Genomic DNA, 72089 nt, shown 5'->3' with positions numbered 1-72089 from the left:
TTTAAAGTACAAGACAGCATGGACATTTGGGGTGTGCCTCGAAGTAAGACAATACGAACAACTAACAGGCAAGTGTCCTGATACGATTATGATTCGAGTATTTTTTGTAATTATCCATGATCCCCCCCCCCCCCCCCCCAAAAAAAAAACAAACATGTGGGATGGTAGTGTGCATCCTTCAATCAAGTGCAAGGTGCTATGTGGTCTAAATAAGTCAATTGGCTAGTTTGCTTGTCTGTAAAGAGAAGGAGGGTGGAATGTACATTGATCCTGCCGTTCTGATTGGATAGGGGGAAGCTGTGTTTCTCTGTCTACTGCTTTGCTTCATAATTTCAGCCAATCACTTCTCTTCCACCCATGTTTGAGTCTGATTGTTTTAGATTGCTGCTGCCTCCTGTTTGTCTGCTACTGTGATAAATCACAATGGCGAGGACATTTGCTAGCTAGCAAGCTAGCAATGTGCATAATATATAGCAAGCTATCAATGTGCATAATATATAGCAAGCCATCAATGTGCATAATATATAGCAAGCTATCAATGTGCATAATATCTAACACGCTATCAATGTGCATAATATCTAACAAGCTATCAATGTGCATAATATCTAACAAGCTATCAATGTGCATAATATCTAACAAGCTATCAATGTGCATAATATATAGCAAGCTATCAATGTGCATAATATATAGCAAGCTATCAATGTGCATAATATATAGCAAGCTATCAATGTGCATAATATCTAACAAGCTATCAATGTGCATAATATACAGCAAGCTATCAATGTGCATAATATCTAACAAGCTATCAATGTGCATAATATATAGCCAGCTATCAATGTGCATAATATCTAACAAGATATCAATGTGCATAATATCTAACACGCTATCAATGTGCATAATATCTAACAAGCTATCAATGTGCATAACATCTAACAAGCTATCAATGTGCATAATATCTAACAAGCTATCAATGTGCATAATACATAGCAAGCTATCAATGTGCATAATATCTAACAAGCTATCAATGTGCATAATATACAGCAAGCTATCAATGTGCATAATATCTAACAAGCTATCAATGTGCATAATATATAGCAAGCTATCAATGTGCATAATATCTAACAAGATATCAATGTGCATAATATCTAACACGCTATCAATGTGCATAATATATAGCAAGCTATCAATGTGCATAATATCTAACAAGCTATCAATGTGCATAATATATAGCAAGCTATCAATGTGCATAATATCTAACAAGCTATCAATGTGCATAATATATAGCAAGCTATCAATGTGCATAATATCTAACAAGATATCAATGTGCATAATATCTAACAAGCTATCAATGTGCATAATATATAGCAAGCTATCAATGTGCATAATATCTAACAAGCTATCAATGTGCATAATATATAGCAAGCTATCAATGTGCATAATATCTAACAAGATATCAATGTGCATAATATCTAACAAGCTATCAATGTGCATAATAAATAGCAAGCTATCAATGTGCATAATATATAGCAAGCGGGCCATGGGTAGGGAAAAAAAGATGACCCGCCGATGTTCATCCTAACTGAGTGACAGCAAACGTTTATGTTGGTCATCTGCAAGTTGAGGACACAGACACAAACCACTCTGCGCGCTGCTCCTAATCTGCAGTTGTTTGGTCTCTAAACATGCAGGGAGATAGGTGTTTTGATAACATCTACTTAGGCAAATCCGATCCGACTTTCAAGTGGTAATTTATGGATAGGATTAGGAATACGAGTACGGTCAGCTCAGCAGACTCCTAATGGATTTGCTCCCATTATATCATTACTGTCATTTGTGTCCTGTCCTTGGTGAAAGCATTATGTTAGTAAAACTCAACTAAAAACCTTTGGGATGACTTGTTGAGGTTTTTTGTCATGTTGCATTTTATCTTCATTTAACTAGGCAAGTCAGTTAAGAACAAATTCTTATTTACAATGACAGCCTGGGAACAGGGGGTTTGTTCATGGGCAGAATGACAGATTTTTAGCTTGTCAATTTGGGGATTTTATCTTGCAACCTTTTGGTTACTAGTCCAACGCTCTAACCACTAGGTTACCTGACACATTGCCTTATGTACATAGACATGGAACACTGGTCACTTTATTAATGTTTACATACTGTTTTACCCATTTCATATGTATATACTGTATTCTAGTCAAGGCCACCCTATTCAACTATTGCACTACATATAGTATCCTTTCCAAGTATGCTTCAGATATACTGCATATTATATCCACATACTGTCCCTAATGTCTATACATCCCATTACATATACTGCACACACACATATATATATACTCCGGACTCTGACATTGCTTGTACTAATATTTATATATTTCTTAATTCCATTATTTTACTTTTATATGTCTGTGTATTGTTGTGAATTATTAGATTTTACTGCAATGTTGGAGCTAGAAACACAAGCATTTCGCTGCACCCGCAATAACATCTGAAAAACATGTGTATGTGACCAATACGATTTGATTTGATTTGATCCGGTCAGTGAACGTGAGAGGAGTTAAGTCGACAGTAAAGAGGATTAGGAAACAGCCGTTGTCTTTGTCTTGAAAATGATCTTCAAAGTCTGTTTTCTTGTGCCAATCATGACTGTGTTCCTCATCTCCAGGTGTTTGAGCAGTTTGTCAAAGTGAGGATGAAGGAAGAACACAAGGAGAAACAGAGCAAACTGCTGCAAGCAAAAGACCAGTATAGAAAACTTCTAGAGGAGTCGAAAATCACATCCAGGTAAAACCTGAAGCTAACTGTGTAACTGTGTAGAATTACAAGTACAGTAGGGGACTTAACTATTCAACTAAGCTTCATAATACTGTAGCTTCATACAAAATAGCTTCATACTAAAAGTTTGGACTCAAACTACTCGTTGGTTTTTCTTTATTTGTACTATTTTCTACATTGTGGAATAATAGTGAAGACGTCACAACTATGAAATAACACATGTGGAATCATGTACATTGTAGTAACCAAATGAAAATATATTTTATATTTTAAATTCTTCATAGGACTTGATCCTTGACCCTTTGACTTGATGACAGCTTTGCACACTCTTGGCATTCTCTCAACCAGCTTCACCTGGAATTATTTTCCAACCTTCTTGAAGGAGTTTCCACATATGCTGAGCACTTGTTGACTGCTTTTCATTCACTCTGCGATCATCCCAAACCATCTCAATTGGGTTTAGGTTGGGTGATTGTGTAGGCCAGGTCACCTGATGCAGCACTCCATCACTCTCCTTGGTCAAATAGCCCTTACATAGACAGGAGGTGTGTTGGGTCATTGTTGGGTGTGTTGGAAAAAAAAGGATTGTCCCACTAAGCTCAAACCAGATGGGATGGCGTAATGCTGCAGAATGCTGTGGTAGCCATGCTGGTTAAGTGTGCCTTGGATTCTAAATAAATCACTGAGAGTGTCACCAGCAAAGCACCCCCACACCATCACACCTCCTCTTCCATGCTTTATGGTGGGATCCACACATGCGGCGATCATCCGTTCACCTACTCTGCGTCTCATGAAGACAAGGTGAACAGATTTCCACCTGTCTAATGTCCATTGCCAAGAGTGTGCAAAGCTGTTATCAAGGCAAAGGGTGACTATGTTGAAGAATTTTAAATCTAAAATATATTTTGATTTGTTTAACACTTTTTTGGTTACTACATGATTCCATATGTGTTATTTCATAGTTTTGATGCAGAAAATAGTTTAAAAAATAAAGGAAATCCCTGTAATTAGTAGGTGTGTCCATACTTTTGACTGGTCCTGTTTATAATCCAATATTAACTTGTAACAACTTCATATCCCAACACTAGTTAAATCGAACCTGTATAGATGAGCAATGCATTACGAATGCCTTTTACATCAAGCTCAACTAATCAAATAACAACGCTAAATTCACAAATTTGATCAAGTTAGTCTGAGAAGAGTAAAATATTAGATGTCGACTTCGGATAAGAGGAAAAGGGATTTTTTTTCTTCCTCAAGACTATATCATTTAAAACTGAAATAAGCTGATGGATCAGAGGATTTGTTAATCATAGAAAAAACAAGATTGCTTGTTGTCAGCATGTTGTGGCTTGTCATTTAGCTTTCCCCTTTAATCAACCACGGTGACGATGACAAAGAGTGTTCTGTCTTCACGACCTTACTTCTTCTACACCTGACTACCTCTCTCTTTAGGTGATGACTACTGTAACCCCGCGGACAGAGTTCTCTGTATTCTATGGCTTCACATTTAACTTGTCATAACTCTTGCTTATTCCTTTTCATAACTATTGTTAATAACTGATTATATTATATACAAAAAATAAAAATACAATTTCAGAGCTTCTCTAAAATGTTAACTACAGTTATGCATGTTTGCGTGTCTCAAAACCACAATTGTCTAACAATTTAAAAAAATTATAAAACCGAGTAGCTCTAGTCTTTACCAAATTTAAACCTGTGAAGACATCCCTCCCTCCCTCCCTGATCTCTTCTTTTCTCTATTTCCAGGTCAACTTTCAAATACTTTTCTGTTAAGTACGGCCGTGACCAGCGCTTCAAGCAAGTGCTGAAGAAGAAAGACCAAGAGCACTTCTTCAACCAATTCATCAATGGGTTAAAGAAGAGAGATAAAGAGAACCGCATGAGGCTGAGGAAGATGAGATGAGGAGGTATGAGGCTGAGGAAGATGAGATGAGGAGGTACAGTATGAGGATGAGGAAGTATGAGGCTGAGGAAGATGAGATGAGGAGGTATGAGGCTGAGGAAGATGAGTTGAGGAGGTATGAGGCTGAGGAAGATGAGTTGAGGAAGTATGAGGCTGAGGAAGATGAGTTGAGGAGGTATGAGGCTGAGGTAGATGAGTTGAGGAGGTATGAGGCTGAGGAAGATGAGATGAGGAGGTATGTGGCTGAGGAAGATGAGTTGAGGAGTTATGAGGCTGAGGAAGATGAGTTGAGGAGGTATGAGGCTGAGGAAGATGAGTTGAGGAGGTATGAGGCTGAGGAAGATGAGATGAGGAGGTACAGTATGAGGATGAGGAAGATGAGATGAGGAAGATGAGTGGGGAGGTATGAGGCTGAGGAAGATGAGATGAGGAGGTATGAGGCTGAGGAAGATGAGATGAGGAGGTACAGTATGAGGATGAGGAAGTATGAGGCTGAGGAAGATGAGATGAGGAGGTATGTGGCTGAGGAAGATGAGAAGAGGAGGTATGTGGCTGAGGAAGATGAGAAGAGGAAGTATGAGGCTGAGGAGGATGAGAAGAGGAGGTATGTGGCTGAGGAAGATGAGAAGAGGAGGTATGAGGCTGAGGAAGATGAGATGAGGAGGTATGAGGCTGAGGAAGATGAGAAGAGGAGGTACAGTATGAGGATGAGGAAGTATGTGGCTGAGGAAGATGAGAAGAGGAGGTATGAGGCTGAGGAAGATGAGAAGAGGAGGTATGTGGCTGAGGAAGATGAGAAGAGGAGGTATGAGGCTGAGGAAGATGAGATGAGGAGGTACAGTATGAGGATGAGGAAGTATGTGGCTGAGGAAGATGAGAAGAGGAGGTATGAGGCTGAGGAAGATGAGATGAGGAGGTACAGTATGAGGATGAGGAAGTATGTGGCTGAGGAAGATGAGAAGAGGAGGTATGAGGCTGAGGAAGATGAGTTGAGGAGGTATGATGAGGCATCAGGATGTGAAATAGGCCTCTCAGAATACAGAATACCATGAATGGATAGATAGAGCTGTCTGATAAATGAGACGGCAGTTTCATGGGGAACACAAATGAACAGGTATCAGGATCCCTGTGGAATCAGTCTAAAAGGGGAGAAAGCAGCCGACAGTCATTTGCCTTGCAAACTCCAACTCTTCTCCAGATTTACAGTCAGCTGGGTCAGAGATGGCTTGGCTCCACATGCTAAGCAGGTAATCCAGCGAACTCTCAGAAATGAAATACTGTTTCATATTGAAGCTACTGTATATATTGAAATTCAACATTTCTCATGTTTTGAGTCACAGTGACAAACATGAATTGAGCATCATTTCTGTATTTATTTTGTGTTTTCACATGACCTGTATGTAGATATCAATGTGTGAACACAATCACACAGCCCAATGCACAATTATAAAAGACATCATGTACATATACAGAAAACAATCCTGCAAAGCAATTGGTATTTTCTAACTATTTCAAACAAGGTTCTCCACAGCATCTGTGAGAATCAATGGATGGTAATTGTGTATTGATGGATTTTGTAAATGCCCCCCCCCCCAAAAAAAAAATATGTTGTGTTTATTATGATGTGGGTTCTTCTTATGATGTAAAAGGATAAGTTATTGTTGCTTATTTGTCATTTAAACCGTGGTTAATGTGAAAGTCATACGTAGTGCATTCTCTGTAACAGTTCGAAGACGTTGTGCGAAGATTCTAAAGGACTGTTCGTTTGTTTCTGAACATTGGGATTTTACAGATAATACAGTTTACTGTACAAAACAGTGTCTTTAAAATGTGTGTTATATGTTGTTTTTCTCATTTATTTATTTTAATTTAAACATGCAATGTTTGTGGGATTGTGAGTTTGATTAATTAAAACCTTCTAAAATGGACCTTTTCGGTCAGGTGGGTTCTTCTCAATGATACAATAGCTTTCATAATTAGATGGAGAACGAGATCTTTTGGGGTCCTCCCATAGCATCTTCATAACCACAATATGCATGGATGGGCACAGTAGAATGGAGTTTGAAGATTGACAATGCATATCACACATAATCTAAGGATGGACCCTAGAAGTGTATCTCTAGCCCTGTTTATACCTGGTGCTAACATGTGGTTGTCATTATCCCATCGGGATGATCCAATCACTGATCCGATCAAGATTTATCACGTCTATGCTTGCCATTAAAATGCATATTTTATGGTCAAAAGTAGTGTGTTTGAGTGTGTATAGTGAATAGTGTGCCATTTTGGGACGCAGCCAGACGTTGGTTATCCTAACGGTGCTGTGAATTAAGGAATACCATTAGTGCCGTTATCACTGAGCAAAACAATAATGAAATCTCTATCTCTGTAAAGAGGCCAGGACCTTATTTTATCTCTCGCTGAAAAAAGAGTTGACATCTATCTATAGTTAACATCTAGCTACATCTATCTATAGAGTACATCTATCTATAGAGTACATCTATCTATAGAGTAGTTTACATCTATCTATAGAGTACATCTATCTATAGTTAACATCTAGCTACATCTATCTATAGAGTACATCTATCTATAGAGTACATCTATCTATAGAGTAGTTTACATCTATCTATAGAGTACATCTATCTATAGAGTACATCTATCTATAGAGTACATCTATCTATAGAGTAGTTTACATCTATCTATAGAGTACATCTATCTATAGTTAACATCTAGTTACATCTATCTATAGAGTACATCTAGCTATAGTTAACATCTAGTTATATCTATCTATAGAGTACATCTATCTATAGTTAACATCTAGTTATATCTATCTATAGAGTACATCTATCTATAGTTAACATCTAGCTACATCTATCTATAGAGTACATCTATCTATAGAGTACATCTATCTATAGAGTAGTTTACATCTATCTATAGAGTACATCTATCTATAGAGTAGTTTACATCTATCTATAGAGTACATCTATCTATAGAGTAGTTTACATCTATCTATAGAGTAGTTTACATCTATCTATAGAGTACATCTATCTATAGAGTAGTTTACATCTATCTATAGAGTACATCTATCTATAGTTAACATCTAGTTACATCTATCTATAGAGTACATCTAGCTATAGTTAACATCTAGTTATATCTATCTATAGAGTACATCTATCTATAGTTTACATCTATCTATAGAGTAGTTTACATCTATCTATAGTTTACATCTATCTATAGAGTAGTTTACATCTATCTATAGTTTACATCTATATATAGAGTAGTTTACATCTATCTATAGTTTACATCTATCTATAGTTTACATCTATCTATAGTTTACATATATCTATAGAGTAGTTTACATCTATCTATAGTTTACATCTATCTATAGAGTAGTTTACATCTATCTATAGTTTACATCTATCTATAGAGTAGTTTACATCTATCTATAGAGTAGTTTACATCTATCTATAGTTTACATCTATCTATAGTTTACATATATCTATAGAGTAGTTTACATCTATCTATAGTTTACATCTATATATAGAGTAGTTTACATCTATCTATAGTTTACATCTATCTATAGAGTAGTTTACATCTATCTATAGTTTACATCTATATATAGAGTAGTTTACATCTATCTATAGTTTACATCTATCTATAGTTTACATCTATATATAGAGTAGTTTACATCTATCTATAGTTTACATCTATCTATAGTTTACATCTATCTATAGAGTAGTTTACTCTTCAATTCAAACCACAGCTTTTCAATGGGGTTTAAATCCAGAGATTGAGATTGCCATTTCAAAATGTTGATTTTGTGGTGAATTAACCATTTCTTTGTGGAATTTGATTTGCTTGGGGTTATCGTCTTCCTGGAAGATCCACTTGGGGGCCAAGTTTGAGCCTCCTAGCAGTGGCAATGAGGTTTTTGGCTACAATATCCTGGTTCTGGGTTAAGTTCATGATGCTGTTGACCTAAGCAAGGGCCCCAAGACCAGTGGAAGTAAAACAGCCCCAAAACATCAAAGACCCTCCACAATATTTTACAGTAGGTATGGAGTTATTTTCTGCTTATCATATTCTTCTTTCAACGCCAAACCCACCACTGGGGTGCGTGGCCAAAGAGCTCTATTTTCCAGTGGTGTAAAGTGCTTAAGTAAAAAATACTTGAAAGTACTACAAGTTTTTTGGGGGGGTATCTGTACTTTACTCTTTATATTTTTGACAACTTTTACTTCACTACATTCCAAAAGAAAATTATTTTTTACTCCATACAATTTCCCTGACACCCAAAAGTACTTGTTACATTTTGAATGCTTAGCAGGACACCGAAATTACCTAATTCATACACTTGAGTGTGTTCCGCAAGTGAAGAGAACATCTCTGGTCATCCCTACTGCCCCTGATCTGGCAGACTCACTAAACACAGAACGTCCCTGGTCATCCCTACTCCCTCTGATCTGGTGGACTCACTAAACAGACAACATCCCTGGTCATCCCTACTGCCTCTGATCTGGCAGACTCACTAAACAGAGAACATCCCTGGTCATCCCTACTGCCTCTGATCTGGAGGACTCACTAAACAGACAACATCGCTGGTCATCCCTACTGCCTCTGATCTGGTGGACTCACTAAACAGAGAACATCCCTGGTCATCCCTACTGCCCCTGATCTGGAGGACTCACTAAACACAGAACATCCCTGGTCCTCCCTACTCCCTCTGATCTGGTGGACTCACTAAACAGAGAACATCCCTGGTCATCCCTACTGCCCCTGATCTGGAGGACTCACTAAACACAGAACATCCCTGGTCATCCCTACTGCCTCTGATCTGGTGGACTCACTAAACAGAGAACATCCCTGGTCATCCCTACTGCCCCTGATCTGGTGGACTCACTAAACAGAGAACATCCCTGGTCATCCCTACTGCCCCTGATCTGGTGGACTCACTAAACAGAGAACCTCCCTGGTCATCCCTACAGCCTCTGATCTGGTGGACTCACTAAACAGAGAACATCCCTGGTCATCCCTACTGCCTCTGATCTGGATGACTCACTAAACAGAGAACATCCCTGGTCATCCCTACTCCCTCTGATCTGGTGGACTCACTAAACAGACAACATCCCTGGTCATCCCTACTGCCTCTGATCTGGCAGACTCACTAAACACAGAACGTCCCTGGTCATCCCTACTGCCTCTGATCTGGTGGACTCACTAAACAGAGAACATCCCTGGTCATCCCTACTGCCTCTGATCTGGTGGACTCACTAAACAGAGAACATCCCTGGTCATCCCTACTCCCTCTGATCTGGTGGACTCACTAAACACAGAACGTCCCTGGTCATCCCTACTCCCTCTGATCTGGCAGACTCACTAAACACAGAACATCCCTGGTCATCCCTACTGCCCCTGATCTGGCAGACTCACTAAACACATGCTTGGTTTGTAAATGATGTCAGTGTTGGAGCCCCCTGGCTATCCATATATAAATAAAAACAAGACTATTATGCCGTCTGGTTTACTTTATATGAAGAATTTGAAATTATTTATACTTTTACTTTTGATACCTAAGTATATTTTTAGACTTGTACTCAAGTAGTATTTTATTGGGTGACTCTCTTTTACTTAAGTACATTTTCTATTAAGGTATCTTTAGTTTTACTCAAGTATGACAATTGGGTACTTTTTCCACCACTGCTATTTTCCTTTATTTATTTTATTTTATTGAACTAGGCAAGTCAGTTAAGAACAAATTCCTATTTACAATGACGGCCTACCATGAAAATATAGGACAAAACACACATCAGGACAAGAGACAACACGACATAAAGAGAGACCTAAAGATGGCAACATAGCATGGCAGCAACACATGACAACACAGCACGATAGCGACACAACATGACAACAACATCGTAGCAACACAACATGGTAGCAGCACAAAACAGGGTACAAACTGCAGCTAGCGACTGGAACGAGCTGCAACAAACACTCAAACTGGACTGTTCTCTAACTCTCTTCATTCAAAAACTCAATCATGGACACTTAGTGACAGTTGTGGCTGCTTTGTGTGATGTATTGTTGTCTCTACCTTCTTGCCCTTTTCTGTTGTCTGTGACCAATAATGTCTGTGACCAATAATGTTTGTGACCAATAATGTTTGTGACCAATTCACCCATATTTTGAACACAAGATTACAACTTCTGTCGTTACAGAGTTTGTGAAAAGATTTTAATCAAAAGATCACCTAAGAAATGATCATTTTGAAAAGACAATATGACATGTCCCCACCCCAAACCGTAACTAGTCTAAACTGCTCAACGTCTCTTTGACCCATCAACTTGAAACTGATTGGCTTTACAGGACACCAAAAATAAGGTCTAACACAACACGTGTTGATATTGCCAAAAACATGGAAACAGGAAGCAATTCAATTGTGAACCTAAACACTGTTTGCATTTATGCTAAGACCTCTCAACATAGGTTGACAAAAAGTGATAAGAAATGCAATATATGCAGAAAACCCAAGATGTTATTATGAGTCGTCACTGTCTGGGGAAGTGGCAAAGTCATTAACCCTGCCCATTTTCGACAATTTTTCTTCTTAAAATCTCATTTTAAACCGAATCCTAAATCTTACCTTAACCACACTGCTAACCTTATGCCTAACCCAAACCTTAAATTGAAGACCAAAACGCTCATTTTTATTTTAGAAAATGTTAACGATATAGCTCATTTTGAATTTGCCGCTCACCCATCTAGTGGCATCCTTAATTATGGAGCCAAACTTCGAACTGAATGGCCCACAGGCCACTATAATAAGCACCTACATTTAAAAGCTCAGTCCTGCCACTCCTTTGATGTAGAGCTGCTTGGGTATTAAAAGTCCTTGTTCACAATTTTGTTTTTCAAATCGGTTTTGGAATACTGACTGTCCAAACAGCAATTTACAAGTGAACAAATCAGATTTGAACGTAGTCATTTACTGACATGGCTACGCTAGTTGTCATGGTAATGGCGAGTGTGTGTGCAGTAGGGGTGTAACGGACCGTAGTTGATCCGTACAGATCACCCCCCTTACGGTTCGGCAGGCATGTTTAACTGTCATAGTGTCAAATACAGTTTCACTGACACTGTTACCTTTTTAAAGGACCTGTCGTTGCAACACCAATATAATCTCAGCCAGATGTGGGCAAGCCACAATTAAGTCACGAAGATAATGGTGGCGCACGGCCAAGGGAAGTTAATCATATCTATAGAGTACATCTATCTATAGTTTACATATATCTATAGAGTACATCTATCTATAGTTTACATATATCTATAGTTTACATCTATCTATAGTTTACATATATCTATAGTTTACATCTATCTATAAAATGCCCTGCATGCATTTATTGTGTCAGTCTGTCTGAACACAATATTCAGGACATGCATTAAGGATGAGGCAACACATAAAGGGACTGACAATGACATGCTACCACTAGGGATATGAGTCTGGCTGGGTTGCATGGTCGGTGCTTGGAACATATTCTTTAACCTGATCAATGAGAGAGAGAGGGAGAGAGAGAGAGAGAGGGAGAGCGAGAGAAAGAGAGAGAGAGAGAGAAGGGGAGAGAGAGAGAGAGTGAGGGAGAGAGGGAGAGAGAGAGAGAGAGCGAGAGAAAGAGAGAGAGAGAGAAAGACAGAGAGAGAGAGAGAGAGAGAGAGAGAGAGAGAGAGAGAGAGAGAGAGAGAGAGAGAGAAAGAAAGAGAGAGAGAGAGTGAGAGAGAGAGACAGGGGGAGAGAGAGAAGGGGAGAGAGAGAGAGAACTAGAGAGAGAGGGGGAGAGAGAGTGAGAGAGAGAGGGGGAGGGGGAGAGAGAGAGAGCTAGAGAGAGATGGGAGAGAGAGTGAGAGAGAGCGAGACGGGGAGAGAGAGAGAGGGAGAGAGAGAGACAGAGAGAGAGAGGAGAGATAGAGAGAGAGGAGAGAGGGAGAGAGAGAGGAGAGAGGGAGAGAGAGAGGAGAGAGGGAGAGGGAGAGGGGGAGGGGAGAAGGTGTTGATGAGATTTAAACAGGGGAGTTGGAGCGTAGGCTCTACTTCAAAGCCCCAAAATACGACTTCATAGGAATTAATAAATATAGAAATGGGGTGAAGAGAAGGAGGGAAATATATCTGGGGGAAGATATCACTCACTGGGGAAATATATCACTCAATATATCACTCACTGGGGAAATATATCACTCACTGGGGGAAATATATCACTCACTGGGGGAAATATATCACTCACTGGGGGAAATATATCACTCACTGGGGAAATATATCACTCAATATATCACTCACTGGGGAAATATATCACTCAATATATCACTCACTGGGGAAATATATCACTCAATATTTCACTCACTGGGTGAAATATATCACTCACTGGGTGAAATATATCACTCACTGGGGAAAGGTATCACTCACTGGGGGAAATATATCACTCACTAGGGGAAAGATATCACTCACTGGGGGAAAGATATCACAGGTGGAAAGGTTATCCATCACTGGGTGAAAGCTATCACTCACTGGGGGAAATATGTCACTCACTGGGGGAAGGATATCACTCACTGGGGGAAAGATATCACTCACTGGGGGAAATATGTCACTCACTGGGGGAAAGATATCACTCACTGGTGGAAATATGTCACTCACTGGGGGAAAGATATCACTCACTGGTGGAAATATGTCACTCACTGGGGGAAAGATATAACTCACTGGGGGAAATATTTCACATACTGGGGGAAAGATATCACTCACTGAGGGAAATATGTCACTCACTGGGGGAAAGATATCATTTACTGGGGGAAAGATATCACTTACTGGGGAAGATAAAATGATCACATCCCAAATGCCACCCGATTCCCTTTGTCGTGCCCCATAGGGCTCTGGTCAAAAGTGCACTATATAGGGAATAGATTGGTATTTGGGACACAACAAATAACTTCAATTCAGATTGTTACCCTCGTTTTGCCACTTACAATAATGATACATTGTCAGAGGTATTAATCATATGTTATTGCTGTATACAGTAGTTAGAATGTAATGTATGACAGTAGTCTATGTGACCTGCATTAACAACACAATTTAATGACCGTTATAAGCCCAGAGAGAGAGAGAGAGAGAGCGAGAGAGGCCACTACATGCCTATAGAGAGAGAGGCCATTACACGCCTATAGACAGAGGCCATTTAAAGCCTACAGAGAGACCATTATAAATCCATAGAGAAAGAGAGACCATTATAAGTCCATAGAGAAAGAGAGACCATTATAAGTCCATAGAGAAAGAAAGACCATTATAAGTCCTTAGAGAGAGAGAGAGAGACAGAGAGAGAAAGAGAGAGAGTGAGAGAGATAGAGGCCATTGTAAGTCCTTAGAGAGAGAGAGAAAGAGAGAGAGGCCATTATAAGCCCTTAGAGGGAGAGAGAGAGAGAGAAAGAGAGAGAGAGAGAGAGGCCATTATAAGTCCTTAGAGAGAGCGAGAGAGAGAGAGAGAGAGAGAGAGAGAGAGAGAGAGAGAGAGAGAGAGAGAGAGAGAGAAAGAGAGAGAGAGAGAGAGAGAGAGAGAAAGAGAGAGAGAGAGATAGAGAGACCATTATAAGTCCATAGAGAAAGAGAGGCCATTATAGGTCCATAGAGAGAGAGAGAGAGAGAGATAGAGAGACCATTATAAGTCCATACAGAGAGACAATTATAAGTCCATAGAGTCATTGTAGAATAATAGTGAAGAAAGCAAAACTATGAAATAACACATACTGTATGAAATCAAGTAGTAACCAAAAATGTTAAACAAATATATATTTGAGATTCTTCAAAGTAGACACCTGTCGTGTCTTTGGCTATGCCTGATTAAAAGTAGAAACCTGTCGTGTCTTTGGCAATGCCTGATTAAGTGATATGACATGCTATTCGATAAAATAATTTATCCGTAATTAATATCACCTGATTGAGCTAATCATGTAAATGTAATTAACTAGAGAGTCGGGGCACCACAAAATAATATTTATAGAGCTGTTATCTTCCGAATAAACTCTTAAAGACCAAGTAATATTTTACATCAATAACAGTCAACATTAATCTTCATCTCATAATCTGAAAGTTGTAAATTCTTGGTTATCTGCAAGAACCCTGGCCAACAATTTGATCAGTAATACAAAATTGGGTTTAATTATTTATTTACTAAATAGCTAACTAATCACACAGATTTACACAAACACATAATTAATCATAACTTGATTACAAATTACGTCATAAAGGAAAACGTCCCTAGCGGGCGGAACAGACATGACAGCTTGTTACACAAAGGAAAAGGGGCTGGGTTTGAGTGAAAGAGCGGGAAGACTGAGGAACAAAGGGGAAAAGCTGTGGTATCATAAATATAGTATCTTATGCATTCTAAATTACCGCCCATTTGGAAAAGGAAAATGTAATAAATATTTACTCTGAGCTGCGCTTCAGTAGGTTGATGGTAGATGAAAGGCCGTGTTGCCCAACCGATTCCTTTGAAGAATGTCTCTGGTTATCATTTGGATACGTTGTAGTAACGTTGTTGGGTGATAGACGGGATACTCTGTCTGTTCCTTCCTAACCCTCGTTGCATCTGCTGTTGCTAACTCAACGGCTAGGAGGTATCACTTCTGTATGAATAAGAGTTCAAAGTTCATACCATTCGCAACCAAAGCTCACGCTTATGTTGGCTTCATTCTGTAGTTATTATCTGAACCATTCTGACATAGGAACGTCATCCCCACATCTTCGGAACAGGAAGTTCTGTTGTCTTCAAGGCTTTATATAGGAAGGAAGAAGAGGGCATGTTTGAACAGTTTTATAGCCCATTTCCCTTCACAGAGGCAGGCCACTGAGTGAGCAGCCCTAACTTATGAAAACCCACATCTCACATTTTAGAAGCTAAAATCACATTTCATCCCATCACGAATAATTTCATATTCAAACATTTAAATTGAACAACAATTCCATGTGAATCCGAAAACTCTGATGTGTAGACTTTCCCCTGTAGAGATTGTCATCTTATCATTGATGAGAATGTCTCAGATGACAACCGACTGACATCATATTCATTAAGTACCACCGCATATGTTCAATTGTTCGGATTACCAGAATATAGTTCATTTCCCCCCACTTTCTGATGTTCCCAGAATCTCTTTGTTAACCAAGGGCTTTTTAAATGTAACCTCAGTAGGTTAGAGATGGGAAAAGGGGGGAAGAGGTATTTATGACTGTCATAAACCTATCCCCCAGGCCAACGTGATGACACACCCTTTGCCTTGATGACAGCTTTGCACACTCTTGGCATTCTCTCAACCAGCTTCACCTGGAATGCTTGCACATTCATCTTCTGCACATCCTACCATTCCAGTGTTTAATTGCTATATTGTTATTACTTTGCCACCATGGCCTATTTATCGCCTTACCTCTCTTATCCTACCTCATTTGCACATGCTGTATATAGATTTTTCTACTGTATTATTTATTGTATGTTTGTTTATAGCGTAATTCTGTGTTGTTGTATGTGTCAAACTGCGTTGCTTTATCTTGGCCAGGTCGCAGTCGCAAATGAGAACTTGTTCTCAACTGGCCTACCTGGTTAAATAAAGGTGAAATAAAATTTAAAAAATAAAACAAATTATGCTTTCCAACAAACTTGAAGAAGTTCCCACATATGCTGAGCACTTGTTGGCTGCTTTTCCTTCACTCTGTGGTCAGACTCATACCAAACCATCTCAATTGGGTTGAGGTTGGGTAATTGTGGAGGCCAGGTCATCTGATGCAGCACTCCATCCATCCTTCTTGAACAAATAACCCTTACACAGCCTGGAGGTGTGTTGGGTTAATGTCCTGTTGAATCACAAATGATAGTCCAAAACCAGATGGGATGACATATCGGTGCAGATTGTTGTGGTAGCCATGCTGGTTATGTGTGCTTTGAATTCTAAATGAATCACAGTCACCAGCAAAGCACCCCAACACCCTCACACCTCCTCTTCCATGCTTCACGGTGGGAACCACACATGCCACGATCATCCGTTCACCTACTCTGCGTCTCATAAAGACAAGGCGGTTGGAACCAAAAATCAAACATTTGGACTCATCAGACCAAAGAACAGATGTCCACCGGTCTAATGTCAAATGCACGTGTTTTTTTTCCCAAACAAGTCTATTCTTCTTATTGGTGTCCTTCAGAAGTGGTTTCTTTGTAGCAATTCGACCATGAAGGCCTGATTCACGCAGTCTTCTCTGAGCAGTTGATGTTGAGATGTTTCTGTTACTTGAACATTTTATTTGTGCTGCAATTTCTGAGGCTGGTAACTCTAATGAACTTATACTCTGCAGCAGAGGTAACTCTGAGTCTTCCTTTCCTCTGGCGGTCCTCATGAGAGCCAGTTTCATAATATCACTTGATGTTTTTTGCAACCGCACTTGAAGAAACTTTAAAAGTTCTTGAGATTTTCCGGATTGACTGACCTTAATTGAAATACATTCCAGGTCACTACCTCATGAAGCTGGTTAAGAGAATGCTAAGAGTGTGCAAAGCTGTTATCAAGGCAAAGGGTGTCTACTTTGAAGAATCTCAAATTTAAAATATATTTTCATTTTGTTTAATTCTTTTTTTTATTACTATATGGTACCATATGTGTTATTTCAGAGTTTTGATGTCTTCACTATTATTCGACAATGTATAAAAAATAAAGAAAACACCTTTTAATGAGTAGGTGTGTCCTAGTTTTGACTGGTACTGTCACGCCCTGACCATAGAGAGCTTTTATTCTCTATGTTGGTTAGATGTGTTAGATGTGTGATTTAAGGAGGGGTCTAGGTGAATTATATTTTTATGTTGGCCTAGTATGGTTCCCATTCAGGGGCAGCTGTTTATTGTTGTCTCTGATTGGGGATCATATTTAGGTAGCCATTTTCCCATTGTGCTTTGTGGGATCTTGTCTATGTATAGTTGCCTGTGAGCATTATATTAGCGGCATGGTTCATTTTGTTCTTTAAAGGTTTTCTATTCCTAAATAAAATATGTAAACATACCACGCTGCATCTTGGTCCACTCCTTATAGCGATCGTGACAGAAGATCCCACCACAAACGGACCAAGCAGCATGGCCAGGAGGAGAAGACATCCTGGACATGGGAGGAGATAATGTCAGGAGAAGAAAGCCTTCCATGGAAGCAGACGCAGGCGGATCAACGGCGACTCTGAAGTTCACTACCACAACGGAGGCACGAGAGGCAGCCCCAATAATTTTGGGGGGGAACACAGGTTGATCGGCGAAGCCGAGGGGCGAGTCTGAGAGTGAAGAAGAATATTGGGATAGACTGAGCGATGAGTATTGTGAGATAGTTGAGGGGAGTGATGAGGTAGAGTGGATGTTTTGGTGTCTGGAGCAACACAGTTGCCGTGAGGAGCGTGGGACCAGGCAGGCACCATGTTTTGCAGAGATACGCAATATGTCTCAGTGCACATCTACAGCCCGGTGCGTTCCGTGCCAGCTCCTCGCACTTGCCGTACGAAAGTGAGCATCCAGCCAGGATGGGTTGTGCCGGCTCAGCGCTCCTGGTCTCCAGTACGCCTCCTCGGTCCAGGATATCCAGCGCCGGCTCTACGCACTGTGTCGCCAGTGCGCCATCACAGCCCAGTGCGTCCTGTGCCAGCGCCCCACACTTGCCGGGCTAAAGTGAGCATCCAGTTGTGCCAGCTCTACGCTCAAGACCTCCAGTGCGTCTCCACGGCCCAGTATATCCTGCGCCGGCCATAGATACTGTGTCTCCAGTGCGCCTCCACATTCCAGTACGTCCTATGCCTCTTCCCTGCACTGGTCCTGAGGTGCGTGTCATCAGCCCGGTGCCACCTGTACCGGTCCCACGCATCAGGCCTCCAGTGCGCCTCCACAATCCAGAGCTTCCGGCGACAGTTCCCAGTCCAGAGCTTCCGACGACAGTTCCCAGTCCAGAGCTTCCGGCGACAGTTCCCAGTCCAGAGCTTCCGACGACAGTTCCCAGTCCAGAGCTTCCGGCGACAGTTCTATGTTGGCCTAGTATGGTTCCCAATCAGAGGCAGCTGTTTATAGTTGTCTCTGATTGTGGATCATATTTAGGCAGCCATTTTCCCATTGTGCTTTGTGGGATCTTACCTGTGAGCATTATATTAGCGTCATGTTTAGTTTGTTTGTTCTGTTTTGTTCTTTAAAGTTTTTCTACTCCTAAATAAAGGATGGAAATATACCACGCTACATCTTGGTCCACTCCTTATAGCGATCGTGACAGATACGGTATGGTTCTGGTTCTGATAAGGCACGACAGTGGAACTAAACTCGTGGGGTATTTAAAAGTTGTGTTCTCCAAGATTCAGTGGCTACATATCATTCATTTACATGTCAAAAAATGTATGTAACAACTGCAGATTTCCCATTTTAAATGTCCTATTACATTTTATCGAAACAATTTCATCCCCCGGCCGCGCTATTAGGCAATCCTCTAGAATATATATCTACCCTGGCTGCCTCAGCAACATCATTATCCTGCCACTAGAAACAAATATAATTTTACTGTCTGTAATAGCTGGGTGTTATCTTAGCTCTCCCCAAGCCCTGACAGGGACAAAACAGGAGAGGAGAGCAGGGGGAAATTGCCTCCGCCTGGTAAGTAGAAACAGGCTGCTTCATAAATGGCACCATATTTTCTAAATAGTGCACTACTTTTGACCAGGGTCCATAGGGCTCAGCGTGCATAGGGCTCAGGTAAAATGTAGTGCACTTTGTATGGAATAGGGTTCCATTTGGGAAGCAGACACAGTAGAGTGGTTCAGGACTTCTTGTAATCTCAAGTCAGCTATTAAGGTGCATAGTGCCTTCTGCTTCTTTTGATGAAAGGAAAGATTACCCTGACTCTGTTCTCTCTGTTCTCTCTCTGTACTGAGACACTCTGTTCTCTCTGTTCTCTCTCTGTACTGAGACACTCTGTTCTCTCTGTACTGAGACACTCTGTTCTCTCTGTTCTCTCTCTGTACTGAGACACTCTGTTCTCTCTGTTCTCTCTCTGTACTGAGACACTCTGTTCTCTCTGTTCTCTCTCTGTACTGAGACACTCTGTTCTCTCTGTTCTCTCTCTGTACTGAGACACTCTGTTCTCTCTGTTCTCTCTCTGTACTGAGACACTCTGTTCTCTCTGTTCTCTCTCTGTACTGAGACACTCTGTTCTCTCTGTTCTCTCTCTGTACTGAGACACTCTGTTCTCTCTGTTCTCTCTCTGTACTGAGACACTCTGTTCTCTCTGTTCTCTCTCTGTACTGAGACACTCTGTTCTCTCTGTTCTCTCTCTGTACTGAGACACTCTGTTCTCTCTGTTCTCTCTCTGTACTGAGACACTCTGTTCTCTCTGTTCTCTCTCTGTACTGAGACACTCTGTTCTCTCTGTTCTCTCTCTGTACTGAGACACTCTGTTCTCTCTGTTCTCTCTCTGTACTGAGACACTCTGTTCTCTCTGTTCTCTCTCTGTACTGAGACACTCTGTTCTCTCTGTTCTCTCTCTGTACTGAGACACTCTGTTCTCTCTGTTCTCTCTCTGTACTGAGACACTCTGTTCTCTCTGTTCTCTCTCTGTACTGAGACACTCTGTTCTCTCTGTTCTCTCTCTGTACTGAGACACTCTGTTCTCTCTGTTCTCTCTCTGTACTGAGACACTCTGTTCTCTCTGTTCTCTCTCTGTACTGAGACACTCTGTTCTCTCTGTTCTCTCTCTGTACTGAGACACTCTGTTCTCTCTGTTCTCTCTCTGTACTGAGACACTCTGTTCTCTCTGTTCTCTCTCTGTACTGAGACACTCTGTTCTCTCTGTTCTCTCTCTGTACTGAGACACTCTGTTCTCTCTGTTCTCTCTCTGTACTGAGACACTCTGTTCTCTTGTTAGGAAAATGATGCTTTGTCTTTGTAAACAACAAATGTTATATATATAGATTAGGTAATGACATTAACAAATTGTTATATATATATAATAACAAACTATTATTTATATATATATACAGTATATATATATATGACTGCTTAACGACATTAACTAACTGTTTCATATATAGACTGGGTAATGACATTAACTAACTGTTATAGACTGGGTAATGACATTAACTACCTGTTATAGACTGGGTAATGACATTAACTAACTGTTATAGACTGGGTAATGACATTAACTAACTGTTATAGACTGGGTAATGACATTAACTAACTGTTATAGACTGGGTAATGACATTAACTAACTGCTATAGACTGGGTAATGACATTAACTACCTGTTATAGACTGGGTAATGACATTAACTAACTGTTATAGACTGGGTAATGACGTTAACTAACTGTTTTAGACTGGGTAATGACATTAACTAACTGTTATAGACTGGGTGATGACATTAACTAACTGTTATAGACTGGGTAATGACATTAACTAACTGTTATAGACTGGGTAATGACATTAACTAACTGTTTCATATATAGACTGTGTAATGACATTAACTAACTGTTATAGACTGGGTAATGACATTAACTAACTGTTATAGACTGGGTAATGACATTAACTAACTGTTTAGACTGGGTAATGACATTAACTAACTGTTATAGACTGGGTAATGACATTAACTAACTGTTATAGACTGGGTAATGACATTAACTAACTGTTATAGACTGGGTAATGACATTAACTAGCTGTTATAGACTGGGTAATGACATTAACTAACTGTTTCATATATAGACTGGGTAATGACATTAACTAACTGTTATAGACTGGGTAATGACATTAACTAACTGTTTTAGACTGGGTAATGACATTAACTAACTGTTATAGACTGGGTAATGACATTAACTAACTGTTATAGACTGGGTAATGACATTAACTAACTGTTATAGACTGGATAATGACATTAACTAACTGTTATAGACTGGGTAATGACATTAACTAACTGTTGTAGACTGGGTAATGACATTAACTAACTGTTTCATATATAGACTGGGTAATGACATTAACTAACTGTTGTAGACTGGGTAATGATGTTAACAAATGTTTATATATATAGATTGGGAAAGGACATTATCAAACTGTTATATATATATATATATAACAATAACATTTCCCAGGACATAGACATATCTGATATTGGCAGAAAGCTTAAATTCTTGTTAATCTAACTGCACTGTCCAATTTACAGTAGCTATTACAGTGAAAGAATGCCATGCTATTGTTTGAGGAGAGTGCACAATTAGGAACTTCAAAAGTTATTAATAAACCAGTTAGGCACATTTGGGCAGTCTTGATACAACATTTTGAACAGAGATGCAATGGTTCATTGGATCAGTCTAAAACTTTGCACATACACTGCTGCCATCTAGTGGCCAAAATCTAAATGTCTCCTGTGCTGGAATAATACATTATGGCCTTTCTCTTGCATTTCAAAGATGATGGTACAAAAAAATACAGAAAAACACACATTTTTTTCTTTGTAATGTCTTTTACCAGATCTAATGTGTTATATTCTCCTACATTCCTTTCACATTTCCACAAACATCAAAGTGTTTCCTTTCAAATGGTATCAAGAATATACATATCCTTGCTTCAGGTCTTGAGCTACAGGCAGGTAGATTTAGGTATGTCATTTTAGTTGAAAATTTAAACAAAAGTGGCGAATCCTTAAGAGAGAGAGAGAGAGACCATTATACGTCCATAGAGAGAGAGAGAGAGAGAGAGAGAGAAACCATTATACGTCCATAGAGAGAGAGAGAGAGAGAGAGAGAGAGAGAGAGAGAGAGAGAGAGAGAGAGAGACAATTATACGTCCATAGAGAGAGAGACAATTATACATCCATAGAGAGAGAGACAATTATATGTCCATAGAGCGAGAGGGAGAGAGAGAGACAATTATACGTCCATAGAGAGAGAGACAATTATACGTCCATAGAGAGAGAGACAATTATACTTCCATAGACAGAGAGACAATTATATGTCCATAGAGAGAGACAATTATAAGTCCATAGAGAGAGACAATTATATGTCCATAGAGAGAGAGACTATTATACATCCATAGAGAGAGACAAATATATGTCCACAGAGAGTGAGACAATTATATGTCCATAGAGAGAGAGGGAGAGAGAGAGACAATTATAGGTCCATAGAGAGAGAGAGAGACAATTATAGATCCAGAGAGCAAGAGAGACTGGGTAATGACAATGACTGGGTAGTGACATTGACTGGGTAATGACATTGACTGGGTAATGACATTGACTGGGTAATGACATTGACTGGGTAATGACATTGTTGGCAACATTCTCAATCCTTTGCCTGTGAGATTGGTATAGTAGTGGTTACAGTAGTGGTTATACAGTGGGTATAGTAGTGGTGGTGGTTACAGCAGTGGTTATACAATGGGTATAGTAGTGGTAGTGGTTACAGTAGTGGTTATACAGTGGGTATAGTAGTGGTTACAGTAGTGGTTATACAGTGGGTATAGTAGTGGTAGTGGTTACAGTAGTGGTTATACAGTGGGTATAGTAGTGGTAGTGGTTAGAGTAGTGGTTATACAGTGGGTATAGTAGTGGTAGTGGTTAAAGTAGTGGTTATACAAATCAAATCAAATCAAATGTATTTATATAGCCCTTTGTACATCGGCTGATATCTCAAAGTGCTGTACAGAAACCCAGCCTAAAACCCCAAACAGCAAGCAATGCAGGTGTAGAAGCACGGTGGCTAGGAAAAACTCCCTAGAAAGGCCAAAACCTAGGAAGAAACCTAGAGAGGAACCAGGCTATATGGGGTGGCCAGTCCTCTTCTGGCTGTGCTGGGTGGAGATTATAACAGAACATGGCCAAGATGTTCAAATGTTCATAGATGACCATGGTCCAATAATAATAAGGCAGAACAGTTGAAACTGGAACAGCAGCACGGCCAGGTGGACTGGGGACAGCAAGGAGTCATCATGTCAGGTAGTCCTGGGGCATGGTCCTAGGGCTCAGGTCCTCCGAGAGAGAGAAAGAAAGAGAGAAAGAGAGAATTAGAGAGAGCACACTTAAATTCACACAGGACACCGAATAGGACAGGAGAAGTACTCCAGATATAACAAACTGACCCTAGCCCCCGACACATAAACTACTGCAGCATAAATACTGGAGGCTGAGACAGGAGGGGTCAGGAGACACTGTGGCCCCATCCGAGGACACCCCCGGACAGGGCCAAACAGGAAGGATATAACCCCACCCACTTTGCCAAAGCACAGCCCCCACACCACTAGAGGGATATCTTCAACCACCAACTTACCATCCTGAGACAAGGCTGAGTATAGCCCACAAAGATCTCCGCCACGGCACAACCCAAGGGGGGAGGGACGCCAACCCAGACAGGAGGATCCCATCAGTGACTCAACCCACTCAAGTGACGCACCCCTCCTAGGGACGGTATGAGAGAGCCCCAGTAAGCCAGTGACTCAGCCCCTGTAATAGGGTTAGAGGCAGAGAATCCCAGTGGAAAGAGGGGAACCGGCCAGGCAGAGACAGCAAGGGCGGTTCGTTGCTCCAGAGGCTTTCCGTTCACCTTCCCACTCCTGGGCCAGACTACACTCAATCATATGACCCACTGAAGAGATTAGTCTTCAGTAAAGACTTAAAGGTTGAGACCGAGTTTGCGTCTCTGACATGGGTAGGCAGACCGTTCCATAAAAATGGAGCTCTGTAGGAGAAAGCCCTGCCTCCAGCTGTTTGCTTAGAAATTCTAGGGACAATTAGGAGGCCTGCGTCTTGTGACCGTAGCGTACTTGTAGGTATGTACGGCAGGACCAAATCAGAGAGATAGGTAGGAGCAAGCCCATGTAATGCTTTGTAGGTTAGCAGTAAAACCTTGAAATCAGCATTTGCTTTGACAGGAAGCCAGTGTAGAGAGGCTAGCACTGGAGGAATATGATCACATTTTTGGGTTCTAGTCTGGATTCTAGCAGCCGTATTTAGCACTAACTGAAGTTTATTTAGTGCTTTATCCGGGTAGCCGGAAAGTAGAGCATTGCAGTGGGTATAGTAGTGGTAGTGGTTACAGTAGTGGTTATACAGTGGGTATAGTAGTGGTTACAGTAGTGGTTATACAGTGGGTATAGTAGTGGTAGTGGTTACAGTAGTGGTTATACAGTGGGTATAGTAGTGGTTACAGTAGTGGTTATACAGTGGGTACTGTAGTGGTTACCGTGGAGGCTTTGCTCTCTCTAAAGCATGCTGGCTCGAATCAGAGAGAGCGATTGTCTATCAGATGCTGTGAATGTATACACGAGTGGCATTTATTTACTGACATTGTGGTGGTTACCACACTGCTATTTGACTGTCTCTAATGAGGTTATGGTTATCTTTTCTTTTACATTATCTTAGTTTTATTTATTTGAACTCTGTGTTTTCCAATTTCATATTCTATAAAGTCAAACAGGCGTCATTCCTCCTCTTAACTCGTGTTACCTTAGCAACCACAACACATAAAAGAACAATGATTATTTTTCATGGAAGTGGAATGTAGAGAGGTTGAATTTTATTTTCCTCCCCCCGAGCAGAATGATCTGATTTGGAAGAATGCTTGCTGGGAAGGAACACAATATCTAATATTGTAAAATAACCAACAGAACATCACATTACCTATCGGGACATTTCAGCGGTGGGACCCATGCCATCTGAAACAGAAAGGTTGTACCGGTTGTGGTCTTCCTCTTCTGAGGAGGAGTAGGACATATCGGACCAATATGCAGCGTGGTAAATGTTGGTCATATTTATTACACTGAACACAGAAAGGTTGTACCGGTTGTGGTCTTCCTCTTCTGAGGAGGAGTAGGACATATCGGACCAATATGCAGCATGGTAAGTGTTGGTCATATTTATTACACTGAACACAGAAAGGATGTAACGGTTGTCATCTTCCTCTTCTGAGGAGGAGTAGGACATTTCGGACCAATATGCAGCGTGGTAAGTGTTGGTCCCATTTATTACACTGAACACGGGAAACAAACGAACAAGCGAATAAAGAAAAAACAGAAACATAGTAGTGGTTACAGTAGTGGTTATACACTGAAACGGAAAATAACCACCCACAACTAACAGGGGGAAAACAGGCTGCCTAAGTATGGTTCCCAATCAGAGACAACAACTACCCACAACTAACAGGGGGAAAACAGGCTGTCTAAGTATGGTTCCCAATCAGAGACAACAACTACCCACAACTAACAGGGGGAAAACAGGCTGCCTGAGTATGGTTCCCAATCAGAGACAACAACTACCCACAACTAACAGGGGGAAAACAGGCTGCCTGAGTATGGTTCTCAATCAGAGACAACAACTACCCACAACTAACAGTGGGAAAACAGGCTGCCTAAGTATGGTTCCCAATCAGAGACAACAACTACCCACAACTAACAGGGGGAAAACAGGCTGCCTGAGTATGGTTCTCAATCAGAGACAACAACTACCCACAACTAACAGGGGGAAAACAGGCTGCCTAAGTATGGTTCTCAATCAGAGACAACAACTACCCACAACTAACAGTGGGAAAACAGGCTGCCTGAGTATGGTTCTCAATCAGAGACAACAACTACCCACAACTAACAGTGGGAAAACAGGCTGCCTAAGTATGGTTCCCAATCAGAGACAACAACTACCCACAACTAACAGTGGGAAAACAGGCTGCCTAAGTATGGTTCTCAATCAGAGACAACAACTACCCACAACTAACAGTGGGAAAACAGGCTGCCTAAGTATGGTTCTCAATCAGAGACAACAACTACCCACAACTAACAGTGGGAAAACAGGCTGCCTAAGTATGGTTCTCAATCAGAGACAACAACTACCCACAACTAACAGTGGGAAAACAGGCTGCCTAAGTATGGTTCTCAATCAGAGACAACAACTACCCACAACTAACAGTGGGAAAACAGGCTGCCTAAGTATGGTTCTCAATCAGAGACAACAACTACCCACAACTAACAGTGGGAAAACAGGCTGCCTGAGTATGGTTCCCAATCAGAGACAACAACTACCCACAACTAACAGTGGGAAAACAGGCTGCCTGAGTATGGTTCCCAATCAGAGACAACAACTACCCACAACTAACAGTGGGGAAACAGGCTGCCTAAGTATGGTTCCCAATCAGAGACAACAACTACCCACAACTAACAGTGGGAAAACAGGCTGCCTAAGTATGGTTCCCAATCAGAGACAACAACTACCCACAACTAACAGTGGGAAAACAGGCTGCCTAAGTATGGTTCCCAATCAGAGACAACAACTACCCACAACTAACAGTGGGGAAACAGGCTGCCTAAGTATGGTTCTCAATCAGAGACAACGATTGACAGGCTGCCTCTGATTGGGAACCATACCAGGCCTAAACACATAGAAATACAACATAGACTACCCACCCCTCTGATTGGGAACCATACCAGGCCAAACACATAGAAATATAAACTCAAGAACAAAACATATAATGCCCACCCCAACTCACGCCCTGACCAACCTAAAAATATAAACATACAAAAGGAACTAAGGTCAGGACGTGACAAACGTAATGTTTTTGCTTTTCATTTTCACTTTGTAAAAATAAGTTAACAAATGTGGAGCAGACATTTTCCCAACTAATTTGGAAAATTAAGACAAATCGTAAAGAAAACAGGAAACATTCATCATACTAATGAACACGTTATTATCTCACAGATGTGCGTCCCAAATGGCACCCTGTTCACTACCATCAGCCCCTGGTCAAAATAAATGCACTACAAAGGGATTAGGGTCATATTTTGGGACGCAGAACCCCTCCTCTCGTTCCCCAGGTGAATGAAGGGCCATGGTGGAGTCGTAGAAAAGTCCAGTAAAATTAGAAAAATAGGTCCCACAGGTAACGAATACAATTAATATTATCTTATCGGTGGATTTGGAGGGTTTATTCAAAGAATATTTAAATACTGCGATAATAATTAGACGTCTACAATGTTAATTAGGCTTGATAGTTGTTTAATCTATAATAAATAGTTGGTACCATAGGAACGTAGTCTGAGCAGGATTCTGCCTCTTTAATTCCAACACTTTTATATGTGTCATAGTGTGAATAAACTTTTGTCATAACTTTTGTGCACGACTGTAATATTTACATAAGCACCTGTGGCATTTTCACCAAATGAGAATAGCAGAATGGAAACAAGCATAGTTGCTCCGTCTCTCTCCCTCTGTCTCTGTCTCTGTTTCTCTCTCTCTCTCTCTGTCTCTCTCTCTGTCTCTCTCTCTGTGTCTCTCTTTCTCTGTTTTGCTCTCTTTCTTTCTTTCTTTCTCTCTCTCTCTCTCTCTCTCTCTCTCTCTCTCTCTCTCTGTCTCTCTCTCGCTCTCTCTCTCTCTCTCTCTCTCTCTCTCTCGCTCTCTCTCTCTCTCTCTCGCTCTCTCTCTCTCTCTTTCTCTCTATGGGGCTAAAACTGATTAAACTTCTCATTGCTTTGAATCCTTCATGCAAGCCCAAATCCTGTCATGGACACATGGTAACTGGTGTGGAGCGGAAATGGGCTCTCCTCTCTACAATGCTCCGTATGTCCCTGCTCTGCAGCCATAAAGCATTGGTGCAAATTAAATTAAATCCACTCCAAACCCTCTGCTTTCTGCGTGTAATCTGTAATCCCTACAATAATCCTGGTGGGAGGATAGCGTGCATAATATAATCAGAGTGCTCTTATGACACTTATCAGAGATACTAACAAGTAGAGAGTTAACAATAGAGATACTAACAGGTAATGGTAGAGATACTAACAGAAAACAGTAGAGTTACTAACAGGTAACAGTAGAGATACTAACAGGTAACAGTAGAGATACTAACAGGAAACAGTAGAGATACTAACAGGTAACAGTAGAGATACTAACAGGAAACGGTAGAGATACTAACAGACAACAGGAGAGTTACTAACAGGTAACAGTAGAGATACTAACAGGTAACAATAGAGATACTAACAGGTAACAGTAGAGATGCTAACAGGTAACAATAGAGATACTAACAAGTAACAGTAGAGATACTAACATGTAACAATAGAGATGCTAACAGGTAACAGTAGAGATGCTAACAGGTAACAATAGAGATGCTAACAGGTAACAATAGAGATACTAACAGGTAACAGTAGAGATACTAACAGGTAACAGTAGAGATACTAACAGATAGGGAGGTAACAGTAGAGATACTAACAGGTAACAGTAGCGATGCTAACAGGTAACAGTAGAGAAACTAACAGATAGGGAGGTAACAGTAGCAATGCTAACAGGTAACAGTAGAGATACTAACAGATAGGGAGGTAACAGTAGAGATACTAACAGGTAGGGAGGTAACAGTAGAAATGCTAACAGGTAACAGTAGAGATACTAACAGATAGGGAGGTAACAGTAGAGATACTAACAGGTAACAGTAGAGATACTAACAGATAGGGAGGTAACAGTAGAGATACTAACAGGTAGGGAGGTAACAGTAGACATGCTAACAGGTAACAGTAGAGATGCTAACAGGTAACAGTAGAGATACTAACAGGTAACAGTAGAGATACTAACAGGTAACAGTAGAGATACTAACAGATAGGGAGGTAACAGTAGAGATACTAACAGATAGGGGGGTTACAGTAGAGATACGGATTTGCATTGAGAAATCACTTCATTGACTACAGAAATAATTGTTGTTGATATGCAGCCATTGACAATGGTCGAGGATGTCAGCTTCAATGCCCTAATGACATATCTAGAACGAGTCTCCAAGATACCATGTCAAAAAACTGCAATGGCCTGGATGGAGAAAATGTACAATTATTACTATCCAAGTACAAAGCTCGGGCTTTCAAACAAAAGATTGTTGGACGTCTCTAACAGTAACAGTTGGGATATACTAAAGATTAGGGAGTCAACTGTAGCAGAGAGACTCACTCTCTCTCGCATACACACACAGGCCCACGGAGTTGTGAAGACAACAGTAGGATTATGGTACACTGCAGACAGCGATCAGCCTTTCTTTAAACAAACAGCACATTGAAGTCTTTGAGATGTGTACCCCATAACACAATAGATGTGTAACCCATAACACAATAGATGTGTACCCCATAACACAATAGACGTGTAACCCATAACACAATAGACGTGTAACCCATAACACAATAGATGTGTAACCCATAGCACAATAGATGTGTAACCCATAACACAATAGATGTGTAACCCATAACACAATAGATGTGTACCCCATAACACAATAGATGTGTACCCCATAACACAATAGATGTGTAACCTATAACACAATAGATGTGTACCTCATAACACAATAGATGTGTAACCCATAACACAATAGATGTGTAACCTATAACACAATAGATGTGTAACCCATAACACAATAGATGTGTACCCCATAACACAATAGATGTGTAACCCATAACACAATAGACGTGTAACCCATAACACAATAGATGTGTAACCCATAACACAATAGATGTGTAACCCATAACACAATAGATGTGTACCCCATAACACAATAGATGTGTAACCCATAACACAATAGATGTGTACCCCATAACACAATAGATGTGTAACCCATAACAGAATAGATGTGTAACCCATAACACAATAGATGTGTACCCCATAACACAATAGATGTGTAACCCATAACACAATAGATGTGTACCCCATAACACAATAGATGTGCACCCCATAACACAATAGATGTGTAACCCATAACACAATAGATGTGTAACCCATGACACAATAGATGTGTACCCCATAACACAATAGATGTGTACCCCATAACACAACAGATGTGTACTCCATAACACAACAGATGTGCACCCTAGATACCCTATAACACAACATATGTGTACTCCATAACATAACAGATGTGTACCCCTTAACAGAACAGATGTGCACCCTAGATACCCCATAACAGAACCGATTTGTACCCCGTAACACAACAGATGTGTACCCCATAACACAACAGATGTGTACCCTAGACACCCCATAACAGAACCAATTTGTACCCCGTAACACAACAGATGTGTACCCCATAACACAACAGATGTGTACCCCATAATGCAACAGATGTGTACCCCATAACACAACCGATGTGTACCGCATAACACAACCGATGTGTACCCCATAACACACCAGATGTGTACCCTAGATACCCCATAACACCACAGATGTCTACCCCATTACACAACAGATGTGTACCCCATAATGCAACAGATGTGTACCCTAGATACCCCATAATACAACAGATGTGTACCCCATAACACAACCGATGTGTAACCCCATAACACAACCATCTGTCCTCTGTAGTGTTACCTATATCTGTCCTCTGTAGTGTTACCTATATCTGTCCTCTGTAGTATTACCTATATCTGTCCTCTGTAGTGTTACCTTTATCTGTCCTCTGTAGTGTTACCTATATCTGTCCTCTGTAGTGTTACCTTTATCTGTCCTCTGTAGTGTTGCCTATATCTGTCCTCTGTAGTGTTACCTATATCTGTCCTCTGTAGTGTTGCCTATATCTGTCCTCTGTAGTGTTACCTATATCTGTCCCCTGTAGTGTTACCTATATCTGTCCTCTGTAGTGTTACCTATATCTGTCCTCTGTAGTATTACCTATATCTGTCCTCTGTAGTGTTACCTATATATGTCCTCTGTAGTGTTACCTATATCTGACCTCTGTAGTGTTACCTATAACTGGCTTTGTTCGATGAGCTAAAGCAGAGGCTGTAAATGAAGTCTTCTCACTGACTTGAATAAATGCTTAATTAAAATTGCAGCCAGGAGTTTTTAATGAATAAATCCAGGCTGAATTAGCACCTACTAATAAAAAAAACGTTAATGTTTAATTCATCAGATGAGGAATTTGCGATTCCAATGAGTGACTTCCTAACAGCCTTACAGCCTCTTTTCTCTGTCTCAACATTTGTTTTGGACAAACCTCATGTGATCCGCTCTGAGAAATACAGCATTTTGAAATGCGTTCCAAATGACACCCTACTCCCTATATAGTGCACTACTTTGGACCAGAGCCCAGTGCACTATGAAGGGAATAGGATCTAAAGTAGTGCACTATGTAGGGAATAGGGTGTCATTTGGGGCGGGTGGTGAGATGTTTGTTACAGACTCAAAGCTGCTCCCGGGCCAAGAGTTTTGTTGAGGTTCATTTCCTGGTGTTGTACTTGTAATGGTTTTCTTTTTTATCTGAGGTTTAGACCAGAGGGAACTGAAAAGGTCACTGCACTGTCACATTTTATCAGCAGAGACCAGTTTTACACCTTGTACCCCATTCAGGGAGGAGGTGGAAGAGAGGGAACACACACCATCCGGTACGCCTGTTCATATGCAGACAGAGAGAGAGAGAGGCAGAGTGTCATTTCAGACCCAGAGAGAGAGGCAGAGGGAAGTTACAGGCCCAGAGACAGAGGCAGAGTGTCATTTCAGACCCATAGATAGAGGGATAGTGTCATTAAAGGCCCAGAAAGAGAGGGAGAGGGAAGTTACAGACCCAGAGAGTGAGGCAAAGTGTCATTTCAGGCCCAGAGAGAGGGGCAGTGTCATTTCAGACCTAGAGAGAGAGGGAGAGGGAAGTTACAGACCCAGAGAGAGGGAGAGTGTCATTTCAGACCCAGAGAGAGCTGGAGAGGGAAGTTACAGACCCAGAGAGAGAGGGAGAGTGACATTTCAGACCCAGAGACAGAGGGAGAGTGTCATAAAAGGCCCAGAGAGAGAGGGAGAGAGAAGTTACAGACCCAGAGAGAGAGGGAGAGTGTCATTTCAGACCCAGAGAGAGAGGGAGAGGGAAGTTACAGACCCAGAGAGAGAGGCAAAGTGTCATCACAGGCCCAGAGAGAGGGACAGTGTAATTTCAGACCTAGAGAGAGAGTGAGAGGGAAGTTACAGACCCAGAGAGAGAGGCAAAGTGTCATTTCAGGCCCAGAGAGAGGGGCAGAGTGTCATTTCAGACCCAGAGAGAGAGGGAGAGTTTCATTAAAGGCCCAGAGAGAGAGGGAGAGGGAAGTTACAGACCCAGAGAGAGAGGGAGAGTGTCATTTCAGACCCAGAGACAGAGGGAGAGTGTCATTAAAGGCCCAGAGAGAGAGGGAGAGGGAAGTTACAGACCCAGAGAGAGAGGGAGAGTGTCATTTCAGACCCATAGAGAGAGGGAGAGGGAAGTTAAAGACCCAGAGAGAGAGGCAAAGTGTCATTTCAGGCCCAGAGAGAGGGGCAGAGTGTCATTTCAGACCCAGAGAGAGAGGGAGAGGGAAGTCACAGACCCAGAGAGAGAGGGAGTGTCATTTCAGACCTAGTGAGAGAGTGAGAGGGAAGTTACAGACCCAGAGAGAGAGTGAGATGGAAGTTACAGACCCAGAGAGAGAGGCAAAGTGTCATTTCAGACCCAGAGAGAGAGAGAGGGAGAGGGAAGTTACAGACCCAGCGAGAGAGGCACAGTGTCATTTCAGACCCAGAGAGAGGGAGAGTTTCATTACAGGCCCAGAGATAGAGGGAGAGTGTCATTACAGGCCCAGAGAGAGAGGGAGAGTGTCATCACAGGCCCAGAGAGAGAGGGAGAGTGTCATTACAGGCCCATAGAGAGAGGGAGAGTGTCATTACAGGCCCAGAGAGAGAGGGAAAGTGTCATCACAGGCCCAGAGAGAAAGGGAGAGTGTCATCACAGGCCCAGAGAGAGAGGGAGAGTGTCATTACAGGCCCATATAGAGAGGGAGAGTGTCATTACAGGCCCAGAACAGAGCCAACCTGTGACTGTGGGATACACTGTGAAATAATGTGGGGTTTTTTTAACCAAAGAAGGAAAGTCTGTTCTGTTTTAACCAAGTCAACGTAGAGATAAAGAAGAAGTGAGCCACTATGGGGCTCTGGTCAAACATAGTTCACTATGAAGGGAATAGGCCCCTATGTGGCTCTGGTCAAACATAGTTCACTATGAAGGGAATAGGGCCTTATGGGGCACTATGAAGGGAATAGGGCCCTATGGGGCACTATGAAGGGAATAGGGCCCTATGTGGCTCTGGTCAAACGTAGTTCACGATACACTGAGTGTACAAAACATTAGGAACACCTTCTTAATATTTAGTTGCAGTCGCCGCTTTTGCCCTCAGAACATCCTCAATTTGTCGGGTCGTTGACTCTACATGGTGTTGAATGTGTTCCACAGGGATGCTGGCCTATGTTGACTCTACATGGTGTTGAATGTGTTCCACAGGGATGCTGGCCTATGTTGACTCTACATGGTGTTGAATGTGTTCCACAGGGATGCTGGCCCACGTTGACTCTACATGGTGTTGAATGTGTTCCACAGGGATGCTGGCCCACGTTGACTCTACATGGTGTTGAATGTGTTCCACAGGGATGCTGGCCCACGTTGACTCTACATAGTGTTGAATGTGTTCCACAGGGATGCTGGCCCACGTTGACTCTACATGGTGTTGAATGTGTTCCACAGGGATGCTGGCCCACGTTGACTCTACATGGTGTTGAATGTGTTCCACAGGGATGCTGGCCCACGTTGACTCTACATGGTGTTGAATGTGTTCCACAGGGATGCTGGCCCACGTTGACTCTACATGGTGTTGAATGTGTTCCACAGGGATGCTGGCCCACGTTGACTCTACATGGTGTTGAATGTGTTCCACAGGGATGCTGGCCCACGTTGACTCTACATGGTGTTGAATGTGTTCCACAGGGATGCTGGCCCACGTTGACTCTACATGGTGTTGAATGTGTTCCACAGGGATGCTGGCCCATGTGGACTCTACATGGTGTTGAATGTGTTCCACAGGGATGCTGGGTCGTTGACTCTACATGGTGTTGAATGTGTTCCACAGGGATGCTGGCCCACGTTGACTCTACATGGTGTTGAATGTGTTCCACAGGGATGCTGGCCCACGTTGACTCTACATGGTGTTGAATGTGTTCCACAGGGATGCTGGCCCACGTTGACTCCAATGCTTCCCACAGTTGTCAAGTTGGCTCGATGTCCTTTGGGTGGTGGACCATTCTTGATACACACAGGAAACTGCTGAGCATGAAAAACCCAGCAGTTTTGTAGTTCTTGACACACTCAAACAGGTGCGTCTGGCACCTACTACTATACCCTGTTCAAAGGCACTTAAATATTTAGTCTGAGCCATTCACCCTCTGAATGGCTCACATTCACAATCCATGTCTCAATTGTCTCAAGTTATTTAACCAGTCTCCTCCCCTTCATCTACACTGATTTGAAGTGTATATTACAGGTGACATCAATAAGGGATCATGGCTTTCACCTGGATTCACCTGGTCAGTCTGTGTCATGGAAAGAACAGGTGTGCGTCATGTTCTGTACACTCAGTGTAAAGGGAATATTGTTAATTTGGGAGTAAGGGGAGTGTGAATGTTTCAACGAAATGTTTGTACAAAATAAAAATAAATCCCAGTGCAGTTATCCCAAAACACTCACTAACAGGTCTCAGATCATCATAAAGGAAACAAATATGAAACAAACAGCACCAATGCTGTAACGTCAATAGAAGGAGAGATTATTTGGATATAAATCTCTCCGCACGTCATCGTCCCTAACAGTTGGAAACAGGGCAGCGAGTGAGACAGGGAAGAGACAGACGTGAGAGATGTTAAAATGAGAAGGTGGTGAAATTAAATGCAAACTTTGCAGGGGTGTAAATGAGCTACGGTGCTTCCCTCTCTCTCTACCATGCTGTTTGAGGGGATGAATTAGACTACAGAGGCAGTACAGGTACCATGCTGTTTGAGGGGATGAATTAGACTACCGAGGCAGTACAGGTACCATGCTGTTTGAGGGGATGAATTAGACTACAGAGGCAGTACAGGTACCATGCTGTTTGAGGGGATGAATTAGACTACAGAGGCAGTACAGGTACCATGCTGTTTGAGGGGATGAATTAGACTACAGAGGCAGTACAGGTACCATGCTGTTTGAAGGGATGAATTAGACTACAGAGTCAGTACAGGTACCATGCTGTTTGAGGGGATGGATTAGACTACAGAGGCAGTACAGGTACCATGCTGTTTGAGGGGATGAATTAGACTACAGAGGCAGTACAGGTACCATGCTGTTTGAGGGGATGAATTAGACTACAGAGGCAGTACAGGTACCATGCTGTTTGAGGGGATGAATTAGACTACAGAGGCAGTACAGGTACCATGCTGTTTGAGGGGATGAATTAGACTACAGAGGCAGTACAGGTACCATGCTGAAAGGGAGGCAGTACAGGTACCATGCTGTTTGAGGGGATGAATTAGACTACAGAGGCAGTACAGGTACCATGCTGTTTGAAGGGATGAATTAGACTACAGAGTCAGTACAGGTACCATGCTGTTTGAGGGGATGAATTAGACTACAGAGGCAGTACAGGTACCATGCTGTTTGAGGGGATGAATTAGACTACAGAGGCAGTACAGGTACCATGCTGTTTGGGGGATGAATTAGACTACAGAGGCAGTACAGGTACCATGCTGAAAGGAAGGCAGTACAGGTACCATGCTGAAAGGGAGGCAGTACAGGTACCATGCTGTTTGAGGGGATGAATTAAGCTACAGAGGCAGTACAGGTACCATGCTGTTTGAGGGGATGAATTAGACTACAGAGGCAGTACAGGTACCATGCTGAAAGGGAAGCAGTACAGGTACCATGCTGTTTGAGGGGATGAATTAGACTACAGAGGCAGTACAGGTACCATGCTGTTTGAGGGGATGAATTAGACTACAGAGGCAGTACAGGTACCATGCTGTTTGAGGGGATGAATTAGACTACAGAGGCAGTACAGGTACCATGCTGTGTGAGGGGATGGATTAGACTACAGAGGCAGTACAGGTACCATGCTGAAAGGGAGGCAGTACAGGTACCATGCTGTTTGAGGGGATGAATTAGACTACAGAGGCAGTACAGGTACCATGCTGTTTGAGGGGATGAATTAGACTACAGAGGCAGTACAGGTACCATGCTGTTTGAGGGGATGAATTAGAATCCATAGGCAGTACAGGTACCATGCTGTTTGAGGGGATGAATTAGACTACAGAGGCAGTACAGGTACCATGCTGTTTGAGGGGATGAATTAGACTACAGAGGCAGTACAGGTACCATGCTGTTTGGGGGATGAATTAGACTACAGAGGCAGTACAGGTACCATGCTGTTTGGGGGATGAATTAGACTACAGAGGCAGTACAGGTACCATGCTGAAAGGAAGGCAGTACAGGTACCATGCTGAAAGGGAGGCAATACAGGTACCATGCTGTTTAAGGGGATGAATTAAACTACAGAGGCAGTACAGGTACCATGCTGTTTGAGGGGATGAATTAGACTAGATAGGCAATACAGGTACCATGCTGTTTGAGGGGATGAATTAGACTACAGAGGCAGTACAGGTACCATGCTGTTTGAGGGGATGAATTAGACTACAGAGGCAGTACAGGTACCATGCTGTTTGAGGGGATGAATTAGACTACAGAGGCAGTACAGGTACCATGCTGAAAGGGAGGCAGCGTGAGACCCAACCCGTTGCTGGCAACAGTTCAATAACACTCAGAGTGTTTGGGTTGTTAATCGGATTCATTCCGACATTTCAAAATGTCTCTTTAAAAAAAAAAAAAATGTAATACTTTTTTGCGTGTACTTGTTTGACATTTTACTGCACTGTTATGAGCTGGTAACAAAAGCATTTAACATCTGCTAAACTGTGTCTGTGACCAATACACTTGGAAAGGTTTGAATTTGTTGTTGCCTAGTTGTTTTCTGTAGGTTTCTACACTACTTTCCCTCCACCTACAGCATCTCTGAATATTGTGCAGTTCCTTTGGTTTTGATGCCTCAGGACAGAGTATTGGGGTGGCAGGATAGTCTAGTGGTTAGAGTGTTGGGCCAGTAACTGGAAGGTTGCTGGATCAAGTCCCTGAGCTGACAAGGTGATAGGGTGAATAAGCAGTGGTCATAGTAACTTCACTCTGCCTGGCAGGGAGCAGGATGAATATGCAGTAGTCATAGTAACTTCACTCTGACTGGCAGGGAGCAGGGTGAATATGCAGTAGTCATAGTAACGTCACTCTCCTGGCAGGAAGCAGGGTGAATATGCAGTAGTCATAGTAACGTCACTCTGCCTGTCAGGGAGCAGGGTGAATATGCAGTAGTCATAGTAACTTCACTCTGCCTGGCAGGGAGCAGGGTGAATAAGCAGTAGTCATAGTAACTTCACTCTGCCTGGCAGGGAGCAGGGTGAATATGCAGCAGTCATAGTAACGTCACTCTGCCTGGCAGGGAGCAGGGTGAATAAGCAGTAGTCATGGTAACTTCACTCTGCCTGGCAGGGAGCAGGGTGAATATGCAGTAGTCATAGTGACGTCACTCTGCCTGGCAGGGAGCAGGGTGAATAATTAGTAGTCATAGTAACGTCACTCTGCCTGGCAGGGAGCAGGGTGAATAATTAGTAGTCATAGTAACTTCACTCTGCCTGGCAGGGAGCAGGGTGAATATGCAGTAGTCATAGTAACGTCACTCTGCCTGGCAGGGAGCAGGCTGAATAATTAGTAGTCATAGTAACTTCACTCTGCCTGGCAGGGAGCAGGGTGAATATGCAGTAGTCATAGTAACGTCACTCTGCCTGGCAGGGAGCAGGGTGAATAATTAGTAGTCATAGTAACGTCACTCTGCCTGGCAGGGAGCAGGGTGAATAATTAGTAGTCATAGTAACGTCACTCTGCCTGGCAGGGAGCAGGGTGAATATGCAGTAGTCATAGTAACTTCACTCTGCCTGGCAGGGAGCAGGGTGAATAAGCAGTAGTCATAGTAACTTCACTCTGCCTGGCAGGGAGCAGGGTGAATATGCAGTAGTCATGGTAACTTCACTCTGCCTGGCAGGGAGCAGGGTGAATAATTAGTAGTCATAGTAACTTCACTCTGCCTGGCAGGGAGCAGGGTGAATATGCAGTAGTCATAGTAACTTCACTCTGCCTGGCAGGGAGCAGGGTGAATATGCAGTAGTCATAGTAACTTCACTCCGCCTGGCAGGGAGCAGGGTGAATAAGCAGTAGTCATAGTAACTTCACTCTGCCTGGCAAGGAGCAGGGTGAATATGCAGTAGTCATAGTAACTTCACTCTGCCTGGCAAGGAGCAGGGTGAATATGCAGTAGTCATAGTAACTTCACTCTGCCTGGCAAGGAGCAGGGTGAATATGCAGTAGTCATAGTAACTTCACTCTGCCTGGCAGGGAGCAGGGTGAATATGCAGTAGTCATAGTAACTTCACTCTGCCTGGCAGGGAGCAGGGTGAATAAGCAGTAGTCATAGTAACTTCACTCTGCCTGGCAAGGAGCAGGGTGAATAATTAGTAGTCATAGTAACTTCACTCTGCCTGGCAGGGAGCAGGGTGAATATGCAGTAGTCATAGTAACGTCACTCTGCCTGGCAGGGAGCAGGCTGAATAATTAGTAGTCATAGTAACTTCACTCTGCCTGGCAGGGAGCAGGGTGAATATGCAGTAGTCATAGTAACGTCACTCTGCCTGGCAGGGAGCAGGGTGAATAATTAGTAGTCATAGTAACGTCACTCTGCCTGGCAGGGAGCAGGGTGAATAATTAGTAGTCATAGTAACGTCACTCTGCCTGGCAGGGAGCAGGGTGAATATGCAGTAGTCATAGTAACTTCACACTGCCTGGCAGGGAGCAGGGTGAATAAGCAGTAGTCATAGTAACGTCACTCTGCCTGTCAGGGAGCAGGGTGAATATGCAGTAGTCATAGTAACTTCACTCTGCCTGGCAGGGAGCAGGGTGAATAAGCAGTAGTCATAGTAACTTCACTCTGCCTGGCAGGGAGCAGGGTGAATATGCAGTAGTCATAGTAACGTCACTCTGCCTGGCAGGGAGCAGGGTGAATAAGCAGTAGTCATGGTAACTTCACTCTGCCTGGCAGGGAGCAGGGTGAATATGCAGTAGTCATAGTGACGTCACTCTGCCTGGCAGGGAGCAGGGTGAATAATTAGTAGTCATAGTAACGTCACTCTGCCTGGCAGGGAGCAGGGTGAATAATTAGTAGTCATAGTAACTTCACTCTGCCTGGCAGGGAGCAGGGTGAATATGCAGTAGTCATAGTAACGTCACTCTGCCTGGCAGGGAGCAGGCTGAATAATTAGTAGTCATAGTAACTTCACTCTGCCTGGCAGGGAGCAGGGTGAATATGCAGTAGTCATAGTAACGTCACTCTGCCTGGCAGGGAGCAGGGTGAATAATTAGTAGTCATAGTAACGTCACTCTGCCTGGCAGGGAGCAGGGTGAATAATTAGTAGTCATAGTAACGTCACTCTGCCTGGCAGGGAGCAGGGTGAATATGCAGTAGTCATAGTAACTTCACTCTGCCTGGCAGGGAGCAGGGTGAATAAGCAGTAGTCATAGTAACTTCACTCTGCCTGGCAGGGAGCAGGGTGAATATGCAGTAGTCATGGTAACTTCACTCTGCCTGGCAGGGAGCAGGGTGAATAATTAGTAGTCATAGTAACTTCACTCTGCCTGGCAGGGAGCAGGGTGAATATGCAGTAGTCATAGTAACTTCACTCTGCCTGGCAGGGAGCAGGGTGAATATGCAGTAGTCATAGTAACTTCACTCCGCCTGGCAGGGAGCAGGGTGAATAAGCAGTAGTCATAGTAACTTCACTCTGCCTGGCAAGGAGCAGGGTGAATATGCAGTAGTCATAGTAACTTCACTCTGCCTGGCAAGGAGCAGGGTGAATATGCAGTAGTCATAGTAACTTCACTCTGCCTGGCAAGGAGCAGGGTGAATATGCAGTAGTCATAGTAACTTCACTCTGCCTGGCAGGGAGCAGGGTGAATATGCAGTAGTCATAGTAACTTCACTCTGCCTGGCAGGGAGCAGGGTGAATAAGCAGTAGTCATAGTAACTTCACTCTGCCTGGCAAGGAGCAGGGTGAATAATTAGTAGTCATAGTAACTTCACTCTGCCTGGCAGGGAGCAGGGTGAATATGCAGTAGTCATAGTAACGTCACTCTGCCTGGCAGGGAGCAGGCTGAATAATTAGTAGTCATAGTAACTTCACTCTGCCTGGCAGGGAGCAGGGTGAATATGCAGTAGTCATAGTAACGTCACTCTGCCTGGCAGGGAGCAGGGTGAATAATTAGTAGTCATAGTAACGTCACTCTGCCTGGCAGGGAGCAGGGTGAATAATTAGTAGTCATAGTAACGTCACTCTGCCTGGCAGGGAGCAGGGTGAATATGCAGTAGTCATAGTAACTTCACTCTGCCTGGCAGGGAGCAGGGTGAATAAGCAGTAGTCATAGTAACTTCACTCTGCCTGGCAGGGAGCAGGGTGAATATGCAGTAGTCATGGTAACTTCACTCTGCCTGGCAGGGAGCAGGGTGAATAATTAGTAGTCATAGTAACTTCACTCTGCCTGGCAGGGAGCAGGGTGAATATGCAGTAGTCATAGTAACTTCACTCTGCCTGGCAGGGAGCAGGGTGAATATGCAGTAGTCATAGTAACTTCACTCCGCCTGGCAGGGAGCAGGGTGAATAAGCAGTAGTCATAGTAACTTCACTCTGCCTGGCAAGGAGCAGGGTGAATATGCAGTAGTCATAGTAACTTCACTCTGCCTGGCAAGGAGCAGGGTGAATATGCAGTAGTCATAGTAACTTCACTCTGCCTGGCAAGGAGCAGGGTGAATATGCAGTAGTCATAGTAACTTCACTCTGCCTGGCAGGGAGCAGGGTGAATATGCAGTAGTCATAGTAACTTCACTCTGCCTGGCAGGGATCAGGGTGAATAAGCAGTAGTCATAGTAACTTCACTCTGCCTGGCAAGGAGCAGGGTGAATATGCAGTAGTCATAGTAACTTCACTCTGCCTGGCAAGGAGCAGGGTGAATATGCAGTAGTCATAGTAACTTCACTCTGCCTGGCAGGGAGCAGGGTGAATATGCAGTAGTCATAGTAACTTCACTCTGCCTGGCAAGGAGCAGGGTGAATATGCAGTAGTCATAGTAACTTCACTCTGCCTGGCAGGGAGCAGGGTGAATATGCAGTAGTCATAGTAACTTCACTCTGCCTGGCAGGGAGCAGGGTGAATATGCAGTAGTCATAGTAACTTCACTCTGCCTGGCAGGGAGCAGGGTGAATATGCAGTAGTCATAGTAACTTCACTCTGCCTGGCAGGGAGCAGGGTGAATATGCAGTAGTCATAGTAACTTCACTCTGCCTGGCAGGGAGCAGGGTGAATATGCAGTAGTCATAGTAACTTCACTCTGCCTGGCAAGGAGCAGGGTGAATATGCAGTAGTCATAGTAACTTCACTCTGCCTGGCAGGGAGCAGGGTGAATATGCAGTAGTCATAGTAACTTCACTCTGCCTGGCAGGGAGCAGGGTGAATATGCAGTAGTCATAGTAACTTCACTCTGCCTGGCAGGGAGCAGGGTGAATATGCAGTAGTCATAGTAACTTCACTCTGCCTAGCAGGGAGCAGGGTGAATATGCAGTAGTCATTGTTCAGGCATGATTAATGATGGTGTAGAAGTGATGTTAATGATTATGTGTGACATGTATCCCAATTGGCACCTTATTCCCTATGTCGTGCACTACTTTAGATCAGAGCCCTATGGACCCTGGTCAAACATAGTGCGCGAAAAATAATAGATTGCCATTTGAGACTCATCCTAAACCTCCCTCCAATCTTTTGTGATCTGCCTTTCTGTCACAGTTACAGTGGTCATTGTAGAAGCTTCACACACCTGGCAGAGAGTGCAGGTGTGATTGATGAACGGGTATAAGTGATGATGATGCCTGGGCTGGCTGTTGGCCTTTCTACATAAGGGTCCTCCATCAGCCTGATAAATAACCGCTCATTCTCTGGGCAGAGGCTCGGGGAACAGGAAGGCAGGGCTGTGCTGGTTCTTCTACTGAGGTAATTAGGGCCGTGATTAATTCCGGTTGGCCTGTGTCCCATAGTGTTTTGATACAGCCTTCTAATAGGCATACAGTAAGTAGATCGTCTGCATAGCAGGCTGACACTGGTATTTGTCTTGTCTGTGAGTTGTGTAATGGGTTGTCATGGAAACATATTGTTGTTCTATTTAGTCTTAATAAAGGGACATCCACTCCCACCTAGCTTGCATCTTCAATGTCACACTATCCCCTAGTGCTACTACTTTAGACCAGGACCCATAGGGCTTTGTTCACAAGTAGTGCACTATATAGTGAATATGGATGCAATTTGGGATGGATGTTAGACTTTGCGTATTCCATTAGTCGTGGCGTGTCAAGTGATGGTTTGTTCTGTAGTCATTATCATTACAAACAAACATCTAACTGAATCCCCTGAGACATGTCATTAAATAACAAATAATACTGTTTTGTTTATGAGAAATACTACCTGTTCTAAGGCCATGCCTAGAATGTGTCACGGGTCAATTCAAAGCATAAACCTACAGTACGTTCAGGATTACTGAAGTTATTATCTTCCAGACTAGTTTTAACACATGTAAAGACCTGTGTCCTTCATAGCCTCTTGAGTAATATGTTGGTGATCAGCACTTGGCAAAGAGACTAAACAGTTTTGAAAAAGGGCAGAAAATACAGTGGGTTTTATTAACTTCCGTCTCGCCAAGATAAATAGACGACTTGGAGTTTAATGTTCCCTAAAATGAAGACGTTTCATCCAGACGACTAGTTTTATTATTCTAGCTGACAGGGCATCGTTCATTTACTACACTAAGTTATGTGGCAGAGTCCTTCCCTGTTTGTTGTTGTTGTTTTTGTGCCGCTCTTTTCAATGAAGTAAAAACGACATTCCCTTTTTAAAGGTGAACACGTCGCCTAGCGTTTTGAGTAACTGAATCACGGGGACAATATGTGCTGGGACATTTCTGGAGACAATTTGCTCTTTTTGACTTTATGTCTATGAAGCATTAAAAGACTGATAAATGAAATATTTACTTCAGTTTGTTTGTGTTTAAACTCTACAGGATCGGTGTTTAAACTCTACAGGATCAGTGTTTAACCTCTACAGGATCAGTGTTTAACCTCTACAGGATCAGTGTTTAACCTCTACAGGATCAGTGTTTAACCTCTACAGGATCAGTGTTTAACCTCTACAGGATCAGTGTTTCACCTCTACAGGATCAGTGTTTAACCTCTACAGGATCAGTGTTTAACCTCTACAGGATCAGTGTTTCACCTCTACAGGATCGGTGTTTAACCTCTACAGGATCAGTGTTTCACCTCTACAGGATCAGTGTTTAACCTCTACAGGATCAGTGTTTAACCTCTACAGGATCAGTGTTTAACCTCTACAGGATCAGTGTTTAACCTCTACAGGATCAGTGTTTCACCTCTACAGGATCAGTGTTTAACCTCTACAGGATCAGTGTTTAACCTCTACAGGATCGGTGTTTCACCTCTCTGTTAACTGTATTTGTCTTTTTGTTAACGCAGTGAGAGCAGATGTTATAGTCTCCCAGTGGCACCCTATTACCTACGTAGTGCACTACTTTTGACCAGGCCCCGATAGGGATTAGAGTGCCATTTGGAACGGATGTCGGTGTTTTCTAATGGACTTCTGCTCCTTTCATTCACCTGAAGTCACGTTCATCTCTACAGTATTAACAACACATGGATGGTGACTGCCGCAGGGCAGCACACACCAGGGGATTTAAATGTTCTTGTTTTCAGTCATTAATGAGTGGTGTGTGTGTGTGTGTGTGTGTGTGTGTGTGTGTGTGTGTGTGTGGATATGATGCTCTCTCTCTCTCTCCTGCTGCTGTCAGCCCTTTAAGAAGATTGATCTATTACATATTTGGAGACAGTGTCTTTGATGAGCTAATGATATTATACCATATATATACCACCAACTCAGTAGTGACGCATGTAATGATATTATACCATATACCATATATATACCACCAACTCAGTAATGACGCATGTCCAGCAATGCAGTGGTAGTGCTGGGACTGGGGCTGGTGGTAGTGAGGGGACTGGTGGTAGTGAGGTGGCTGGTGGTAGAGAGGGGACTGGTGGTAGTGAGGGGACTGGTGGTAGTGAGGGGACTGGTGGTAGTGTGTGGACTGGGGCTGGTGGTAGTGAGGGGACTGTGGCTGGTGGTAGTGTGGGGACTGGGGCTGGTGGTAGTGAGTGGACAGGGGCTGGTGGTAGTGAGGGGACTGGGGATGGTGGTAGTGGGGGGACTGGGGCTGGTGGTAGTGTGGGGACTGGGGCTGGTGGTAGTGAGGGGACTGGGGCTGGTGGTAGTGAGGGGACTGGGGCTGGTGGTAGTGTGGGGACTGGGGCTGGTGGTAGTGAGTGGACTGGGGCTGGTGGTAGTGAGGGGACTGGGGCTGGTAGTAGTGAGGGGACTGGTGGTAGTGAGGGGACTGGGGCTGGTGGTAGTGAGTGGACTGGGGCTGGTGGTAGTGAGGGGACTGGGGCTGGTGGTAGTGAGGGGACTGGGGCTGGTGGTAGTGTGGGGACTGGGGCTGGTGGTAGTGAGGGGACTGGGGCTGGTAGTAGTGAGGGGACTGGTGGTAGTGAGGGGACTGGGGCTGGTGGTAGTGAGTGGACTGGGGCTGGTGGTAGTGAGGGGAATGGGGCTGGTATTAGTGAGGGGGCTGGTGGTACTGTGGGGACTGGGGCTGGTGGTAGTGTGGGGACTGGGACTGGTGGTAGTGTGGGGACTGGGGCTGGTGGTAGTGAGGGGACTGGGGCTGGTGGTAGTGAGGGGGATGGTGGTAGTGTGGGGACTGGGACTGGTGGTAGTGAGGGGACTGGGGCTGGTGGTTGTGAGGGGGCTGGTAGTAGTGAGGGGACTGGGGCTGGTGGTAGTGAGGGGACTGGTGGTAGTGAGTGTACTGGGGCTGGTGGTAGTGAGGGGACTGGGGCTGGTGGTAGTGAGGGGGATGGTGGTAGTGTGGGGACTGGGACTGGTGGTAGTGAGTGGACTGGGGCTGGTGGTAGTGAGGGGACTGGGGCTGGTGGTAGTGAGGGGACTGGGGCTGGTGGTAGTGTGGGGACTGGGGCTGGTGGTAGTGAGTGGACTGGGGCTGGTGGTAGTGAGGGGACTGGTGGTAGTGAGGTGGCTGGTGGTAGAGAGGGGACTGGTGGTAGTGAGGGGACTGGTGGTAGTGAGGGGACTGGTGGTAGTGTGTGGACTGGGGCTGGTGGTAGTGAGGGGACTGTGGCTGGTGGTAGTGTGGGGACTGGGGCTGGTGGTAGTGAGTGGACAGGGGCTGGTGGTAGTGAGGGGACTGGGGATGGTGGTAGTGGGGGGACTGGGGCTGGTGGTAGTGTGGGGACTGGGGCTGGTGGTAGTGAGGGGACTGGGGCTGGTGGTAGTGAGGGGACTGGGGCTGGTGGTAGTGTGGGGACTGGGGCTGGTGGTAGTGAGTGGACTGGGGCTGGTGGTAGTGAGGGGACTGGGGCTGGTAGTAGTGAGGGGACTGGTGGTAGTGAGGGGACTGGGGCTGGTGGTAGTGAGTGGACTGGGGCTGGTGGTAGTGAGGGGACTGGGGCTGGTGGTAGTGAGGGGACTGGGGCTGGTGGTAGTGTGGGGACTGGGGCTGGTGGTAGTGAGGGGACTGGGGCTGGTAGTAGTGAGGGGACTGGTGTTAGTGAGGGGACTGGGGCTGGTGGTAGTGAGTGGACTGGGGCTGGTGGTAGTGAGGGGACTGGGGCTGGTATTAGTGAGGGGGCTGGTGGTACTGTGGGGACTGGGGCTGGTGGTAGTGTGGGGACTGGGACTGGTGGTAGTGTGGGGACTGGGGCTGGTGGTAGTGAGGGGACTGGGGCTGGTGGTAGTGAGGGGACTGGGGCTGGTGGTAGTGTGGGGACTGGGACTGGTGGTAGTGAGGGGACTGGGGCTGGTGGTTGTGAGGGGGCTGGTAGTAGTGAGGGGACTGGGGCTGGTGGTAGTGAGGGGACTGGTGGTAGTGAGTGTACTGGGGCTGGTGGTAGTGAGGGGACTGGGGCTGGTGGTAGTGAGGGGGATGGTGGTAGTGTGGGGACTGGGACTGGTGGTAGTGAGTGGACTGGGGCTGGTGGTAGTGAGGGGACTGGGGCTGGTGGTAGTGAGGGGAATGGGGCTGGTGGTAGTGTGGGGACTGGGGCTGGTGGTAGTGAGTGGACTGGGGCTGGTGGTAGTGAGGGGACTGGGGCTGGTAGTAGTGAGGGGACTGGTGGTAGTGAGGGGACTGGGGCTGGTGGTAGTGAGTGGACTGGGGCTGGTGGTAGTGAGGGGACTGGGGCTGGTATTAGTGAGGGGGCTGGTGGTAGTGTGGGGACTGGGGCTGGTGGTAGTGAGGGGACTGGGGCTGGTAGTAGTGAGGGGACTGGTGGTAGTGAGGGGACTGGGGCTGGTGGTAGTGAGTGGACTGGGGCTGGTGGTAGTGAGGGGACTGGGGCTGGTGGTAGTGAGGGGACTGGGGCTGGTGGTAGTGTGGGGACTGGGGCTGGTGGTAGTGAGTGGACTGGGGCTGGTGGTAGTGAGGGGACTGGGGCTGGTAGTAGTGAGGGGACTGGTGGTAGTGAGGGGACTGGGGCTGGTGGTAGTGAGTGGACTGGGGCTGGTGGTAGTGTGGGGACTGGGGCTGGTATTAGTGAGGGGGCTGGTGGTACTGTGGGGACTGGGGCTGGTGGTAGTGTGGGGACTGGGACTGGTGGTAGTGAGTGGACTGGGGCTGGTGGTAGTGAGGGGACTGGGGCTGGTGGTAGTGAGGGGACTGGGGCTGGTGATAGTGAGGGGACTGGGGCTGGTGGTAGTGAGGGGGCTGGTGGTAATGAGGGGACTGGGGCTGGTGGTAGTGAGTGGGCTGGGGCTGGTGGTAGTGTGGGGACTGGGGCTGGTGGTAGTGAGGGGACTGGGGCTGCTGGTAGTGAGGGGACTTGGGCTGGTGGTAGTGAGGGTACTGGGGCTGGTGTTAGTGAGGGGACTGGGGCTGGATCTTCTTGTGGATAATGCCTCTTGGCATGACTAAGTAGGTAGGGTTCCATAGCCGCAGGCAGAACAGTAGAAACTGGAGCAGCAGCACAGCCAGGTGGACTGGGGACAGCAAGGAGTCATCAGGCCAGGGAATCCTCGGGCATGGTCCTAGGGCTCAGGTCCTCCGAGAGAGAGAAAGAAAGAATTAGAGAGAGCATACTTAAATTCACACAGGACACCGGATAAGACAGGAGAAATACTCCAGATATAACAGACGGACCCTAGCTCCCCGACACAAACTACTGCAGCATAAATACTGGAGGCTGTGACGGGAGGGGTCGGGAGACACTGTGGCCCTGTCCGACGATACCCCCGGACAGGGCCAAACAGGCAGGATATAACCCCACCCACTTTGCCAAAGCACAGCCCCAACACCACTAGAGGGAAATCTTCAACCACCAACTTACCATCCTGAGACAAGGCCGAGTATAGCCCACAAAGATCTCCGCCACGGCACAACCCAAAGGGGGGGGGGGGGTCGCCAACCCAGACAGGAAGATCACATCAGCAATTTTGGGTCTTCACCATGTTTCATCGAAATGTACAGCTGTGTATCATCCGCATAGCTGTGAAAGTGAACATTATGTTTCCGAATGACATCACCAAGAGGTAAAATATATAGTGATATCAATAGTGGTCCTAAAACGGAACCTTGAGGAACACCGAAATTTACAGTTGATTTGTCAGAGGACAAACCGTCCACAGAGATAAACGGATATCTTTCCGACAGATGAGATCTAAACCCGGCCAGAACTTGTCCGTGTAGACCAAATTTGGTCTCAGTGCTATGGTGGGTTCTAAAACCAGACTGAAACATTTCGTATACATTGTTTTTCTTCAGGAAGACAGTGAGTTGCTGCGTAACAGCTTTTTCAAAAATTAGATATTGGCCGATATAAAAAATAAAAAAAATTCTGGGTCAAGGTTTGGCTTTTTCAAGAGAGGCTTTAATTCCTGCCATTTTTAGTGAGTTTGGTACACAATCGGTGGATAGAGAGCCGTTTATTATGTTCAACATTTGTGGGCCAAGCAGCCCTTTCAGTAGTTTAGTTGGAATAGGGTCCAGTATGCAGCTTGTAGGTTTAGAGGCCATGATTATTTTCATCTATGTGTCAAGAGATATGGTATTAAAAAACTTAGTCCTAGGTCCTGGCAGGGTTGTGCAGACTCAGGACAACCTGAGCTTTGGAGGAATACACAGATTCATCACTTTCTTTTAAATCACCTTCGTCAATGAGAGTCAATTGGAGTCGAGGTAACAGTGCAGAGCCAGTGAAACATCAGTAGATATTTAGCGTGACGCTGTCCATATTAATACGTGTATGAACGTGTAGCCCACATGGATTATGCCGCTATAAATCTTTATCAAACCTTATAATTGGTTGACTTTTTTTCAAAATTTTCATGTATTTAGTTTTTTATATTATATTTTCCTTTGCTAGTGTAGAAGGTAAAGTCAATCACCTTCACCAGACTGCGTGTTTCTGTCCCTGAATGCCTGAAAGGCCATGGGAATAATCATTTGGCAAAGGGACATTTTGTTCAATCTGGAGAGGTTGGTAAGCAACTAGCTATTGCCCCTTGAAATATTCACAAAATGTCCAATTAGGGACGTGAAAATTCACCTCATCTCGTTTGTCAGTGACTCATTCTGCAGCAGGGGAATCGCTCGCCCTCCCTTCCTTTTTTTTAGGATGGACCACTTTTTTAATGACTCATTCATCAAATCTTGGCTCTTTTACAACTCATACAGCTACCAAGGCAGACTAATCAGCCTCCTTTAGGGGATTGGTGCAAGGCAGGGTGGAGAGAGAACTCGTAGTGGTGAGGCCCGGCCTGCAGGTCGAATCAATCATTAACACGGGATTCATATAAGGACAGAGCTCAGCTGACCATGCAGGGGGATCTCAGGAGCTCCTTTAAGAAGTATGTTAAGGGATCATGGCTCGCATCCTAAACGGCACCCTATTCCCTATATAGTGTTCACTATGTATTGGTCCCCGGGGTTCTATTTCATGTTTCATCTTAAACCCATTACACAGAAGGTGTATATATAGAGAGAGGACGTACTATAGCAGTTGACTTGAGTTGTACGAACCTTCCTGTGTCCGTACCAGCAGAGCATCTAAACAAGATGTACTTTATAATGGATTCACAATCCTTGACAGGGAAGGTGCTTAAAGAGAGAGAGGACACACTGCAGCAGTACGACTTATACGAATCTCCAAGGAATTCAAGGGAACCGAACACTTGATCAACAGGTTTTTTTTTTTAAATCAAGGCCATTAAAAACCAATTACAGAGTTAATCACAAAAAGAAAGTGAGCAATATAATGTTATCAGACAAGCCAAGATACCAAATCATATACATAGTATGTTCCTAGATATCAATCTACCTACATTGAACACAGAGCATTAAATTTACAAAAGACAAAAAGACTGAAGAATAAATTGGACTTTTGAAAATGACTATTTTGAAAATATAATGTCCACTATCTATACATGTACTCTTTTCATTATCCTCTTTTAAGACCTACCTAAACAAAATAATGGATTTTTTTGTGATGGTGTATATTAAACGGATATATTAAATGGTTTAAAATGGCCCAGAGGCCTGGCAATGCTAGTGTTAAAATGTTCAATTTTGTCTCAATAGCTCAAGTGCCTCTGTTACTAATCTGAGCAGCAAAAAAAATAAACGTCCTCTCACCGTCAACTGCGTTTATTTTCAGCAAACTTAACATGTGTAAATATTTGTATGAACATAACAAGATTCAACAACTGAGACATAAACTGAACAAGTTCCACAGACATGTGACTAACAGAAATGGAATAATGTGTCCCTGAACAAAGGGGGGGTCAAAATCAAAAGTAAAACAAGAACACTGACATTCCTGTCTTGCAGGAAATCACACACAGAACGAGCAGTATGGCTGGTGGCATTGTCATGCTGGAGGGTCATGTCAGGATGAGCCTGCAGGAAGGGTACCACATGAGGGAGGAGGATGTCTTCCCTGTAACGCACAGCGTTGAGATTGAGCTTGTTGTCATTGCAGGCAGTCTGATGATGCTGCGACACACCGCCCCAGACCATGACGGACCCTCCACCTCCAAATCGATCCCGCTCCAGAGTACAGGCCTCGGTGTAAAGCGCATTCTTTCGATGATAAAGGCGAATCCGACCATCACCCCTGGTGAGACAAAACCGTGTCTCATCATTGAAGAGCACTTTTTCCTTGTGCCCATAGGCGACGTTGTTGCCGGTGATGTCTGGTGAGGACCTGCCTTACGACAGGCCTACAAGCCCTCAGTCCAGCCTCTCTCTTAGCCAACATTTTTGTGAACTGTTGGGAGTGAAATGTCTTATTAAACAACATAGCAATTTTGTAACCTATGATATCGTGCAAATCTTGAATCTGCCTGAATATTCCCAAGTACATATTTGTTGTGTTAGAAAGTGGGATTCAAATGTGTTAAGTGTGTTTTTTTTTATCAAGATTTAAACAAAATACACCTTTAAAAAAACATCTAATACAAATATTTCTAAACATTTATGGAAAATAACACACCAATATCTATATCTTGATTAGATACGTATTCAACCCCCTCAGTCAATACATGTTAGAATCACCCAGTGATAACAGCTGTGAGTCTTTCTGGGTAAGTCTCTAAGAGCTTTCCACACCTGGATTGTGCAATATTTTCCATTATTCTTTTTAAAAATCTTCAAGCTCTGTCAAGTTGGTTGTAGATCATTGCTAGACTATTTTCAAGTCTTGCCATAGATTTTCAAGATGATTTAAATTAAAACTGTAACTCAGCCAATCAGGATCATTCACTGTCTTCTTAGAAAACAGACTGAACCTGTTTTTTTTAAAACTGTGCTTAAGGTTATTCTGCTTTATTTTTATCCCCTATAAAAAAAATCTCCCTAGTCTTTGCCGATGACAGGTATACCTGTACCATGATGCAGCCAGAACCATACTTGAAAATCTGAAGAGCAGGACTAAGTGATGTTGTGTTGGATTTGCTGAAAAACTTAACGCTTTGTAATCAAGACAAAAAGTAAATTTCTTTGCCACGTTTTTGGAATATTTCTTTATTGGCTTGTTGCAAACAGGATGCATGTTTTGGAATATTGTTATTCTGTACAGGCTTCCTTATTTTCACTCTGTCATGTATGTTAGTATTGTGGAGTAACTAAAATGTTGTCGATCCATCCTCAGTTATCTCCTATCACAGCCAATAAACATTAAACTGGTGAAATCCCTGAGCGGTTTCCTTCTTCTCCGGCAACTGAGTTAGGAAGGATGTCTGTATCTTTGTAGTGACTGGGTGTATTGATACACCATCCAAAGTGTAATTAATAACTGGATCATGCTCAAAGGGATATTCAATGTCTTGTTTTTTTTACTCATCTACCAATAGGAGAATAGTGAATAATGGTGAGAGAAGAAGAAACAGATGCACATATATCATACTCCCCCCAAAATATTATTGTAATGGTGAGAGGTTAGCATTTATTGGGGGTATAATATTTGTGCGTCTAACTTTCTCACACATCATTATTCACAATTCCTTACGTAATCATTGTAGCATCCATATTAAAATGTAGTGTTTAGAAACATATTTTAATTTACAATAAAAGTGCCTCCAAAATGACAGAACACATTTATCATTAATTTCTATTGGGCATAAAATACTCTGAACCACATCCAAAACAAACAGCAAATGCATCCAGAGTCACAAGCCTGATTAGTAGTCAAAGCGTGCTATAAATATGGGACCAAATACTAAACTTTTGACTACCGGTATGTCAATCTGAATTACATAACAAAAAAACAATCCCGATCAAAATCCGTCAGTTTAAACTAGATATATCTGGGGGTTTTTGTATTTCATATAAATAAATCCATGCATCCGCCAGTGTCGCACTTCCACATCTGGGGTGAAAGGTGGCAGAGTTAGAGAGGTGTTTGTCAGACCATGAGACATCTGGGTTGAAAGGTGACAGAGACAGAGCGGTGTTTGTTAGACCATGATACATCTGGGGTGAAAGGTGGCAGAGTTAGAGAAGTGTTTGTCAGACCATGAGACATCTGGGGTGAAAGGTGGCAGAGTTAGAGAGGTGTTTGTTAGACCATGAGACATCTGGGGTGAAAGGTGGCAGAGTTAGAGAGGTGTTTGTCAGACCATGAGACATCTGGGGTGAAAGGTGGCAGAGTTAGAGAGGTGTTTGTTAGACCATGAGACATCTGGGGTGAAAGGTGGCAGAGACAGAGAGGTGTTTGTTAGACCATGAGACATCTGGGGTGAAAGGTGGCAGAGACAGAGCGGTGTTTGTTAGACCATGAGACATCTGGGGTGAAAGGTGGCAGAGACAGAGAGGTGTTTGTCAGACCATGAGACATATCGAAAATCGGTCCTCTCACGTAAATGTCTATAGCGTCGCAACAGTTTGGCCTCTGAACTATTATGTAAAGATGAGACTCATTGATGCTGTTGACCCGGATCACTGGTTGCTGCGGAAAAGGAGGAGGTCAAAAGTGGGGTGAGTGTAACGGATGTGAAATGGCTAGCTTAGTTAGCGGTGTTCGCGCTAAATAGCGTTTCAATCGGTGACGTCGCTTGCTCTGAGACCTTGAAGTAGTGGTTCCCCTTGCTCTGCAAGGGCCGCAGCTTTTGTGGAGCGATGGGTAATGATGCTTCGTGGGTGACTGTTGTTGATGTGTGCAGAGGGTCCCTGGTTCGCGCCCGGGTATTGGCGAGGAGACGGTCTAAAGTTATACGGTTACGTTACTAAACTATTATGGAAAGATGAGACTCACGAACACAATGTTCTTCATTTTGCTCTTCGACCCCCACAAGCCTTTGCTGATGTGCCAACTTCTGTCTGTAGCGTCCGAACTGTTTGGGCTAGAAACTAATGTGACGCCACTGTCGAAAGGGGAGACTCCCACGAACGTGACGGTGTTCTATGACTCGGAGGTGACGTTAAACGGTACTGGTTTAAAAAACGAAGTATGAAAGTAGTTTTGTGCTTACCAAAAAACAGGGGTTAGATATGGGTATGAAAAATATATACTGTATGTACAGTACCAGTCAAATGTTTGTACACACCTACTCATTTAAGGATTTTTCTTTATTTATACTATATTCTGCATTGTAGAATAATAGTCAAAACATCACAACTATTAAATAAGACAAATGGAGTCATGGGGCAAACAAAAAAGTATTAAACAATTAAAATATATTTTATATTTGAGATTATTCAAATAGCCACCTCTTGCCTTGATGACAGCTTTCTACACTCTTGGCATTCCCTCAACCAGCATCACCTGGAATGCTTTTCCAACAGTTCCCACATATGCTGAGCACTTGTTCGCTGCTTTTTCTTCACTCTAAGGTCCGATTCTCAATTTGGTTTGGTTGACCGCCTACCCCGGCCAAATTAGACCGGTTGTGCGCCGCCCTATGGGACTCCCAATCACGACAGAATGTGATACAGCCTGGATTCAAACCAGGGACTGTAGTGACGCCTCTCGCACTGAGATGCAGTGCCTTAGACCCCTGCACCACTCGGGAGTTTTTCTTAGCAATTATCTTGTGACTGACAGTCTTTTTCCATTTATGAATGTGTTACTCAATGTGTTTCTAGGGGCCTTTTTATCAAAAGCAGTCCTCCAATAGAGCTAATTTGCTGCACTTAGCCTGCAGACATCTAGGCTGCCTCTGAAAGGGCACCCTATTCCCATAGAGAGTTGGTCTAAAGTAGTGCACTCTATTGGGAAAAGGGGTGCCATTTTGTACGCAGTGTTGTAAATGGCAACATTGGTAACACTCGTCCGTTTGGGTGTGAGACTTGTCAACTGCAGATTAATGGTGGTACACGCAACACAATCTTACATGTTTCATTGTAGTTTCAAAAAAAAAATGGCTCTTTAGACTCAGAAAGAAAAGCCAATTGCTTTTCCGTACCGTTTGTCACATTTGCCGTGTAGGTCAAATCAAATCAAATCAAATGTATTTATAAAGCCCTTCTTACATCAGCTGACATCTCAAAGTGCTGTACAGAAACCCAGCCTTAAACCCCAAACAGCAAGCGATGCAGGTGTAGAAGCACGTTCTGGATAATTACCAGGTTGCACCTGGTGCTCAACAACCTGGGAGATACTTCCATTATGGTGCTTCAGCCTGTAGCTGTATGTCCCTCATGGTTCCCTTTATAGCACACACCGTTAGACCAGGACCCGTAGGGACATACCTCATGACATGGGGAAGTGTCCTTCCTGGGATGGTATTAAATCAGAAGCCGTCTGGCCACCGTACTCTAGACCTTCCTGGGATGGTATTACATCAGAAGCCGTCTGGCCACCGTACTCTAGACCTTGCAGAGATGGTATTACATCAGAAGCCGTCTGGCCACCGCACTCTAGTCCTTCCTGGGATGGTATTACATCAGCAGTCGTCTAGTCACCGTACTCTAGACCTTCCAGACATGGTATTAAATCAGCAGTCGCCTAGTCATCGTACTCTAGACCTTCCTGGGGTGGTATTACATCAGCAGTCGTCTAGTCACCGTACTCTAGACCTTCCTGAGATGGTATTACATCAGAAGCCGTCTGGCCACCGTACTCTAGACCTTCCTGGGATGGTATTACATCAGAAGCCATCTGGCCACCGTACTCTAGACCTTCCTGGGATGGTATTACATCAGAAGCCATCTGTCCACCGTACTCTAGACAATGAACTGAATGTGTCAGTTATTTTGAAGCAGTGAGTTTGTGAGATCCGGGTGGTGTGACTGGAACGAATTGCAAAAATCGCTGAAGTTGGAGACTTTTGTCTCCCTCACCAACTTCAAACATCTGCTATCTGAGCAGCTAACCGATCGCTGCAGCTGTACATAGTCTATCGGTAAATAGCCCACCCATTTTTACCTACCTCATCCCCATACTGTTTTTATTTATTTACTTTTCTGCTCTTTTACACACCAATATCTCTACCTGCACATGACCATCTAGTCATTTATCACTCCAGTGTTAATCTGCAAAATTGTAATTATTCGCCTACCTCCTCATGCCTTTTGCACACAATGTATATAGACTCTCTTTTTTTTCTACTGTGTTATTGACTTGTTAATTGTTTACTCCATGTGTAACTCTGTGTTGTCTGTTCACACTGCTATGCTTTATCTTGGCCAGGTAGCAGTTGCAAATGAGAACTTGTTCTCAACTAGCCTACCTGGTTAAATAAAGGATAAATAAAAAAATAAAAAACTTTCAGGGAGTGAAGAAGTAGGAATAATACCATGTTGAAAGTCCTTGATGGGACCCTATTCCCTATGTAGTGCACTATAGCTAGCCACTGGGGAAGCACGTATTGGGGGATAAAGTACTCTACACAGGGAATGAGCCAAGCCACTGGGGAAGCACGCATTGGGGGATAAAGTACTCTACACAGGGAATGAGCCAAGCCACTGGGGAAGCACGTATTGGGGGATAAAGTACTCTACACAGGGAATGAGCCTAGCCACTGGGGAAGCACGCATTGGGGGATAAAGTACTCTACACAGGGAATGAGCCTAGCCACTGGGGAAGCACGTATTGGGGGATAAAGTACTCTACACAGGGAATGAGCCTAGCCACTGGGGAAGCACGTATTGGGGGATAAAGTACTCTACACAGGGAATGAGCCTAGCCACCGGGGAAGCACGCATTGGGGGATAAAGTACTCTACACAGGGAATGAGCCTAGCCACTGGGGAAGCACGTATTGGGGGATAAAGTACTCTGCACAGGGAATGAGCCAAGCCACTGGGGAAGCACGCATTGGGGGATAAAGTACTCTACACAGGGAATGAGCCTAGCCACTGGGAAAGCACGCATTGGGGGATAAAGTACTCTACACAGGGAATGAGCCTAGCCACTGGGGAAGCACGCATTGGGGGATAAAGTACTCTACACAGGGAATGAGCCATGCCATTGTTGTTAAGGACCCATGAGGGGATAAAGTACTCTACATGAGGAATGAGCCAAGCCATTGTTGCTAAGGACCCATGAGGGGATAAAGTACTCTACATGAGGAATGAGCCATGCCATTGTTGTTAAGGACCCATGAGGGGATAACGTACTCTAAATGAGGAATGAGCCAAGCCTTTGTTGTTAAGGACCAATCAGGGGGTAAAGTCCTCTACACAAGGAATGAGCCAAACCATTGTTGCTAAGGACCCATGAGGGGATAAATTACTCTACATGAGGAATGAGCCAAGCCATTGTTGCTAAGGACCCATGAGATAGATAAAGTACTCTACATGAGGAATGGGCCAAGCCATTGTTGCTAAGGACCCATGAGATAGATAAAGTACTCTACATGAGGAATGGGCCAAGCCATTGTTGCTAAGGACCCATGAGGGGATAAAGTACTCTGCACAGGGAATGAGCCAAGCCACTGGGGAAGCACACATTGGGGGATAAAGTACTCTACACAGGGAATGAGCCTAGCCACTGGGGAAGCACGCATTGGGGGATAAAGTACTCTACACAGGGAATGAGCCTAGCCACTGGGGAAGCACGCATTGGGGGATAAAGTACTCTACACAGGGAATGAGCCAAGCCACTGGGGAAGCACGCATTGGGGGATAAAGTACTCTACACAGGGAATGAGCCAAGCCACTGGGGAAGCACACATTGGGGGATAAACTACTCTACACAGGGAATGAGCCAAGCCATTGTTGCTAAGGAACCAAGAGGGGGTAAAGTACTCTACATGAGGAATGAGCCAAGCCATTGTTGCTAAGGACCCATGAGGGGATAAAGTACTCTACATGAAGAATGAGCCAAGCCATTGTTGCTAATGACCCATGAGGGGATAAAGTACTCTACATGAGGAATGAGCCAAGCCATTGTTGCTCAGGATCCATGAGGGGGTAAAGTACTCTACATGAGGAATGAGCCAAGCCATTGTTGCTAAGGACCCATGAGGGGATAAAGTACTCTACATGAGGAATGAGCCAAGCCATTGTTGCTAAGGACCCATGAGTGGATAAAGTACTCTACATGAGGAATGAGCCAAGCCATTGTTGCTAAGGACCCATGAGGGGATAAAGTACTCTACATGAGGAATGAGCCAAGCCATTGTTGCTAAGGACCCATGAGGGGATAAAGTACTCTACATGAGGAATGAGCCATGCCATTGTTGTTAAGGACCCATGAGGGGATAACGTACTCTACATGAGGAATGAGCCAAGCCATTGTTGTTAAGGACCAATCAGTGGGTAAAGTCCTCTACACAAGGAATGAGCCAAACCATTGTTGCTAAGGACCCATGAGGGGATAAATTACTCTACATGAGGAATGAGCCAAGCCATTGTTGCTAAGGACCCATGAGATAGATAAAGTACTCTACATGAGGAATGGGCCAAGCCATTGTTGCTAAGGACCCATGAGATAGATAAAGTACTCTACATGAGGAATGGGCCAAGCCATTGTTGCTAAGGACCCATGAGGGGATAAAGTACTCTGCACAGGGAATGAGCCAAGCCACTGGGGAAGCACGCATTGGGGGATAAAGTACTCTACACAGGGAATGAGCCTAGCCACTGGGGAAGCACGCATTGGGGGATAAAGTACTCTACACAGGGAATGAGCCTAGCCACTGGGGAAGCACGCATTGGGGGATAAAGTACTCTACACAGGGAATGAGCCAAGCCACTGGGGAAGCACGCATTGGGGGATAAAGTACTCAACACAGGGAATGAGCCAAGCCACTGGGGAAGCACGCATTGGGGGATAAAGTACTCTACACAGGGAATGAGCCAAGCCACTGGGGAAGCACGCATTGGGGAATAAAGTACTCTACACAGGGAATGAGCCAAGCCATTGTTGCTAAGGAACCATGAGGGGGTAAAGTACTCTACATGAGGAATGAGCCAAGCCATTGTTGTTAAGGACCCATGAGGGGATAAAGTACTCTACATGAAGAATGAGCCAAGCCATTGTTGCTAAGGACCCATGAGGGGATAAAGTACTCTACATGAGGAATGAGCCAAGCCATTGTTGCTAAGGAACCAAGAGGGGATAAAGTACTCTACATGAGGAATGAGCCAAGCCATTGTTGCTAAGGATCCATGAGGGGGTAAAGTACTCTACATGAGGAATGAGCCAAGCCATTGTTGCTAAGGACCCATGAGGGGATAAAGTACTCTACATGAGGAATGGGCCAAGCCATTGTTGCTAAGGACCCATGAGATAGATAAAGTACTCTACATGAGGAATGAGCCAAGCCATTGTTGTTAAGGACCCATGGGGGGATAAATTACTCTACACGAGGAATGAGCCAAGCCATTGTTGTTAAGGACCCAAGAGGTGATAAAGTCCTCTACATGAGGAATGAGCCAAGCCATTGTTGTTAAGGACCCATGAGGTGACAAAGTACTCTACATGAGGAATGAGCCAAGCCATTGTTGTTAAGGACCCATGAGGGGATAAAGTACTCTACATGAGGAATGAGCCAAGCTATTGTTGCTAAATGCTATTCAGCCTCACACTGATTCATTTTGAAGAAAATAACAATGTTGAGAACTGTTATGACCACTCCGTCTCTCTATGACATGATGTTAAAGGTGTATGTATAAGAACAAGCAGCACAAATGCCACACTTAAATAACACAGCATGTCCAGCAGCATATCCACTTTTGCAAGTCAGAAAATACAGTAATACCCTATATGCAGTATACAAAAGTATGTGGACACCCCTTCAAATTAGTGGATTCGGCTTTTTCAGCCACACCCGTTGCTGACAGGTGTTTAAAATTGAGCACACAGCCATGCAATCTCCATAGACAAACATTGGCAGTAGAATGGCCTTACTGAAGAGCTCAGTGACTTTCAACTTGGTACTGTCATGAGATACCCTCTTTCCAACAAGTCAGTTTCGTCAAATTTCTGTCCTGCTAGAGCTGTCCCGGTCAACTGTAAGTGATGTTATTATGAGGTGGAAACTTCTAGGAGCAACAACATCTCATCCGTAAAGTGGTAGGCCACACAAGTTCACAGAGCGGGACCGCTGAGTGCTGAAGCGCGTAGTGCGTAAAATCATCTGTCCACGGTTTCCACACTCACTACCGAGTTCCAAACTGCCTCTGGAAGCAACGTCAGCACAAAAGCTGTTCGTCGGTAGTTTCATGAAATGGGTTTCCGTGGCCGAGCAGCCGCACACAAGCCTAGGATCACCATGCGCAATGCCAGGCATCGGCTGGAATAGTGTAAAGCTCACCGCCATTGGACTCTGGAGCAGTGGAAACGTGTTCTCTGGAATGATGATTCACACTTCACCATCTTGCAGTCCGACAGACAAATCTGGGTTTGACGCATGCCAGGGGAATGCTGCCTGCCCAAATGTATAGTGCCAAATATAAAGTTTGGTGGAGGAGGAATAATGGTCTGGGGCTGTTTTTCATCGTTCAGGCTCAACCCCATCGAACACCTTTGGGATTAATTGGAACGCCGGCTGCGAGCCAGGCCTAATCGCTCATCATCAGTGCCCAACCTCACTAATGCTCTTGTGGCTGAATGGAAGCAAGTCCCCGCAACAATGTTCCAACATCTAGTGGAAAGCCTTCCCAGAAGAGTGGAGGCTGTTATAGAAGCTGTTATAGCAGCACCACCCCTTGGGTTGTGCCGTGGCGGAGGTCTTTGTGGGCTATACTCAGCCTTGTCTCAGGATGGTAAGTTGGTGGTTGAAGATATCCCTCTAGTGGTGTGGGGACTGTGCTTTGGCAAAGTGGGTGGGGTTATATCCTTCCTGTTTGGCCCTGTCCGGGGGTGTCCTCGGATGGGGCCACAGTGTCTCCTGACCCATCCTGTCTCAGCCTCCAGTATTTATGCTGCAGTAGTTTATGTGTCTGGGGGCTAGGGTCAGTTTGTTATATCTGGAGTAATTCTCCTGTCCTATTCGGTATCCTGTGTGAATCTTAGTGTGCGTTCTCTAATTCTCTCCTTCTCTCTTTCTTTCTCTCTCTCGGAGGACCTGAGCCCTAGGACCATGCCCCAGGACTACCTGACATGATGACTCCTTGCTGTCCCCAGTCCACCTGGCCGTGCTGCTGCTCCAGTTTCGACTGTTCTGCCTTATTATTATTCGACCATGCTGGTCATTTATGAACATTTGAACATCTTGGCCATGTTCTGTTATAATCTCCACCCGGCACAGCCAGAAGAGGACTGGCCATCCCACATATGCTCTCTCTAATTCTCTCTTTCTTTCTCTCTCTCGGAGGACCTGAGCCCTAGGACCATGCCCCAGGAATACCTAACATGATGACTCCTTGCTGTCCCCAGTCCACCTGACTGTGCTGCTGCTCCAGTTTCAACTGTTCTGCCTTATTATTATTCGACCATGCTGGTCATTTATGAACATTTGAACATCTTGGCCATGTTCTGTTATAATCTCCACCCGGCACAGCCAGAAGAGGACTGGCCACCCCACATAGCCTGGTTCCTCTCTAGGTTTCTTCCTAGGTTTTGGCCTTTCTAGGGAGTTTTTCCTAGCCACCGTGCTTCTACACCTGCATTGCTTGCTGTTTGGGGTTTTAGGCTGGGTTTCTGTACAGCACTTTGAGATATCAGCTGATGTACGAAGGGCTATATAAATACATTTTATTTGATTTGATTTGATGTTCCAACATCTAGTGGAAAGCCTTCCCAGAAGAGTGGAGGCTGTTATAGCAGCAATGTTCCAACATCTAGTGGAAAGCCTTCCCAGAAGAGTGGAGGCTGTTATAGCAGCAACGTTCCAACATCTAGTGGAAAGCCTTCCCAGATGAGTGGAGGCTGTTATAGCAGCAACATTCCAACATCTAGTGGAAAGCCTTCCCAGAAAAGGGGAGGCTGTAATAGCAGCAACATTCCAACATCTAGTGGAAAGCCTTCCCAGAAGAGTGGAGGCTGTTATAGCAGCAAAGGGGGACCAACTCCATATCAATGCCCATGATTTGGGAATGAGATGTTTGACGAGCAGGTGTGCACATACTTTGGGTCATGTTGTGTCTGTTCTTATTGTTCCAAAGTCATTTAAATCAATGTCAGGTCACAATAGGCCATTTAATTCACTATAATGAGTCAGAAAATGTAGCAGGTTTGTCAGTTCAGAGGTGAAGCATGCAGGCGACAGTACAAACCCATGAAGTATTAACGCCTAGGTACCTAGCTTGAAGGCTCGGACAGAACTGCAAAAAAAAATGTTTTTGTTATTTTCAGCAAGACTGCTCTTCAGTATGTTTGTTGAAGTCCTATGTGAGAACCCTGCAGCAAGGAGCAAACATGGACATGGTTCAGAGAATAGAGAGGAAGCTCAGAAAATGACTTGGAAATACACTCAGGATGTTGTGTTATCCAACAACATATAGACATGTCGGAAAAATACATTTTTTTCTCTCTCTCTCACCATATAGGCTCTGAAATATTCACACCGTGATTCATTCAAGTCTCCAAAAATCACATGATCACATGGCACCAAGTAGATGACGAGTAGGTTTCCATTCCTAATAATCCACTCAAGTGGTTTCTCTTGTTTTTCAGGGAATAGAATAAATCAACTAGAACTTGGGATGTTGCCTCGTAGAAACAGACGGCCGATGTCAAACCAACACACTTTAAAGGGATTACTCCAGCATCAATACTGTATGTTAGATAGATCTCCCTATCCCCTGCTTGTTTCAGACACTATCCATCATTATGATGGGAGTGAGGTGTTGATGGAGTCGTTGGTTTTATTTTGACAACAGTATGGAACTGCCCAGTGTTCCTGTCATTGGACAAGGCATATTGTATTTCACTTTAACTGAGTTCAGTCCATGTATTTATATATTTATATATTTTTTTGTACATCAAATCTGGTTTTAAATCAATGTCAAATGTTCCTGTTTGTTAGCGTCACATCAGCGATCCCCATGGTGGTATTAGAGCTAGTGATTGTCAAAGTCATGGTTGTTTCTGTCAGTTTGGAGCCCGATGGAAAAACCTGTAAATATGTAGGGCAAATGTGGCAAAATAATATAGATAAATATACGCTATTTAGCAGACGTACAAGCACGCATACGTGCATACATTTAAAACCACACAGGACCTCTGTGTGAGGATGGAGCAGGACTGACAGGATGGAGCAGCCTGTGTTCTGAGCCTCCAGACAGGAATAGAGCAGCCTGTGTTCTGAGCCTCCAGACAGGATGGAGCAGCCTGTGTTCTGAGTCTCCAGACAGGATGGAGCAGCCTGTGTTCTGAGCCTCCAGACAGGAATAGAGTAGACTGTGTTCTGAGCCTCCAGACAGGATGGAGCAGGACTGTCAGGAATAGAGCAGCCTGTGTTCTGAGCCTCCAGACAGGATGGAGCAGCCTGTGTTCTGAGCCTCCAGACAGGATGGAGCAGCCTGTGTTCTGAGCCTCCAGACAGGATGGAGCAGCCTGTGTTCTGAGCCTCCAGACAGGAATAGAGCAGCCTGTGTTCTGAGTCTCCAGACAGGATGGAGCAGCCTGTGTTCTGAGTCTCCAGACAGGATGGAGCAGGACTGACAGGAATAGAGCAGAGTGGATCCATAGGGTATGTAGCCTGTCAATGCCATCAGTTTTCTTTTGAACCAATCAGAAAGACACACAATACAAAATACATTGTTTAGTGCTTGGCTTGTGCTGTGCTGCAGGTCGGGTAAAGGCCATTCCCTCCGTCCCCAAGCACAGCTGTCTCTCTGCTTGGCTTATCTTTGACAGGTACTCTAGGAAAAGTTATCCCTTCACCATCAGATTTACTGGTCCATAAAATGAAAGGGTTTGAGCTCTTCTGTACCGGCCTCTTAGATGGGAATTATGGATACAGAAGTCTGTAGAATATGATCCAGGCAGTACTTCAGTCTGTAGAATCTGACCCAGGCAGTACTTCAGTCTGTAGAATCTGACCCAGGCAGTACTTCAGTCTGTAGAATCTGACCCATGCAGTACTTCAGTCTGTAGAATCTGATCCAGGCAGTACTTCAGTCTGTAGAATCTGACCCAGGCAGTACTTCAGTCTGTAGGATCTGACACAGGCAGTACTTCAGTCTGTAGAATCTGACCCAGGCAGTACTTCAGTCTGTAGAATCTGATCCAGGCAGTACTTCAGTCTGTAGGATCTGACCCAGGCAGTACTCCTCATAATAACACTCCGAGCTACAGTAGGACCCTCATATTAACAGTCAGAACTACACTAGGACCCTCATATTAACAGAGCTACAGTAGGACCCTCATATTAACAGTCAGAGCTACAGTAGTACCCTCATATTAACAGAGCTACAGTATGACCCTCATGTTAACAGTCAGAACTACAGTAGGACCCTCATATTAACAGTCAGAGCTACAGTAGGACCCTCATATTAACAGTCCGAGCTACAGTAGGACCCTCATATTAACAGTCAGAGCTACAGTAGGACCCTCATATTAACAGTCAGAGCTACAGTAGGACCCTCATATTAACAGTCAGAGCTACAGTAGGACCCTCATATTAACAGTCAGAGCTACAGTAGGACCCTCATATCAACAGAGCTACAGTATGACCCTCATAGTAACAGTCAGAGCTACAGTAGGACCCTCATATTAACATAGCTACAGTAGGACCGTCATATTAACAGTCATATTGGTTTTTATTCTCATCCATGCTAGTCAAAGAGTTTCCCAAGTGGAGCTGTTCCTGCTGTGATCTTTGTGGCATATGATTGCAGGTGATTGACTGAGATTTCTGCCTGCAGTGACATTATGCTGAAAATAACTTGATATTGATTCACAAGGGAAAAAAAGGACATGAAATGTTCAACCCTTCTTCAACAACAACACACATATATATATATATATATATATATATATATATATATATATATATATATATATATATATAGTCTAGCTTTGTACAAGGCTTCAATGATCGTTCTGTTGAATTTTTACAAATGGCCGCACCACTGCAAATCAATCGCCAACTGGGGACCAATAAACAAGTTGACATCTGGAATTGTTTTAAGATGGTCGTACTATGGATCATTTAGCTATTTGATTTACAATTTTAGGAGCCCTGTAGGTATAATATATATATGAAGGGGGAGAGAGGTGTGGAGGACTGCCTTTAACCGACATCCACGTCTTCAGCGCCCGGGAATAGTGGGTCTTTATCCATCTTTATCCATCTATAAACACTCTTTACCTTTGGAGGTTGTGAATACCATGTATAAACAGTCTTTCTCTACCTTTGGAGGTTGTTAATGCCATGTATAAACAGGGTCTTTCTCCATCTTTGGAGGTTGTTAATACCATGTATAAACAGGGTCTTTATCTTTGGAGGTTGTTAATACCATTTGTAAACAGGGTCTTTATATTTTGGAGGTTGTTAATGCCATGTATAAACAGTCTTTCTCTATCTTTGGAGGTTGTTAATGCCATGTACAAACAGGTTCCTTACCTTTGGAGGTTGTTAATACCATGTATAAACAGGGTCTTTATCTTTGGAGGTTGTTAATACCATGTATAAACAGGGTCTTTATCTTTGGAGGTTGTTAATGCCATGTATAAACAGGGTCTTTCTCCATCTTTGGAGGTTGTTAATACCATGTATAAACAGTCTTTCTCTACCTTTGGAGGTTGTTAATACCATGTATAAACAGTCTTTCTCTACCTTTGGAGGTTGTTAATGCCATGTATAAACAGTCTTTCTCTACCTTTGGAGGTTGTTAATACCATGTATAAACAGTCTTTCTCCATCTTTGGAGGTTGTTAATGCCATGTATAAACAGTCTTTCGCTACCTTTGGAGGTTGTTAATGCCATGTATAAACAGGGTCTGTATCCATCTTTGGAGGTTGTTAATGCCATGTATAAACAGGGTCTCTACCTTTGGAGGTTGTTAAAGCCATGTATAAACAGTCTTTCTCTACCTTTGGAGGTTGTTAATACCAACCACATTCACTCAGCTCCCCCTCCCTCTCTGACCATCTTTTGTTACATCTCTAACTACAGATTAAGACATCAGCTTGGAGCCTTGGAGAGCTTCTGACTTCAATATACTCTGTGTTGCTGTCATCTCCACAGGTAGCAGAAAAGGTCTATTGTCGGCTGCCAAACAGATAACTTTTCATCTCACGCTGGGCTCTGAGAATGACTGAAAAAAAATTATGATTTTTTTTTTTGTATATATTTCTTTATATTTATACATACACACACATACTACCATTCAAAAGCTTGGGGTCACTTAGAAATGTCCTTGTTTTTTAAAGAAAAGCACTACTAAAATCTACTGAAATAACATCAAATTGATCAGAAATACAGTGTAGACATTGTTAATCTTGTAAATGACTCTTGTAGCTGGAAACGGCAGATTTTTTTAATGGAACATCTAGGCGTACAGAGGCCCATTATCAGTAACCATCACTCCTGTGTTCCAATGGCACGTTGTGTTAGCTAATCCAAGTTCATCCTTTTAAAAGGCTAATTGAATATTACAAAACCCTTTTGCAAATATGTTAGCACAGATGAAAACTCTTGTCTGATTAAAGAAGCAATAAAACTGGCCTTTGGACTAGTTGAGTATCTGGAGCATCAGCATTTGTAGGTTCAATTACAGGCTGAAAATGGCTTTCTTCTGAAACTTGTGTGTATTTCTTGTTCTGAGAAATGAAGGCTATTCCATATGAGAAATTGCCAAGAAACTGAAGATCTCGTACAATGCTGTGTACTAATCCCTTCACAGAACAGTGCAAACTGGCTTTAACCAGAATAGAAAGAGGAGTGGGAGGCCCCAGTGCACAACTGAGCAAAAGGACAAGTACATTAGTGTCTAGTTTGAGAAACAGACGCCTCGCAAGTCCTCAAATGGCAGCTTCATTAAATAGTACATGCAAAACACCAGTCTCAACGTCAACAGTGAAGAGGTGACTCCAGGATGCTGGCCTTCTAGGCAGAACACCAGTCTCAACGTCAACAGCGAAGAGGCGACTCCGGGATGCTGGCCTTCTAGGCAGAGTTGCAAAGAAAAAGCCTTATCTCAGACTGGCCAATAAAAATAAAAGATTAAGACGGGCAAAAGAACACAGACAATGGACAGAGGAACTCTGCCTAGAAGGCCAGCATTGAGTCTGTTTCTCAAACTAGACACTAATGTACTTGAGACTGGACGTCTGAGAATGACTGGAATTGGCTCCGAGACTGGACGTCTGAGAATGAATGGAATTAGCTCCGAGACTGGACGTCTGAGAGTGACTGGAATTAGCTCTGAGACTGGACAAATGAGAGAGTGACTGGAATTAGCTCTGAGACTGTACATCTGAGAGTGACTGGAATTGGCTCCAAGACTGGACGTCTGAGAGTGGAGTGACTGGAATTAGCTCTGAGAATGGACGTCTGAGAGTGACTGGAATTAGCTCCGAGACTGGACGTCTGAGAGTGACTGAAATTGGCTCCACGACTGGACATCTGAGAGTGACTGGAAGTAGCTCCGAGACTGGACATCTGACAGTGTAGTGACTGGAATTAGCTCTGAAACTGGACATCTGAGAGTGACTGGAATTAGCTCAGAGACTGGACGTTTGAGAGTGGAGTGACTGGAATTAGCTACGAGACTGGACGTCTGAGAGTGGAGTGACTGGAACTAGCTCCAAGACTGGACGTCTGAGGGTGACTGAAATTAGCTCTGAGATTGGACGTCTGAGAGTGGAGTGACTGGAAATAGCTCTGAGACTGGACATCTGAGAGTGACTGGAATTAGCTCCGAGACTGAACATCTGAGAGTGACTGGAATTAGCTCCAAGGCTGGACATCTGAGAGTGACTGGAATTGGCTCGGAGACTGGACGTTTGAGAGTGACTGGAAATAGTTCTGAGACTGGACGTTTGAGAGTGGAGTGACTGGAATTAGCTACGAGACTGCACATTTGAGAGTGACTGGAATTAGCTCCAAGGCTGGACATCTGAGAGTGACTGGAATTTGATCCGAGACTGGACATCTGAGAGTGACTGTAATTTGATCCGAGACTGGACATCTGAGAGTGACTGGAATTTGATCCGAGACTGGACATCTGAGAGTGACTGGAAATAGCTCTGAGACTGGATATCTGAGAGTAACTGGAATTAGCTCTGAGACTGGACATCTGAAAGTGACTGGAATTAACTCTGAGACTGGACGTCTGAGAGTGACTGGAATTATTACCAACACATCTTCATCTGGGAAACACAGTAACATATGATGAGAGTGACTGGAATTATTACCAACACATCTTCATCTGGGAAACACAGTAACATATGATGAGGGTGACTGGAATTATTACCAACACATCTTCATCTGGGAAACACAGTAACATATGATGAGAGTGACTGGATTTATTACCAACACATCTTCATCTGGGAAACACAGTAACATATGATGAGAGTGACTGGAATTATTACCAACACATCTTCATCTGGGAAACACAGTAACATATGATGAGGGTGACTGGAATTATTACCAACACATCTTCATCTGGGAAACACAGTAACATATAATGAGAGTGACTGGAATTATTACCAACACATCTTCATCTGGGAAACACAGTAACATTTGATGAGGGTGACTGGAATTATTACCAACACATCTTCATCTGGGAAACACAGTAACATATGATGAGGGTGACTGGAATTATTACCAACACATCTTCATCTGGGAAACACAGTAACATACGATGAGGGTGACTGGAATTATTACCAACACATCTTCATCTGGGAAACACAGTAACATACGATGAGGGTGACTGGAATTATTACCAACACATCTTCATCTGGGAAACACAGTAACATATGATGAGGGTGACTGGAATTATTACCAACACATCTTCATCTGGGAAACACAGTAACATATGATGAGGGTGACTGGAATTATTACCAACACATCTTCATCTGGGAAACACAGTAACATATGATGAGAGTGACTGGAATTATTACCAACACATCTTCATCTGGGAAACACAGTAACATATGATGAGGGTGACTGGAATTATTACCAACACATCTTCATCTGGGAAACACAGTAACATATGATGAGAGTGACTGGAATTATTACCAACACATCTTCATCTGGGAAACTCAGTAACATATGATGAGAGTGACTGGATTTATTACCAACACATCTTCATCTGGGAAACACAGTAACATACGATGAGAGTGACTGGAATTATTACCAACACATCTTCATCTGGGAAACACAGTAACATATGATGAGGGTGACTGGAATTATTACCAACACATCTTCATCTGGGAAACACAGTAACATATGATGAGGGTGACTGGAATTATTACCAACACATCTTCATCTGGGAAACACAGTAACATGATGAGAGTGACTGGAATTATTACCAACACATCTCCATCTGGGAAACACAGTAACATATGATGAGGGTGACTGGAATTATTACCAACACATCTTCATCTGGGAAACACAGTAACATACGATGAGGGTGACTGGAATTATTACCAACACATCTTCATCTGGGAAACACAGTAACATATGATGAGAGTGACTGGAATTATTACCAACACATCTTCATCTGGGAAACTCAGTAACATATGATGAGAGTGACTGGATTTATTACCAACACATCTTCATCTGGGAAACACAGTAACATACGATGAGAGTGACTGGAATTATTACCAACACATCTTCATCTGGGAAACACAGTAACATATGATGAGGGTGACTGGAATTATTACCAACACATCTTCATCTGGGAAACACAGTAACATATGATGAGGGTGACTGGAATTATTACCAACACATCTTCATCTGGGAAACACAGTAACATGATGAGAGTGACTGGAATTATTACCAACACATCTCCATCTGGGAAACACAGTAACATATGATGAGGGTGACTGGAATTATTACCAACACATCTTCATCTGGGAAACACAGTAACATACGATGAGGGTGACTGGAATTATTACCAACACATCTTCATCTGGGAAACACAGTAACATATGATGAGAGTGACTGGAATTATTACCAACACATCTTCATCTGGGAAACACAGTAACATACGATGAGGGTGACTGGAATTATTACCAACACATCTTCATCTGGGAAACACAGTAACATACGATGAGAGTGACTGGAATTATTACCAACACATCTTCATCTGGGAAACACAGTAACATATGATGAGAGTGACTGGAATTATTACCAACACATCTTCATCTGGGAAACACAGTAACATATGATGAGAGTGACTGGATTTATTACCAACACATCTTCATCTGGGAAACACAGTAACATATGATGAGGGTGACTGGAATTATTACCAACACATCTTCATCTGGGAAACACAGTAACATATGATGAGAGTGACTGGAACACATCTCCATCTGGGAAACACAGTAACATATGATGAGAGTGACTGGAACACATCTCCATCTGGGAAACACAGTAACATATGATGAGAGTGACTGGATTTATTACCAACACATCTTCATCTGGGAAACACAGTAACATATGATGAGGGTGACTGGAATTATTACCAACACATCTTCATCTGGGAAACACAGTAACATATGCTGTCTTGATCATATCAATGTTTCAAATGTTTATTTTTTTTTCATATTTTTTTTTCTGAACACTTTTATTCCGAACAGTTTTTTCTAATATTGATTTAGAAGGAAATGTTGGCCCCAGTTCAATCCATTTCAAAGCACGTCCTGTAGAATGTAAAATAGCAAAATGTCATCAGCCAGCAAACACAAAACACACAAAGGCATCAGGGACTTGAATGAAAACAAAACTGATATCAAGAGTGAAACATTTATTCACCGAAATACCGTGTATATACTTTCACGCCAAAATTGGGCACTTTGATATAACAGTCTGAGTTGTCGTTCTCTAATTAGGCGAAGCTTCCTCATGCAGCAGATTTAATGTGTCCTTCACAACCCACATTTTTCCATTTGCAAATGCACATTTTACAGGACATTTGCAACTGCTTTTGAGACTGTGACATTAAATGCAAATCAGCAGATACAGTTTAGCTTGGTGTAATTGTAGCCACATTTCCATAAAAAAAAAGTGTTTTTACTTGCTCTTGATCATGGAGAATCAGCGTCTTGTTGATGTCAGGGATGCTGGGTCTGACAATAAAATGTCTTCTGTGGATCTGACACATTATGAATCATTCTCGCATTACAGAACACATCTATCACATTTAAAGATATTTAGGGTTTCCACATGAGAAGTGACACTACTGTCACACTAATACCAGCACACACTGAGGCCTAAAACTATAACCTGTTACCAGCTATAACCTGGTACCTACTATAACCTGTTACCTACAATAACCTGGTACCTACTATAACCTGGTACCTACTATAACCTCAGTGGTACCTACTATAACCTCAGTGGTACCTACTATAACCTGGTACCTACTATAACCTCAGTGGTACCTACTATAACCTCAGTGGTACCTACTATAACCTGGTACCTACCATAACCTCAGTGGTACCTACTATAACCTGGTACCTACCATAACCTCAGTGGTACCTACTATAACCTGGTACCTACCATAACCTCAGTGGTACCTACTATAACCTGGTACCTACTATAACCTGGTACCTACTATAACCTCAGTGGTACCTACTATAACCTCAGTGGTACCTACTATAACCTCAGTGGTACCTACTATAACCTCAGTGGTACCTACTATAACCTGGTACCTACTATAACCTGGTACCTACTATAACCTGGTACCTACTATAACCTCAGTGGTACCTACTATAACCTCAGTGGTACCTACTATAACCTGGTACCTACTATAACCTAGTACCTACTATAACCTCAGTGGTACCTACTATAACCTGTTACCAGCTATAACCTGCTACCTACTATGACCTGGTACCTACTATAACCTGGTACCTACTATAACCTGGTACCTACTATAACCTGGTACCTCCTATAACCTGCTACCTACTATAACCTGTTACCAGCTATAACCTGCTACCTACTATAACCTGGTACCTACTATAACCTGGTACCTACTATAACCTGGTACCTACTATAACCTGGTACCTACTATAACCTGGTACCTCCTATAACCTGCTACCTACTATAACCTGTTACCAGCTATAACCTGCTCCCTACTATAACCTGGTACCTACTATAACCTCAGTGGTACCTACTATAACCTGGTACCTACTATAACCTGGTACCTACTATAACCTCAGTGGTACCTACTATAACCTGTTACCAGCTATAACCTGCTACCTACTATAACCTGGTACCTACTATAACCTCAGTGGTACCTACTATAACCTCAGT

At 43.5% G+C, this 72089-nt stretch overlaps 3 protein-coding genes across 3 annotated transcripts in view; 1 reads left to right on the top strand and 2 right to left on the bottom strand.

Moving 5' to 3' along the window:
• Window positions 1-4702, top strand: part of LOC110512783 (transcription elongation regulator 1-like protein) — a 205776-nt gene extending 201074 nt beyond the window's left edge. Inside the window, exons 12-13 of the mRNA XM_036960842.1 lie at window positions 2666-2784; window positions 4546-4702. Coding sequence (XP_036816737.1) covers window positions 2666-2784; window positions 4546-4702 — 276 coding nt within the window. The remainder of the gene's footprint in view (window positions 1-2665; window positions 2785-4545) is intronic.
• Window positions 4703-45982: 41280 nt separating this feature from the next.
• LOC118943871 (vegetative cell wall protein gp1-like) lies at window positions 45983-46588 on the bottom strand (the record flags this gene model as incomplete). Its single annotated transcript, XM_036960329.1, has 1 exon — window positions 45983-46588. A coding segment is annotated over one exon (606 nt), but the record flags the coding sequence as incomplete, so codon positions are not given.
• Window positions 46589-46882: 294 nt separating this feature from the next.
• On the bottom strand, window positions 46883-63349 carry LOC118943920 (vegetative cell wall protein gp1-like; the record flags this gene model as incomplete). Its single annotated transcript, XM_036960841.1, has 2 exons — window positions 62855-63349; window positions 46883-47503 (listed from the first exon to the last, which is right to left on the bottom strand). Coding segments are annotated over exons 1-2 (1116 nt in total), but the record flags the coding sequence as incomplete, so codon positions are not given.
• Window positions 63350-72089: the final 8740 nt, after the last annotated feature.

The sequence above is a fragment of the Oncorhynchus mykiss genome, chromosome 23 (assembly GCF_013265735.2).
Source record: "Oncorhynchus mykiss isolate Arlee chromosome 23, USDA_OmykA_1.1, whole genome shotgun sequence".
Lineage (NCBI taxonomy): Eukaryota > Metazoa > Chordata > Actinopteri > Salmoniformes > Salmonidae > Oncorhynchus > Oncorhynchus mykiss.
The sequence above is the reverse complement of the archived record's forward strand: the minus strand, read 5'-3'. Positions and strand labels throughout refer to the sequence as shown.